At 40.4% G+C, this 62,010-nt stretch overlaps 9 protein-coding genes and 1 pseudogene across 9 annotated transcripts; 4 read left to right on the top strand and 6 right to left on the bottom strand.

Moving 5' to 3' along the window:
• Positions 1-923, top strand: part of LOC145463030 (BTB/POZ domain-containing protein 6 pseudogene) — a 2,226-nt pseudogene extending 1,303 nt beyond the window's left edge.
• A 7,988-nt stretch (positions 924-8,911) lies between these two features.
• On the top strand, positions 8,912-10,660 carry LOC145463448 (BTB/POZ domain-containing protein 6-A-like). Its single transcript, XM_081447202.1, has one exon. It carries the CDS (start codon positions 8,922-8,924, stop codon positions 10,254-10,256), a length of 1,335 nt encoding a protein of 444 aa, XP_081303328.1. The 5' UTR covers positions 8,912-8,921; the 3' UTR covers positions 10,257-10,660.
• A 4,757-nt stretch (positions 10,661-15,417) lies between these two features.
• LOC145463308 (uncharacterized) lies at positions 15,418-18,271 on the bottom strand. Its single transcript, XM_081447056.1, has 2 exons — positions 16,259-18,271; positions 15,418-16,082 (listed from the first exon to the last, which is right to left on the bottom strand). Exon 1 carries the CDS (start codon positions 18,005-18,007, stop codon positions 17,375-17,377), a length of 633 nt encoding a protein of 210 aa, XP_081303182.1. The 5' UTR covers positions 18,008-18,271; the 3' UTR covers positions 15,418-16,082; positions 16,259-17,374.
• LOC145463307 (uncharacterized) lies at positions 18,271-21,373 on the bottom strand. Its single transcript, XM_081447055.1, has one exon. It carries the CDS (start codon positions 21,281-21,283, stop codon positions 18,281-18,283), a length of 3,003 nt encoding a protein of 1,000 aa, XP_081303181.1. The 5' UTR covers positions 21,284-21,373; the 3' UTR covers positions 18,271-18,280.
• Positions 21,374-21,974: 601 nt separating this feature from the next.
• Positions 21,975-23,140, bottom strand: LOC145463309 (uncharacterized). The gene is made up of 2 exons (XM_081447057.1): positions 22,099-23,140; positions 21,975-22,054 (listed from the first exon to the last, which is right to left on the bottom strand). Exons 1-2 carry the CDS (start codon positions 22,561-22,563, stop codon positions 22,046-22,048), a joined length of 474 nt encoding a protein of 157 aa, XP_081303183.1. The 5' UTR covers positions 22,564-23,140; the 3' UTR covers positions 21,975-22,045.
• A 1,250-nt stretch (positions 23,141-24,390) lies between these two features.
• LOC145463493 (BTB/POZ domain-containing protein 6-B-like) lies at positions 24,391-26,704 on the top strand. Its single transcript, XM_081447242.1, has one exon. It carries the CDS (start codon positions 24,429-24,431, stop codon positions 24,924-24,926), a length of 498 nt encoding a protein of 165 aa, XP_081303368.1. The 5' UTR covers positions 24,391-24,428; the 3' UTR covers positions 24,927-26,704.
• LOC145463865 (BTB/POZ domain-containing protein 6-A-like) lies at positions 25,125-25,775 on the top strand. Its single transcript, XM_081447660.1, has one exon. The coding sequence runs from the start codon at positions 25,125-25,127 to the stop codon at positions 25,773-25,775; it is 651 nt and encodes a 216-aa protein (XP_081303786.1).
• Positions 26,705-27,779: 1,075 nt separating the features above from the next.
• On the bottom strand, positions 27,780-33,261 carry LOC145463431 (uncharacterized). The gene is made up of 7 exons (XM_081447186.1): positions 33,063-33,261; positions 32,169-32,291; positions 31,256-31,333; positions 29,890-30,018; positions 29,061-29,162; positions 28,535-28,672; positions 27,780-27,934 (listed from the first exon to the last, which is right to left on the bottom strand). Exons 1-7 carry the CDS (start codon positions 33,136-33,138, stop codon positions 27,930-27,932), a joined length of 651 nt encoding a protein of 216 aa, XP_081303312.1. The 5' UTR covers positions 33,139-33,261; the 3' UTR covers positions 27,780-27,929.
• A 6,080-nt stretch (positions 33,262-39,341) lies between these two features.
• Positions 39,342-47,411, bottom strand: LOC145463128 (uncharacterized). The gene is made up of 6 exons (XM_081446846.1): positions 46,923-47,411; positions 43,994-44,119; positions 42,727-42,837; positions 41,862-41,978; positions 40,986-41,024; positions 39,342-39,767 (listed from the first exon to the last, which is right to left on the bottom strand). The coding sequence occupies exons 1-6, from the start codon at positions 47,005-47,007 to the stop codon at positions 39,628-39,630; spliced, it is 618 nt and encodes a 205-aa protein (XP_081302972.1). The 5' UTR covers positions 47,008-47,411; the 3' UTR covers positions 39,342-39,627.
• A 2,055-nt stretch (positions 47,412-49,466) lies between these two features.
• On the bottom strand, positions 49,467-61,437 carry LOC145463251 (uncharacterized). Its single transcript, XM_081446988.1, has 9 exons — positions 60,817-61,437; positions 57,425-57,646; positions 56,634-56,747; positions 56,189-56,272; positions 55,504-55,608; positions 53,879-53,986; positions 52,645-52,758; positions 51,354-51,488; positions 49,467-50,731 (listed from the first exon to the last, which is right to left on the bottom strand). The coding sequence occupies exons 1-9, from the start codon at positions 60,875-60,877 to the stop codon at positions 50,697-50,699; spliced, it is 978 nt and encodes a 325-aa protein (XP_081303114.1). The 5' UTR covers positions 60,878-61,437; the 3' UTR covers positions 49,467-50,696.
• Between the last annotated feature and the right edge of the window lie 573 nt (positions 61,438-62,010).

The raw sequence follows: 62,010 nt of genomic DNA, 5'->3' as shown, positions 1-62,010 counted from the left end.
ATAAATCAGTTTCTTACTACGGCTTCAATATTTTCTTTGACCAACCCGTTTCTTTGAAAAAGGGTGTCGAGTACCGTGTCGTGGCTTCTATCTCTGGGTCCAATTCTTGTTTTGGTCAAAATGGTCAAGATCATTTGCTTTGTTCAGGTGTTAGATTTAAATTTAGACCAAGTAGTTATAGTACCAATGGAACAAACGTTGAACGAGGACAATTTTCCGAGTTTCTTTTTACCGTAAAATAAATGCAAGTGTTTTCCTTTTAATTTTTCAACCATAGAAACGCTTTTTAACGGTTCAGGTCACATTTCTGCGTGGAATTTATTTGAACACTCCGTTTATCAGTGAGGACACTCGTTTTTGTTTTTGTTTGTTTGTTTGTTTGTTTGTTTGTTTGTTTTTTTATAAGAACGTCTCATTTTGGTGCTGAGGTTGAATAACGTTCTTATATATTTTTTTTGTGATTTGAGGCTGAAAACGTTCTTAAGGTGCTCTTAAATTTACTTGATATAAACTACTTCAATAAATCAGAGCTGAGAGAATTTAAGGTCAACTACTTGATAATACCTAAGACTTTATATCACCTGATGACTTTGATGGTGTGGAAGTTATTTTGGAACAGTTATAAGAACTGCTGATAATTACAAATTGAGATGTTTGCCATGCAATAAGAAAACCATTGTTAATGTTATACACAACATGCCCTTAAGTATTTGGGTTAGTTTACATTTCTTGTTACCCTTATTTTATGCTTGTCATATAATACATACAGATTAGCAAAATAAAAACGTTCTTAATCGACTTTCACCCTGAGGAATGTTCTTAGTACGTTCTTAAAATTGTGGTTAATATCAGCCTCAACTTTCTTATAAATAAAGGTTCTTATAAAAAAAAAAAAAAGAAAGAAACAACAAAAACAAAAAGAAAAGAGTATAGCTGGTTATTGTGAATGTCGAACAGAGCAAAGAGCCACTCATTTCCTAGATTCAGTCGGTCTGAAGCATAAATGAACAATGTTTTTATGTATATCATTGTTGCCAAGGGAGATTTCAGATTTGTTGTAACTTGCTAATGTGAAAATGGTTTGTTATCTATGTATATCGAGAAATTGTTCTGTATAATACATGTAACTGTGGTGATGTTAATGTTACCTAATAAAATTTGTACAATATCCTTTTATGGTAATAGATGTCCAACAGTAGCAATAAAATAATGAAAGAATAAAAGACGCGAATGCAGCCATACATAGTTAATGGAGGGGAATGGTTATGAAACTCGTCAAAGTTCTTTGTTGTATGTTTTTGTTCTCTTTTTTGGCCTTGACCGTGCACAAAACACAATACTTGTTTACTCCGCACTGAGGAGCTAACTAGTAGAAACGTGTTGGTTACGTAAGTCATGCATAGTGTATGAGCGCAAAACAAAAGATTGTGCACGGTCGTGGACCTTCCAACATAAATCTTGGCATCTTTTTCTCCTGCTTTAAAGTTTGCCGGACTTCATAACCAGTCCCCTCTCCTAACTATGAGCCATAACACTACTGGAAAAATGACCTGAGAAAATGTTTGGGCTCTCAACGGGCCGGATTCGAACCCACAACCTTTGCGTCACCGGTGCAATGCTCTACCAGCTGAGCTATCAAAGCCACATGAGAGCGGTCGTGTGTGGGTTCGGCCCTATATGTTCAGTGGACGTAATACTCGGCTCAAGTCCATGGTAATAGATGTTCAAGAGTAGCAATTAAATAATGAAAAAATGAAAGATGCGAATGTAGCCATAACACTACTGGAAAATGACTTGATATTTTTTTTTTTGTAGAGCATTGCACCGGTAACGCAAAGGTCGTGGGTTTGAATCCCGTTCAGAGCAAAAAATTTTTTTTCAGGTCATTTTTCCAGTAGTGTTATGGCTGCATTCGCATCTTTCATTCTTTCAATATCCTTTCACTTTATGGCTGCACGAGTTGTTTTCTGTTTTTGATGTCGTTTGTTTCCAAAGCATGTATTTTCCTGACCTCAAAATTAATCAGTTGACCATTTGTTTTAACAGCTCCAAGTATCCTTTTTTAGGTGCACGCAAGAACTAGTGAAAACCGAGGAACAATCAGAATTGTTGGTAAGTTTGAGTCTGAAAAACTTCAGAATCACCTAACTTCACTAACATTCAAAAGGACTGTATACTTCCTTGTCTACCTCGAGAAACATGACATCAAGAATTTATAACTAACAGCACTTACACTGGATGATTTAGTCAAAAGACGTAAGCCCCATTACACCTTTTTGTTGAAACATGTAATATAATAACTTCTGTGTTGAATGCTGCCAGCTCTTTGCCCCACCTCCCCCTTACGTCTTATTCTTTGAGCAACAAAGAGCCTCTTTAATTTCCCTTGCATTTTCCTCACATCTCACCAGATCACTCTAAATCACTACATACCTAAATCTATCACTAGATCCCTTAATAGTAAGTTGAGAGCATCATGATAGCTTATAAGACGACACAAAGCAATTGATTGTATTCGTGTGAGACTGAAAAATGTTTAACTGCATGCAGAGTGACTGAGTTGTAGAGTCCGTGTACGTACAGAGTGAGGGTAAATTCTTTTTAAAAAGAATATACGGGCGCTCTGCCAGTCTGTACTGTAAGAGAGGGGTTTCCTCAAGGAGTACGAGTGGTTCGACAGTTTAAAAGTATAACTATTATAAAATGACAGAGTCATACAGTCAGCATACTGAAAAAAAGAAATTAAACAATAGAATCATCTAGAAAGTATAACGCACCCATTCAATCTCTGATTACTACTGGTAAATTATTCATCAGAGAGCACACTGCTAAATGCTGGGTTCTCAAAACGAGATCGGGCGCAGCCAGCAAGTGTGGACAGGTTACTGCATAAGCGGTCATATTAAATTGAAAATTGACGCTACATCTATCTTCATCAATTTTATGGGGAAATGACGCGTTTCGGTTTTAGCGTTTGTTCATCATTGATCGGAGTGAGGTTGATAGTTTTATTTGTTATGTTATTCCGAGCAAGATTAAAGTTAGCAGAACTGTACATGTAGCCTACTTAGCTTGAAGCTGGTTGGATTTTCCACGCGTGTGCTTCTTCGGCGGCCGAGAAGCCGCGCGGGAAAATCGATCTCAACTTAGCCTGCGAACAGGCTCCCGGCGAGGAGGGAAAAAATTTTGGCCAGCGCGAAACAGAAGAATTCGGAGAGCAAAGCGATCGAGGCGTGGAGTCGCTTCGTTCGGGATCACTGGGAGCCTGTTTGCAGGCTAATCTCAACGCGGTAACTTCCCTTTCTCCTCGAGGCTTCACCTCCCCAGGCTTGGAAGATTGTTTCAGGCATTCGGTCAGTTGAGAAGCAGCATGAAGAAGGGAAAATAAATTTTTTAAAAACCAGGGTTAATCCTCTTTTTTCCAAATTGCTTGCCGCCTGTTTTTGTCGTTCTTACCTCATTCTCTCTTGCTCCTAGCTATTAGCGTGACGCGTGACAGGTTGGTAAATGAAATGCAAAATTTCTTCAACTACCGCTGTGCTGATTGACTTCCAGAAGCAACGCGTACTTTTGTAGCGTGGGGCCTGAGCCCTAATGACTCGCCGCGCTTGCGCCGTGTGTGCGTGTGTGTGAACGAAGCGTGTGTGCTTCGGTGTTGTGTTGTGAAGGCAAACAGTTTTCCTTTTCGTTCACGTTACATTTGGTGGCAGCGGTGGGATCTTTTTTTGTGAAAGGAAAGACCATGGAAGAAACTGTCAAAGCGTTGGAGGCGAAACTAGCCCAAATGGAAGCGAAAGTTGCCACGAAAAGCGAGAGTTCAGCACCTGCTTCGGCCAGCTCGTCCAGCTCAGCCAGCTCGCCCGATGTACACAGTGCACTTCGAATCAAGCCTGAAAGTTTCTCGGCTGGTCCGGGGGAAAATTGGCTGGCTTGGCTGAGGAAATTTAAAAGTATTGCGGCACTTAACAAGTGGAATCAGGAACTGCAATGTCAGATATTGCCGGCATATTTGAAGGGTCTTGCCGAACAAACGTATTACAGGTTACCGACGGGTCAAACCGGCACGTGGGTGACAGTCGAGCGGGCCCTGACAGATCGTTTTCATCCCAAGGAATCTCGTCAAGTGCATATTTCTACCTTACGGGCCAAGTCGAGACAAGCCAACGAGGATTTGCAGAAGCTGAGATGTGATATTTCTCGTCTCGTGGAGCTAGCTTACCCGGATGACCCCCCGGAAATTTTAAATCGTACCGCCAGAGATTTTTTTGTGGGTGCACTTACGCCAATAAGCTTGCATGAAAAAGTTTTGGACCTGGGCCCCAATTCCTTGGATGAGGCCTTGGCTGCTGCACAGCGCTATGAATCTAATCAGAAAGTCCTGGAAAAAGGAAGTGCCCGAGTGCTTACCACAAGCTCAGGAGAAGAAGATGGTGCCTCTTCAGCCAGTTACAGCACCTTTCAAACAAGTTTTGGTCCTGGTTCTCAACAGGGGACTCAAGAGCCCCCACCATGGGCAAGAGAGCTCTTTCAACAGCAAGCTGAAATTCTACAGAAACTGAAAAATATTCCTCATGCGGGACAAGAATCAAGTGCGGGGAGGCGTGAAGGTGTGGAATCTAGACAAGGCCCCAGCGCATGTTTTAAGTGTGGCAGCTTGACTCACTTCATCCGTGATTGCCCATCGCAGAGCATTCCATTTCAGGGAAACTTGAGAAGGGCGGGGCGCAACCAGAAGTGACCCCGCCCGGACCCTCTCAAGGTGCATTTCTGGACTGCGAAGTCAATGGTGTCAGATGTCGAGCTTTATTGGACACTGGTGCTCAGGCTACAATTATCAGTGACACACTGTATCATCGTGTTAGGAGCCGTACGGAGAAACTCTTGACTCAGCAAAAGCCCGTCCTTGGAGCTAACAATATGCCACTTGATATCCTGGGGTCAGTAAAGGGAACACTTAAGCTCGGTGGTATTGTAGCGCAACACATGGTGTTTGTGTGTGGGGACCTGGCCCCAGAAGTATTAGTTGGCATAGATTTTCTTAAGACCCACAGATGTGTGCTTGACTTTGACACTGAGACTGTCAATACTAAGGAAGGACCCAGCAAGATGGTCTTTGGGCATCTTGACAAGGTTTGCAGAATCACAGTGGCCGAAACCATAACGTTGTTACCAAACATGGTTGCAGACATACCTTGTCAGGTACAGGAAGCAAATGGCTTAGATGAGTTAGTGGGTGTGCTGGAACCCTCCGACAAGTTCACAGAACGATATGCAGCTGGAGCATTTCGAACCGCAGTAACCATCAAGGGTGGCCGAGTCCCGGTTCGAGTTTTCAATCCATCCAACCAGCCAATAAGGGTCTACAGGTGCAGTAACATAGGAAGTCTCCACCCATTGGAGAGTGAGTGGGAGTCGTCCGAAGAGGGCCGTACAAGTATGGGATACAAAATTGTCTCTTCAGTTTCCTCTGAGAAAGATGCGAGTGTTCTACCTGGAGTTAAATGGTGCAGTACAGTACACATGGAAGACTTTGAAAGCTGCTGCAAGTCAATGGAAGAACTATTCCCAATCAACTGCGAGTCACTACCTGAGGAAGAAAAACGCCGGCATTACGAAGTATTGGCCACCCATGCTAACTGTGTCTCGAGAGGACCGATGGATTTAGGTACTGCAAAGGGAGTGCAGCACACCATTGACACAGGTTCCGCACAACCAATCCAGGTGCCACCCCGTAGAGTCCCTTTTCACAAGAGAGAAGAAATGCGTCGACAAGTCGACGAGATGCTGGAGGCTGGGATAATAGAGCCTTCCGAATCTCCATGGTCCTCTCCAGTTGTGTTGGTAGCCAAGCCTGACGGCAGCCAGCGTTTTTGTGTGGATTACCGTGCTCTGAATTCTGTAACCAAACGCGACCTGTATCCGCTTCCTCGGTGTGACGATATATTGGAGAGCTTGGCGGGAGCGCAGTGGTTCTCCTACCTTGATCTGCTAAGAGGGTACTGGCAAATAGGCGTTGACGTGGAAGACCGTGAGAAAACAGCCTTTGCGACCCCGGATGGCCTTAACCAGTTCTGTCGATTGAGTTTTGGTCTTACAAATGCACCGGCTTGTTTCATGCGGGCTATGCACATTGTCCTCAAGGGTTTGTGCTGGTCAGACTGTCTAGTTTATCTAGATGACATCATAGTCTTTGGTCGAACACTGGAGGAACACAGGGAGAGGCTCGCACTTGTTCTGTCCCGCTTGGCAGAAGCTGGCTTGAACATTAATCCTAAGAAATGCAAGCTGTTGTCTGATCGGGTGGTTTTGCTAGGTCACGTCGTGACTCGGGATGGTATATCTACTGACCCAGAGAAAATACGTGTAGTAAAGGAGTGGCCTGTACCTTCAGATCCCCGCCAGTTGAAAGCATTCTTGGGCACAGCTGGATACTACCGACAGTTTGTGCCTAACTATGCCCAGGTTGCGTGCCCGCTGTACAGAGCAGAATAGAAGGGAGATAATTTCACGTGGTCAGCCGAATGCCAGGAAGCCTTTTTGTCCATTAAACGCCACTTGACAAATGCCCCAATACTTGCTTTCCCACAATTGGATGTGCCGTTTATCCTGGACACCGATGCCTGTGACAGTGGGTTGGGGGCGGTGTTATCACAGGTTCAAGGTGGAAAAGAGCGTGTTATAGCCTTTGCTGCGCGTGCACTAACAAAGGCAGAAAGGAATTACAGTACTACCCGGAAGGAACTTTTGGCCCTTGTGTGGGGCTCGGAACACTTTGAAACATATCTCTATGGGAGACGCTTTCTCGCCAGAACTGATCATAATGCCTCAGGTGGCTAGGTGGCTTGAACGGTTGAGTGACTTTGACTTTGAAGTGAAGCATCGCCCTGGTAGTTCGCATAACAATGCTGATGGTCTGTCCCGTCTCCCCTGGGCCGAGCAAGAAATGGTGCACCCTGAAGTGGGGAGCGATGTTGCGTGGGTCCAGTCTGTGAGCGTGGATCCCCTTTCTAATAAGAGCATTCAAGTGGCTCAGAGTCAAGATGAGGTCCTTTCTCAAGTCGTGAAGTGGCTTGAGGTCGGTGTCAGGCCTCTCCGGCGTGACGTTGAGGACGGTGGACGCAAGCTGCTGTCATACTGGTCACAGTGGAACCGGCTACTTGTCAGGGGTGGTCTGGTGTTCAGGCGCTGGGAGGATGAAGAGACGGGCCAAGAAACTCACCAGCAGCTTTGCTTGCCAGAAAGTCTTGTCCCGAAAGTGTTGTACGCCCTTCATGATGCTCCCTCTGCAGGCCACCTTGGTGTGACGAAAACCATAGAGAGAGTGCGGAAAAGATTCTTTTGGCATGGCTTGAGGGAGGATGTTGAAAACCACGTCAAGAGGTGTGGACCATGTGCTGAAGTCAATGACCCCCCTAAAGTGCCCAAGGCTCCCTTGATCAGTGTCAAGTCAGGCCATCCTCTGCAGAGAGTAGCTATTGACATTGTTGGTCCTACACCAAGGTCTAGCTCGGGCCATGAGTGGTTGCTTGTGGTCTCAGACCACTTTACAAAATTCGCCCAAGCGTTCCCGGTGAGAAATACGTCAGCAGTCACGCTTGCAAAGAAGGTGATGGATGAGTACATTTGCCGATTTGGATGTTTTGAGAACTTACACTCTGATCAGGGTGCTAATGTCGACGGAGCAGTCTTCCGAGGACTGTGTGACTTGATCGAGGCAGCTAAGACACGGACAACACCGTACCACCCCCAAGGAGATGGCCAGGTGAAGAGGCTGAACAAGTCCCTCGTAAAGATCTTGTCTAAGCTAATATCCGATCATCGCCGCGATTGGGCAGACTGTGTTCCAAAGGCCTTGTTGGCCTATAATACCAGCGTCCATGAGTCGACGGGATTCAACCCCTATCGCCTAATGTTTGGGAGAGAAGCCATCTTGCCTTTGGATGCTGCCCTTAAGTTAGAGACCTCGGCGTTTCCCGGGTCAGCGAAAACATATCCGGAGTATGTTGTTCAGCAGAAGCTTCAGGTGGAGGTAACAGAGCAGCTAGTGAGAGAAAACCTTAAGCGAGCACAGAAATCTCAGAAAGCCTATTATGACACCAAGTGCTATGGTCAGCGGTTCCATGCTGGAGACCGGGTGTGGTACAGAAACCGAACCAGGGTCAGGAGGAAGAAGTTCCTTAAGCCTTGGTGTGGCCCCTGGAAGGTCATAAAGGCCTTGTCTGATGTTACCTATCGTATTGAGGAGGAGAAAAGAAAGCCTGGAAGGCGTCGGCAAAGGAGAGTGGTCCACTTCAACTACTTGAAACCGTGTCATTCTCCCCCTCAGGAGACTCTTTCTCCTTCATCGCAAGAGCTCAGTGGCCAGGTGCGGAGAACGCCAGTAAACTCTGGCGAGGTTGAGTTGGAATGGTTGGAAATTCCTGTTTCTCCAGTCACCGAATGCCAGCCGGATGCTCGCGAGGATACTAGTGTGCTGATTCCTGCTTCTCAAAATGCTGATGTCCCAGATTCTCCAGTCGCCGAAATTCCACATCAGCCCGAGACTCCTGTGGAGAGTAGCTCACCAGTTGCTGATCCGAGTCAAAGACCGAGGCGTGAAAGGAGAGAGCCACCTTGGCTTAGAGACTATGTTAGAACAGTTGTGTCCTAGCCAGTCTAGCCCATGGACTTTGTTAGAACTTTTACCCGTTAAAGTTACTGAGTTCAAAGGAACTGTTCCTGCTCTTAAGTGGCGGGGGATAGTGTAGCGTGGGGCCTGAGCCCTAATGACTCGCCGCGCTTGCGCCGTGTGTGCGTGTGTGTGAACGAAGCGTGTGTACTTCGGTGTTGTGTTGTGAAGGCAAACAGTTTTCCTTTTCGTTCACGTTACACTTTGAGAAAGATCGAGAGCTGAAAATCGCACCATTTTTACCCAGAGAGCCATGTCTATCCTCGCAAAGAAAAGCTGGCAAACAGTAAGACCGACTATCAGAGAAAGAAGCAAGTTTATGTTCAACAATGAGCTCTTCAGTGATGTGAAGTTTGTTGCCCGAGGACCCGAAAGTGAAAGTAAACAAGTGATTCCTGCTCACAAGTTTGTGTTGTCGATTAGCAGTCCTGTGTTTGAAGCCATGTTTTACGGTGAGCTGGCCGAGACTAGAGGTTCTATTGAACTGCCTGACTGTGACTGCGACAGTCTGTTGGGGTTTTTTTGTTACATGTACAGCGATGAAGTGAACTTGAGCGGAAGTAATGTGATGGGAGTATTGTATTTGGCGAAGAAATACATGGTGCCTTCACTGGCCGATAAATGTTCGGAATATCTGCAGGATAACTTAGATCCATCGAATGTCTTCGGTATCCTGCCACAAGCACAGAAATATGAAGAGAAAAGCCTGGTCGATCAATGTTGGAAAGTGATCGATGAACAGACAGAAGAGGCTGTGAAATCTGATGGGTTTGTGACAATTGAAAGAGACTTACTTGAATCAGTGGTCGAGCGTGACACTTTGACTATTCAAGAGATAGAGTTGTTCAAAGCAGTGAATTTGTGGGCGACAAAGAGATGTGAACAACAAGGCTTAGCAACAGATGGAAGTGAAAAGAGAAAAATTCTCGGAGAACGGATTGTAAAAGGAATACGTTTTCCGATTATGAAGCAACATGAATTTGCCGATGTTGTTCTTGACTGTAAGATACTAACACCTGACGAAGCTTTCAGAGTTTTTAAGTTTTTTAATTCAGTTTTAAGAAGTCCAGTGGGATTTCCTGAGGAGGACAGGACTGGTTTACGGGAACTGTTTCAGCGTTGTTGCAGATTTCGGTCGGTTAAATACGGTGACTTAGGTTATCCTTATTTACCAGCTAAAAAAGACTGTCTTTTTCTTAAAGTTAGTAAAGACGTTCGCCTCCATGGCTTAACCCTATGCGGTAGCAAAAATAATAAATATTCTGTTACTCTGCGCATCAATGATTATAGCAAAAATGAATATGTCGTTTCCAAAACAGGAACTTTTTCTTCGGAGCTCATCAAGGCAGAACGAGTTTCCTATTGCGGCGTTTACATTTTCTTAGAACCTGCTGTTATCATTAGGAAAAGTTGTTTCTACCGTTTCGAAGCTTCCATCTCCGGTGCTAATTCTTGTTTTGTTCAAGATGGTAGAGAGTCTGTGTCGTGCTCAGGGGTCACCTTTAGGTTTGAGAACAGTTCTGAGAGTACCAATGGGACTAAAGTTGGACTAGGGCAATTTCCAGAGTTTCTTTTTACTTTAACATAAATGGTTCTTAAATGCGCTATGAACCTGGGATTTTGATTAGCATTCAGGTTTTAATTACATTGCCCAGTTCTTGTGAAGTCATGTAAATCTAAAGAATGGGCCAAGTTGGGTGACAGTTTTCCATGCTCAGTAATAATAAATTGGGGTGTTTGTGTTGTATGAAATAAAAAATGAAATATAATAGACAAAAGGACAGCAGTGACAGATTGCAATCCCTCTTATAATGATTTTAGAATATTGCAAGTTTATACTTCTTTGATTATTTTCATAAGATTTATTAAGTAATTTCCATAATAGTAATAGTAATAATATGAAATATATTTCTCATTTTTTTGATTATTAAATTCAAATTAAATGATATTATAACTCTGTAAGTTACAGTTGACCACAATTCTAATTATGTATCTATAAAATCAAGCATTGTGTTGCTTTTCTATAGACTCCCTCATCACCTATATTTTAAGAATCAGTTTAGATGTGAGCATATGTATTATATATATATATATATATATATATATATATATATATATATATGGTAGTGTTTTGTAAACACTGGCCTAATTATGCAGATATCATCAATTGTTTCCTTTCTTCATCATCTGTGTAATTGAACTGAGTAAATGAATAACTTAAAAAGCTATTTTCATTACATCATTAGTTTCTAACCTATTTTATAGCTTTCCATGATGATTCTTTGAACTATTTAGCGGTTTCTCAGATTGTTTAGTCACACCTAGGTACAGGTAACAAGACGGTTCCCTCACCTTACACTATTTCAAACTCATTTGTCTCCTGGATTAAAAAGCTTTGATCTACAGTTGTTGACAGCCTAACATTTCAATTCCCAACTTTTGGAGTTCCTCCAATCAAGATATAATGGTGGCCTTTTAACAAAGTGTTCCCCATAAGAAGCCACAGAGGTTGACAAAGAGATGGTCTTAACTTGTTACAAACGTGATGTGTTTAAGCAATTTGCCCATTGTAAACAGAGGTTTGCTCTGCATATGAGTGGTTTCAAGATTGCTCTTGTGACGCAAAGAGAGTAAATCGACTTTTACTGAAAACTTAAAAAACCCTTACCTTGTACGTCCGAGAGTTAAAATATGATAATACTGTACGTAGCAGTATACAATAATTTGCTTAGTACCCTTCTGATTAATAGCCCTTCCTTGTTAGCTGCTTTATCATATAATTTCCAAGTCACAAAGTGCAATTATTAAAGGTGGAAACTGGCTGCATGCCATCTTTTGAAAGCATGAGTTTTCTGTGTCAACCTGAGATGAACTGCCCATATGCGCTGAAATGTCCAAATTAACAAATGTTAAACGCCATATCGTGCACTATTGAGTTATGGATGCACGCGGGAGGTTGCTAAGCACGAAAGAAGCATAAGAGCGCACGAGGCGATAGCCGAGTGCGACTCTAGCTTCTTGAGTGCTTCAGCAAACCTCCCAAGTGCATCCATAACTCAATAGTGCACGCTATGGCTCTTACCATTTGTTTTATAACATAAAATTGAGACATTGGAACAACAGAAGTCCTTTTATTGAGCTACATCACCAAAAAAATGTTCGTGTAGTCTTACATGACAAGAGAAAACAAGCGCGGGAAAATTCATTCATGAAACCGACTGCACACCAGTAACTCGATAAAGTGTCATCTTCAGACAACTGTGAAGACAGTTTCGCATTCCTGGCAGAAGGACGTCGGTCATTACTTTGGAAACAATATAATGTCTGTCAAAAGATTTGCTTTGTAAACATTAGCACACACGTCAGCAACGTACACCCATGGGCAAATAGTAGACGCTAAATTAACCAATCAGAGCGCGCGCTTTGCTTTAGTTATGTTATAAATCCTCTTTGAAAGCACGTACACTAACTAGTTATTATAAAACTACGCTGAGTGCGAGACGCGTGTTAACAATATCAGAGAAACTTCAGAGTTCCTTTGTTGTAATGATATTTGGGACCACTGATTTTCAACAACTTGAAGTATACCCACCAGTACATCTCAAATAATGAATCCTTCTTACTCTAGACACGGGGCAGTAAGGTTCGGCAATTAACAGTCTTTAATTGTAAGGGAGAATCAAGTCGAAAGGCCTTGGCTTTACTTCACCTCTTGTTGAACAATACACGGCCCAAGTGCTGATAACTGATTTTGCAATCTCCCTGTCCTCTCTTTGAGTAACGAAGAGCTCAGGCTTTTTTACAAGTAAGAAATATCTCACCTTACTTCGTCCTCCTGCCATATCCGACACCAGCTAGTCCTGAGTTTTACTGAAGTTACTACCTCCGCCTTACTTTTACTACCTTCTTCCTTTATTCCAAATGGTTTTCTGTCACTTTTGTTCGTGCTGCTCTCCAACAATACCTCATTCTGTCTTGCCCCAGCTATTAGCGTGACGCGTGACAGGTTAGTAGATGAGATACAAATTTATTAGGGACTTTCATACCGGGAAGCCTGGGTACTAGTCTCGCGGTTTGTAGGGACAACAACAAATATGGCGGCAGTGTGACAAGAAAGACTGGTGAGGTGGTTTTGTTGTTCAGCATTCTGTACCAACAATTTACGAACGCGAAGTCCTCAAGGGGAATCGACCAAGTTTTATCGTTTGCCCCGTGACCCTGAGGTTCAAGCTGCCTACACCAGGATTCTTCAAACGACGGGTATAACCTGGCATTCTGGCTATAGTTGTGCGGAACATTGGAGCCGTGGATATAGAGTGAACGCGAGTGCTGATTTTCCTGACATCCCTGCCCCAGCCTCTCAATTAGTGACACTGGAAAAAAGCTTAAACAGGCGAAAGCTCAACTGGAGAGAAAAGCAACAAAGCCTGCCAAACGAAAAGTAAGTAGTCTCGAAAGGAAACTTTTTCTGGCCAAGCAGTGTTGTGTCGTTTCTGGATCTAAAAAAAGAGAAGCTCCAACAGAAAGAGATCAGCCAACTGCTCAAAGGTCATGGAAGTTATCTAAACGACAGTTATCTACTCGTTTGGGTGCGTTCGAAGAAGATAAGCAGCTATTGACCAAGCAGCTGACTAATGCTCAAGACATAGTTAAAAAACTGAGGACTGAAAATCTCAGTTTAAAAATTAAATTGCGAAACATGGAACAAACCCAGCAAAATACTAATAAACAAAATGAGGAACTAAAGATTGCGGTAAAAAGGCTACAACAAGGGCAATTTAGCTACTCCAATCTCATTAAGAAGCCAGATACATTTAAGTACTTGTGTGGATTATCTGTTGAACAGTTCAAAATGATAAATTACTGAGTTTGGTTAATCTGTGCACCCTGCGTAACAGACGGTTACAGGATATGGCTGTTTTTATGTACAAGACAAAAAAAAACACAATTGTCCGAAATATATTGCAGACCTCCTCCATATGACAGACACCAAATATTCACCGAGAAACAAAGAGTTTGCCATGCAAAGATTTAACACGACTACATATGGCAAGCATTCCATCAGATACATTGGCCCAAAGTTATGGAGTCTAATACCCAAAAATATAAGACCTTCCTGCATTATCTGTATTTAGGCAGCCTATTAGAAAGCTTGATTTAAATTCCTTACTGGCTGATGCTCATTGTTCTGATTGTATTTTATGTCATACTTAATAGACACTTTAGTATTTTATAAAGTCTATTTTGTAAATAGTTCTAAGCCACACTCAACAATCATGCACAGGTAAATAATCTCATTAATTTCATACTCGTTTTATCAATCGTAAATAGTTTTATTAATTTTGATTTATTTATAGTGTCCCCATTTAGTGGTTATTTACTGCTATTTTAGTTTGACACTTAAAGTGCACCTAACCCCAAAAATTGTTTTTCGCTAAAACGAATCTACTTATTATTTGAAATAGTTCTGCGAAAAAATTTTTGAATTCCGTTAAATCCTCGATTTTCTGTGCCACGACGAAATCTCGAAAATAGCTCCAAAACACCGCCACCGAGTTTGAGGAGAATGGGTCCAGCGGCTCCTGTGACGTCTACCCAGGAAGGTTGGATATCTCATTTCCTCTCATTTCCTTCAGGATGGTGCAATACACATTCGAAAAGTGCGCAGAAACGCCTTCCAGAGGTGCTATCGGCTGTTGCAGCAATATTCCAGATTTAAAGAAAGATATACTGTACAATTTACTGACGATGATCGGCTAATGGTGCAATAAAGACGTAAACGATGGTTGATTTTGTCGAACCGAAACAAGCGAACTGAATCTGTGAGAACCATTGAAGAACTCTCACTGGAATTTGTTCCGCAGACTTTCGAACGCTATTTTCATAAATTTTCTGCGTAAAGCTAACCAGCAATTTGTAGAAATACTACCTACAACCTATATCTTCCAATCCCGCAATATTTATAACATAACCGGCAAAGTTGTGTGATCCGGTCATGATCAAGAAGCGTTATACTGATATGTAAATAGATCGCAACTGTACGCCGCTAACCAACACTTATTTCTCTTTCGATTTAGATAAAAGTCGAAGATTAATCCTCTAGAATTACATGATAACAAAATTGTTAGACTCACAGAGTTTTTCGAAGGTTTGGAAATCAGCAGTGCGACAAAGATTCTGTGCAATAGCGTCGAAAATATGACCGCGTAACATTATCTGCGGACCGCTTAGGGAACAAATCCTTTTCGCTTATCCGACTAATTTCACTGCAAACTTTGAGAACAATTTACATTGGTTATTTGGAGTTACGACTTAAAACGTGTGACAATGTGAAATCGGTAATTGTATGAAATGTTTCCTTCCGCCTTGCTTCCCGTAGCTTCAAAAGTACAGGTCCAAACAATACGATTTTCAATCGATCAAAGCCAATGTTTTGGAGTTCATCAAGTCTCGAAAACTGCAACACGTACGTCGCTCTTATAAACATGAAGCATTCAACTGAAAGTCAAACACAAACTGGATTTAACAGAACCTTGAAAAAATACATTCTCGGTAAGGACAAATGTAAACGGGCTATAAACACGAGTGGGAATCTTATGTTTAATTGACGAAATTACCATCCAAAGCAGTCCTTGAGTTTTCTTTCCTGCTTTTCGTTTGCCTGCTCCTCCACTTCGTATCTAGCTTTCCATTCCTAATATACAAGCAGCTCGTCCGCAAAGACGTCTTCCCCGTCGTCGCTTGAAATATTAGGGACCTTAAGATACGAGGACGGGAAGGCCAGGACGGCAACGGCAGTGGACGCGGGAAACTTTCGCGGGTCCCGTCGTGTCGCCAAAAACAAAATGCTTAAGATGTGCATTTTCGCAAAGGACAGCGACGTCAACAATTCGAACCTCGTACAAGCTATTCACAGAAGCAATGGCATCCATTAGACTATAAAAGAGATGGTAGAAATCTTATCCTATTAGGCTTAAACGATAGTGAACAGCGACGCTAAATGTCTTTTTCTGTATAAGCGAAGCAAACATCTGTCAATATTCTAATAGAGAAACCATAATTTCCGTATGAAAAAATTAAACGAACAATCTGATCGACCTGCTTCAGATGGCTTTTCAGTTACCACTAAAGCGTTTGGGAATTCTGTAGCCGAAGAATCCTGACTTTTGGTGAACGTTTCAATTTCCATCTGTAATTGTAACAAGCATCATAAAAATCAAACAAATGCTGCTTCAAGTTCCGGGTAGCATAAAAAAACTGAACATCAGTTTGAAAATGTGTATTTTATTTGCTCGATAGATGCTCCATGGCATTCATTTTTACAACATTTTATCGACTGTACTTACACTGATGTATTCTCAATGCACACAGTTTGTATTGAGCTTGCACACTCGTAATAGCGTCTGAACAGTGACTGCAGAAACACAAACGAACAGACAAAGAATATTTTATTCACATTTTCGTATCTCAGCGTAGTGTTCTGCACTACAATCACGAAAACTGTGAACCTTATAAACATTCCTATCAATATAACTGAAAATAACGTCGATTGGAACAGTTATCGAGGCAAAACAAGAGCAAAATACTCACGTTTTCGATACGACGGCTAGTCGGGCGAAATGGCGTCCTCGACGAGATGAGGACGGCAGAGAGATGAGTCGAGAGTTCTCGTGCGCATGCCCGGTTGAGTTAATTTACTTCCGGTAGCCGTCCTAGCTCGTCTCGTCCTGGTATCTTAAGGTGCCTATTGTAAATTGCTCTCAAAGCTCTAAGCAGTGAGTTCACAGTTGTCGAACGTGCTCGATCGAAGTTTATTTCGGAGCCTACCGAATCGAAACTTAACTCTGACTCCAGTGACGAAAAAGAAATGATTCAAATGAGACAAAACTTGGACGTTTTAGTCCCACAATACATCGGAACGATTAGTTTTGCGTTCTATTTTCTCGAGCAGATACAGAGAGTTGACTGAGGCGCTATTGTGTTTGGTTCCTGGGTAGACGTCATCAGGTACCGCCGCCCCAGACTCCCTAAAACGCGGTCGTGAAACACTTAATCGCGACTTTGAAAGGGCATAGAAAATCGAGGATTCAACCAAATTCAAAAATTTCTTCGCCCAAATGCTTCAAATAAAGTCTAGATTTGTTTTAGCGAAAAAAAAATTTTGGGGTTAGGCGCACTTTAAGTAAAGGTATTCATTCATTCATTCTCTGGAATTGTGTGCAGCCTTACTGTTACAGTGATGTCATCATCTACACTGACTGTAAAGGTACCGGGAAGAGATTTCTAGATAAACCAACAGAACTCTTTGTAGTGCTTACAATCCGTAGACATTCTCTCCATTAGGGAGTGATTGAGCCGTTTATCAACGGTACACAGTACTCACTAGTTTTCAGGTTTATTTCGCAGCTAAAACTCTCTAAACTCACAGTATGCTCACAGTTCAACTCGCTGCTTCGTCTCTCCAGTTTCTGAGAAAGTCACTACACGTGCTCACTACCATATTTGGTCACACAATTGAATGTCGCAAACTACGGGGGTGGGGGTCCGTCAAAACTCTCGTACACAACTCCCCTAAAAATTGTAGCCCAATTTTTACAATCATGTTACTCTAAAGACAGTTCGATTTGCTTCACGACAGTTCCGTATACTTAGTGACAGTGCGGTTTATCAACAACAGTCCGGTTTGCTTGACGACAGTCCAGTTTATCAATCCTCCTTCTCTGCATGCATCTGTTCTGCAATTCTCTTGGTAGCCCTCTGAGCTGCAGTTCTTCTTGGTCTCTGGCTTCTTAAGTCAACTTGTTGTCTCCTCCCTTCCTGAGGCTCATCAGTATTTTCCACTGCTCGGATTTCCAAAGGGCAGACTAACTGAAGTGGTCGCTCAATGGTGTGTCCTTTACGGAACAACGTCACAACTCCGTCCTTACCTTGTACAAGACGCACCACCTTTCCTTTTTTCCATTCGCCGCGATTCTTCTCATCTCCAACAATGAGTACAATTTCTCCCACTTTAGGTGTGGTTCCTGTTTCCTTGTTAAGCCTGTGGCTTTCCATTAGGCTGTGGACATGCTCTCTCTTCCAGCGTTTCCACACATGGGCCTTGGCATCTTCCAATCGCTTGCTCATCTTCGTCAGCTTCTCTGCTTCAGAATTTTCAATGTCCTCTACTGGATATGCATCTCGCCCCCACAGGATCACATTCGGCGTCAGCACTTCTTCCTCTCCTCCCTCTGTTTCAACATACGTCAGGGGTCGATTGTTAAGATTTCTTTCAACATCCATGATGACTGATTCAAATGCTTCATAGGAAAGATGTGACCGTCCTAAGGTCTTGTGCATCGCCTTCTTGATCTCCTTGATCAATCTCTCATAGAATCCTCCCCACCAGGGCGGTTTGGCAAGGTTAAACTGCCAATGAATGTTCTCACGTGCTAGATAATCCTGTAGCTTCTCACTTTTCCTGATGGTTTTGATCCAATCTGCTGTAGTCTTGAATACTTTCGCATTGTCTGAGATGATGATGCGAGGTCTTGTTCGACGTGAGATAAATGCATTGAGTTTCTGCTTGAATTCGTCTGCTGTTTGGGTCCTTGTTACTTCTAAATGGATTGCTCAGGAGCTTGCACATGTGAAAATAATAAGGTAGCACTTTCCTTGTTCCTTTTTTCCAACCTTATAACTAAAAGGTCCAGCAAAGTCTACTCCGGTCACTTCGAATGGTCGGCTCCCCTCTGTTCTGTATTCTGGCAAGGCACTTGTCGACGGCACTCCGTATGGTCTGGTGGAGAATACTTTGCAAACTTTGCACTTCTTGACAACTTTCTTAACTTTGGCTCTCAACTTCAGTATCCACCAGTTCTCTCTCACACTTGCCATTGTGTTTGCAGTTCCAAGATGCATGACCTGATTGTGTGTGTGAACAATAAGCTTCTCAGCAAATGGTCCTCTAGGAAGGTACGTTGGCCTGTATCCTTTAATTCTGCCTTCACACTTGAGAACACCTGTATGTTCATCTCTGACCAAATTCCATCCCGGGGATTGTAGACATACTTCGTCTGCTTTCTGAACTCGCTTTACCCAGGAGTTTCTCGCAGTCGTGATTTCCTCGGTTACTAACGGCCCTGCTGTTTTCTTTAACTTGTTTCTTCTCGCCTTGCAGTTGCCGACGAACCTCAGAACCCATGCTGTTACTCTCAATGTCCGCCAGTAGGTACTTCTCTCGAGCAATGCATCCCACTCATCCAACTTGCGCTCATCTGTGCGAAGAACTGCCTCTTGGTTGGCCTTGAACTCCTCATCTGTCTCTTTGCTGTTGTTCAGCCTTGGCTGCTGTGGCCACTGTCTCTCATCCAAGAGCCAATCTGGACCAGCAAACCAGTTTCCTCTCTCCATCTTTGCAATGGTCGCCCCTCTACTTCCAAGGTCTGCTAGATTCATTTTGGATGGGGAGTACTTCCAAGTTATGTTGATTGGACCAGTGGTTTCTGCTATCTTCTTCACTCTATTGGCCACAAACACCTTCCAACCTTTGCCAGGATTGGTTATCCAATACAACGCCACCATGCTGTCCATCCAAATGGTGGTAGATCTGATGGGCCACCACTGAAGAGCAGTGCCAAGGTTCTTCGCCATATTCGCTGCGATATGACCGCTCACAAGTTCCAGTCTAGCTATTGAAGTGTTTCTCTTTGAGATTCGTGATTTTGATGTCAGCAGCCCTTTAGCCACGCCTGTCCCGTGCTCCACAACCGCAACCGCCACTGCACAGCATACTAGAATGCTTGCATCTGCGAAAATACGTAAATGGACTGCTTCCATCTCTCCAATTGAGGTAGCAACACTTCTAGGAATTCTGACATCTTTAAGCTGCTTTGTCAACTTGAGCCATTGGTTCTTCAAATGAGTAGAAACTACTGCATTCCAGCCCTTCTTTTCATCACAGGTTTTGCGGTAGATGTGTTTTCCTTCAGCCATAGTGGGCGAGATTATCCCGAGTGGGTCATACACAGTTCCTAGATAACTGAGGATAGTTCGCTTAGTCACTGGCTGTTCGTGTGGGAAAGGCTTTGCAGGCAGCTCCAGTGTATCATCTTCTTTGTTCCATGTATGTCCTAGAATCTTGCTAGGGTTTGGCATGCCTTCACTCTCAAGACATTTAACGTTCGATTCCCACTTGTGAACTGGAAACTTAGCTGACTCGAGTATGATAGTGCTCTCTTCTTTGAACCTCACAAGCTTCTCATTATTTTCTCCCGTTTGCATTAGATTGTCAAAATAAGTGTTCTCCTTGAGTGCGCTCACGGTTTCTGAGAACTCTGGCCCTTGCTGTTGAAAGTGATGCTGCAGAGTGGCTCCCAATAAGAAGGGGCTCGCTTCAACTCCAAAGGGTACACGTGTAAATCTTAGATGCTTCTCTTCTCCCTTGACATTGAACAGGAATCTGAGTGAATCTCTATCTTCCTCTTTAACACTTATCTGCAGAACCGCCTTCTCAGTATCACCCAGAAGTAGATTTGTGGACATGCGCGCTCTAACCATTATGTCCCAGAGGAGTGGCTGCAATGGGGGCCCAGTAAACATGCAGTCATTGATGCTGTTGGCCAATGGGTGTGGTTTAGCACTCGCTTCAAACACCATGCGAACCTTCGTGGTAACTGCACTTTGCTTTACAACTGGTTTATGTGGCATGTAGAATACTCGTTCTCCGGTTGGATTCTGAGGAGCTTCTTCTATTACGCCTTCTTTGAGCTGCTCTTCGACGATGCCACCATATTCTTCTCTCAATTTCTCATTTCTCAACAATTTTCTCTCCACATTCTCAAGACGCTTTCTGCTAAGTGTCTCATTTGTGTTCGATAACATTGTTCCAGGAATCCATGGAAAACTGACCTCATACCTTCCATCTTCTCTTTTCACTACACTCTCCTTGAAGTCACGCAGAACATCCAGCTGATCATTCTCACCCCAATCCTCAATCCCCAGTACATCCAAACTGTAAAGTTTCTCATAGTCGTTAACTTCTCTCAAGTACATGCAGGTGCTGCCACTCCCATATTCATCTCCACCATGGACCACCCAACCAAACGTTGTCTCTTCCACTAGGGGGTCTCCTGGCTTCCCTTTGAATACTCTCTCCGTCCTTATTCTGCTGTAAATGCTATCTCCGAGAATGAGATGTATCTGGTGTTCTCCTGAAGACGTCATGTAGAACCTCTTGTCTCGTGTATGCGAGTACTTCAGTTTCAGCTGGTTCATGTCTGGCCTTCTCACTGTGGTAAAGTCCACTAACTTTGAGCCAGTGAATTCAATTTCTTCACATGATTTTCCGTCCAGCGATTCAATGCGGGTGTCAAAGATTGGCATGGACTGGACTTTGGTTCCATTGACCGTCAAGATTTCACGGGTCTCATGACGAGTTGGCTTCAACTTTAACATCTTGACTGCCTCACGAGAGATGAAATTGCGTGCAGATCCTGTGTCCAGGTAGGCCCAGAGAACCTGTCCTTTGATGTTCACGGGAATTATGGCAGGTAGTACTCTCTCCTCTGCATAATTAGTGTAGCCGTCAGCGAAACCCCATTCGCACTGCTGCTTTCTCTCTCCTCTCTGTCGCATATGCTTGTATGATGTTTGTATTTGCACTTCAGGCACCCGCGCCTCTGGCACTGGTCTGCTCTGTGATTTGCACGCCCACAGTTAAAGCATAAATTGTGATCCACAAAGAACTTCTTTCTGTTCACCAACCCTGATACCACGGTGCAGTTTCCACTCCAGTGATCATGCTTTCGGCAGAAAAGGCAATAAGGTGACCGATTATCTCCTGGCTTCTGTGTGAAGAGATGTTTCTCGCATTTGCTGTTTTCCACGTGATTTCTCTTTAGCCACTTCTGCAAAGCGTCAATTAAATGTTCCATCGACCATTCCTCCCAATTCTCATCAACTCGTACTAGGTCCGGTTTGACATGTGGCAATTTGTTGATCGTATTCATTACAAACCCTTGTAATTTCTCAGCTTCTTCAAGTGTTTGGAGAGGGTCATAGTTTTTACTCAGCCTCTCGTAAAACTCTTGTATTTTGAAATAATTCGTTCCTTTGACCAGAGGTAGATTGATTATTTCGTCCATGTGTGTATTGATGACAACTTTAGTTTGACCGAACTCCTTTTTAAGTCGTTCCCATGCCGTCTTATAACCAATACGCCCAGGTTTCAAGTTTGCAATTCGGTCTCTCATCTTCGGCCCGACAGATTCTAGCAGATAGCCGAATTTCTCTTCGTCAGAAATTGACTTGGCATCAACTTGAGTTAGGAACATGTTTTCAAATCTCACCCAGTCGCCAGCAGTACCTTTGAACGGTGTCATCTTAAGTTTCGGCAGTTTAGTTGTGCTGGAAACGGCGGTTTTCTCCATTTCTAATTTCTTCTCCGCTACCCGCAATTCTGCTTCGAGCTTTTCCTTCCATAACTCACGCTCGTGGTTCTGTTGTCTTTCACGGAGCTCGCAAAGTCGCCGCTCGTCTTCCATCTGTTGTTCCCGTTTCGAATCTTCTTTCCGCCGCTCAATATCCTCTTCTTTTTCACTAAGACACTTTCCAAGCCTCTCCTTGTCGATAACTAACGCTGCATATATGGATTTGGTGTCTTTCTTCCACTGTCTCACAGAACGAGATGTCACTCCTCGCTCGATTTTCAACTCTTCTGTCTGTGAAATAAGATCCGATAGTTTCGCGATAATTTTCTCGGCTCGTTTGTTGGCGATATCCATCTCAGCAAAGTCCCCGAGTTCAATCAGTTCTCCTGTCTCCTCCAAGAAGTATTTCAGCTTGTTTATTTCTTTGTCAATCTCTCTAATGAGACATTGTTCGTCTTCGCTGGCTTCTGCTTCGCCGTCGCTCATGTTTGCTTTGACTCACGGTCGCTTCTTGTTTTGATTCTCTCACTTTCGATTCCACCGATATTTTCGCAGTTCTCGACGTACCTCCACAGTGCGATCCTGGTCCCGGCACCAAAAAGTGAGCCGTTTATCAACGGTACACAGTACTCACTAGTTTTCAGGTTTATTTCGCCGCTAAAACTCTCTCTAAACTCACAGTATGCTCACAGTTCAACTCGCTGCTTCGTCTCTCCAGTTTCTGAGAAAGTCACTACACGTGCTCACTACCATATTTGGTCACACAATTGAATGTCGCAAACTACGGGGGTGCGGGTCAGTCAAAACTGTCGTACATGATCGCATTTATGCTTAAAGTAGGAGAGAGCACAATTCGGTGCATATTTGTTAGTTGGATAGTTTTCCTTGGCACAATCGTCACTTGTATTGACCTTAAGCCTGAAGCTGGGTTTTTACTAAAGAAGATGCCAGACATTTTCGTTAAGACTGGCCATGGACTCACAGACATGATCCTCAATTGTCCTGAATTCAAATTTCAGCATGTATCAAATCTTGATTTAAATTCTCTCATTTTTTCTAACTACAAGAACACCATAACAGGCAAAGCCCTCACTGGAATTGCATCACACGGGATGGGTCTTTTTTTCCAATGATGTCTACCCAGGTTCTATATCAGATAACTGTATCACTGAAAAGTCAGGGGTTGTTCAATGGATTCAACCAGTACTGTGTACACATGATGTTCAAACGGTTCAAAAGGTGTCCTCAGTTTTAATGATTCCACTTTTCATTTCATCTCTCATTTTTGAACATCACGTTTCATCGTGCTATTTTGGGGATCAGCCACTTGAATGGTACCTCCTTTGTTTTCAACTCTTACAGCAGATTTTTCTTTTAACTCCCTCAGTGGTATCATTGGTATAGAACTCTTGTGTGAGGACCTATGCCATTTCTGGGGTTGTTCTGTACATGTTAAGGCTTGTATTTTCTCTCCAGTTTCATGATAGTGTTTCAAGAAGAGAACCAATGCTAATACATGGCAACAGTTTCCACTTAGTCCTACTGGACAACTACAATGAGCTTTGGTTGGTATTCCATTTTCAAACATAACTGTGGGGCGTTGCATGGACCCGTAAGGCTTTTTTTATCATCGCCTTCACGTAAACTACTCGCCCGTTTGACAAGAGTTTTGACATTGACAATTTTTCTAGTTGTAAACATTTGTAACGCATTCTTCTGCTAACCAGCACTACCTTCCCGTTTCATGGAAACATACTGAGTAAACATTTTATTGCTAATCTTGGGCAAATCGTCGTTGGCTGCCCTCCACTTGGCTGTGGCGGGTGGAATATCCGCGGAATCAAGACTACAGGGAAATACGTAAGCTTTTTCTGACTATGCCTTGAGTTTCTAGACTAGTCCTGGATATCTTGATAATCGATTTATCCTCATTGTTAGTTCTTGTTTTGAACCAGATGTAGAGGCTCCGATATCTGCCAACCACTTCTCGCAATTTTCCTTGTCAAACTGTCCACTTTTCTCTATATTTCTTGAATTTCTTTCTGCATGGCCAACAACTTAAAAGCAGGTATGTGTATTTTCTTAACTTTTACATAGGGTTTTCAACCTCCAAAGACGAATTTCTGATGAAAAGTTTTTAAAACTACAACAATTCATGAAGGACCGCCATATTTACAATTTTTCCCGCGAAAATTTTGTCCCTACAAACCGCGAAACTAGCACCCAGGCTTCCCGGTATGAAAGTCCCTAATTGAATTACCGCTGAACTGATTGACTTCTAGAAGCAAGACTCTCTTGCCGACTACTCGAGACAGAGAGCTGAAAATCACACCATTCTCAGACAGAGAGCCATGTCTATCCTCGTCAAGAAAAGCTGGCAAACAGCAAGACCGACTATTAGAGAAAGAAGCGAGTTTATGTTCAACAATGAACTCCTCAGTGATATCAGATTTGTTGTGCCAGGAGGGCACAATGGCGAAAGTGAAAGAAAACAAGTGATTCCTGCTCACAAGTTTGTGTTGTCGATTAGCAGTCCTGTATTTGAAGCCATGTTTTACGGCGAGCTGGCGGAGACTAAAGACTCTATTGAAGTGCCTGACTGTGAATATGAGAGTCTGTTGGAGCTGTTTCGTTACATGTACAGCGATGAAGTGATCTTGAGCGGAAGTAATGTGATGGGAGTGTTGTATTTGGCGAAGAAATACACGGTTCCTTCACTGGCTGATAAATGTGCGGAATATCTTCAAGGTAACTTGGATGCATCGACTGTTTTCGGAATCTTGACACAAGCGCAGAAATATGAAGAGAAAAAACTGGTGGACCATTGCTGGGATGTGATCGATGAATAAACAGAGGACGCTGTGAAATCAGATGAGTTTGCGACAATTGAGAAGTCTTTATTTGAAGCAGTAGTGGAGCGTGACACTTTGAATATTCAAGAGATAGAGTTGTTCAAAGCAGTGAATTTTTGGGCGACAAAGAGATGTGAAGAACAAGGCTTATCAACAGATGGAAGTGAAAAAAGAAGAATTCTCGGCGAACGGATTATGAAAGGAATACGTTTTCCAGTGATGACCGAACACGAATTTGCTTCTGTAGTTCTTGACTGCAAAATACTGTCACCAGATGAGGCTTTTAGCATAGTTAAATATTTTAATTCCGTTCCGGACACTCTGGTAGGATTTTCCGAGCAGAAGAGAACTATTTGTAAGGAATCCTTTCAACATTGTCACAGATTTGGTTCCGTGGTTCACACTTTCTCGGGTTATCCCTATGCAGCTGGTAAAAGAGACTGTCTACTTTTTGAGGTCGACAAAGACATCTCCTTACTTGGAGTAACACTCTGCGGAGGCAAAGATTGTAATTATTCTGTGACTATTGCGATACAAAATTTGGTTGATGGTAGTTTTCCTTGTGCCAAATCAGGAAAATTTTCTTCTGCGTGTATCCAGTCATCAGAACTAGTTTCCTACTACGGCTTCAATATTTTCTTCGGCCGTCCAGTTGTGATAAACACGGGTGGCCTTTACCGGATTGAAGCTTCCATCTGTGGTGCCAATTCTTGTTTTGGTGTAGATGGTAGAAAGTCTGTGCTGTGTTCAGGAGTGACATTTAATTTTGAGAAAAGTTCTGACAGTAGCAATGGAACTACAGTCAGACGAGGGCAATTTCCAGAGTTTCTTTTTACTGTAATATAAATAGTTCTTAAATTCTCTATCAACCCGGGATTTTGATTAGCGATTAGGTTTTGATTAAATTGCCCTTTTATTGTAAAGTCATGTAAATCTAATAAATGGGTACCATTCAGTATTGAATGGAATTAGCTTGCAAGTTGGTTGACAGCTTCTCACGAATAGTAGGAATAAATCGGGATGTTTCTGATGCGTACAATTTTGGCACAAAAGTAATGAAGTAATATTTTTTGAGGCAACCAAAACAACAAAGAACGGATAACATTCAGACAGATTGCCAATGACCATTAGCCTGCGAACGCAGACGTATTTCCGGGTGTCACTTGGTTCCGCCGAAAAATAACGTCTGCGAACCCGAGCCAGAAAACGATTTCTGTGACGTAATGACTTTTGTTTCTCCTTGGCCAATTAGATTCCATGATAGACTGAAACTCGAGTGCTCCTCGCAGCGGATACCGCGCGCAGTAGTTCTGGGGTTATTTGAGCTAAACTGTGATTGGCTTAGAATTTCTACGTCACAGAATCGTTTTCTGGTTCGGGTTCGCAGACGTTGTTTTTCGGCGTAACCAGGTGACAGCCGGAAATACGTCTGCGTTCGCAGGCTAATGACCATAAACTTGTGCCATCGATGACAAAACATTTCAAAAAGTCATTGCTTTTTCTGTGTTAACTATTTTTATCATATAATATGATATATTAGTTTAGTTCTCTAGTTTTGAATATTCTATATTCTATATTTTATATTTTATATTTTTTATGGGTATAATGTTTATTGTATAGGCTTTATTGAAAGTAAGTTTAGGTTTCCATAATTTAGATATCCTTTCACACAGTTTAATTTTAATAAGGAACTTAAGTGTTCTGTAGAAACTGGCCTACTGATACAGATATCGTTTATCTTTTCCTTTGTTGATAAATATATAAAATATAATAAAAGGGGATTTTCTATGCCATCTTCAGTTTCTAACCTACCGTAATGATTCGATTTAACGCCCGGGGCGCTTATTTACTTTTGTTGCCCCAAGGGAAGGCGCTTATTTATTTTTATTTTTATTTTATTTTATTTCTTTGAGAAACAACCGAATGTTCAAAACAAATTTTAATACGGTATTTATTAAGAAAGGAACAATAACAGAAACTGGAACAGTAACAGATAAACGGTTAATGTTCAGTTAACATGAGGATAGCTTTGACAGTGTCACTTTCGGTACATCGATACGTGAATAAAAGCTATCTGGTGCGACATCTTCGACGTCCGACTCGGTGATTCCGTAGAAAGAATCCCTGTCGCGTGAATTGCTCATGGCTTGTTGAACAACGTTGAGTCGTTCTAGCCCTGCATGGCAAGGCTGATTTTCCTTGAATCAGGGAATAATATTAGAATGGGGGCGCTTATCAGAATGGGGGCGCTTATTGGAATAGGGGCGCTTATAAATTAAAACACATTCGAAGTGGGGGGGGATCTTATTCGAATGGGGGCGCTTATTGGAATAGGGGCGCTTATCAATAAAAACACATTCAAAGTGGGGGGGGTGCTTATTCGAATGGGGGCGCTTATTGGAAGGAGGGCGCTAAATCGAATCATTACGGTATTTTAAATTTTTTCATGATGATCCATTGAACTAAATAACTGTCTCTCAGAATTAGTTTTACTCCTACCTGAGGTACAGGTAGCATGAAGGTTCCCTCACCTTACACTATTTCAAGCTTGACAGACTCATTAGTTTGTTGGGATTATGAGCTTTGATCTATTTGTTGACTTCAGCTTAACATTTTCAATTCCCACCTTTAAGTGCACCAATCAACACTTAATGGACTTTCTTCAAAGATTTTCCCAGAGGAAATAAATTGACAAAGAGATGGTCTTGTTGCATATGGTGCAACAGAAGTTGGAATTGTTAAATGTGTACACTGGTTTTCGTTGCAACTGATGATCAGCGATGTTAATAACAAATAACGATCACGCAGTGCTTTATTTCTTATATTTTATTGAATTTGAGAACTCCCTGATATCCAGTTTCAAAATAATATATGAAATGTGAGTACATCCTATTTGTATTCTTTACTGTAAAATCGCTTCGAATTCCAGGAGACGTTAATTAATTACTGTAGAGCGCTTGAAAACTGGCAGCTGATGACGACTTGACTTGTTCTGACGCCTTAGCCTGGAAAAGCAACGCGTGCACCGTTAGTGACTATGATGGCATCTAACTCTCATTCACAAACTGATTAGCTGCTCAGACGTCATTTTACGTACAAGGATTAATTTTCGCTCGCAAAGTTATGCTTTGGCAGCAATATTATTATCTTAAGTAACAGTAATAGCCTATTTCAGGCCGGAGTCCTACTTTCAAGGCATGATAAATCTAACTAGGTGACGTGACAAATCTTAAATATGGCCCATCTAATTTAATAATAATAATAATAATAATAATAATATAATAATAATAATAGATTTATAAAGCGCTAATTAGATTTATATAACGCTTTTTAGTGCGTGACAGACTAATTTTAATGCGTGACACATTTCGATGTATACGTAACACATCTTATCTTGATATATCTAATTTTATTGCGTGATATACCTATTGTGGATACAGGACCTTTCTATAACAGTTGTTGGGTTGCAATTCTAACTTCAATGCATGCATGCATTTGTAATTTTAATGCGCGGCCCATTTAACATTAATGTGTGAGATTTTCACCAAGTGCTTGATATATATAATTTTGGTGTGTAATATTTTGCATTTAATTTTAATGCGTACCAGCAAAGGAGCTTATCCTGCATTGTTCGCAGGTCAGGGGGCACATAGTTTCCAAGAAGGTTCGCAGGTTATAGAACTTTGTTTTGCCGCATTGGGACTTCCAAAGTCTACAAGCTCTGGGGTATGCATCTGCACAAGCTACGCGCCAAAAACAAAAGAAACAAGCAAACAAATAAGAAATATTGCCATTTTATCCCGTAGTTGTACTTTTTTGTTTGACAAAGGGAGTAATAATAGAAGAATATGAAGGAAAAGGAGGATAGCAAGAGGAAAAATAACAAAGGAGTAGAATTGAGAAAGAGAAAGAGAAGGAGAAGAAGGCAAGGCGAAAAATTAAAAAAAAAATAGGAAGCAAAAGGAGAAGGACTAAGGAATAGGAGGAGAAGGAGCAGGAACACAGAAAAGTTCGTAAATTCCTATAACGTTCGCCACCATATTTGCAGAGGAGAAACGGACAGACATGGAACAATTCACTTGGCTTGTAACAAAGAGTTGATTTGAAAAAAAAAAGAAAAAAAAAACTCACGTGGGCATCCTTGTTTGTTAGGCCCAGTAGCTTCTTGCCCATTCCAGCAACAACCGTAAACTGGGTTGGTCCACTCACATGACATCTTGGGACTTGGTGACTCTGTTTAACAAAGAATGAGAAGCAAAGCAGTTGAACCAAAATCCCTGGTGAAGCCCCATCTGAAAAAGGCGCGAGTATGGTGGTTTTCTATTTAATTGTTGTTGCACAATTGCGGAGTTTGGTATCACTTAGGTGATTCAAGATGGAACCTTGAATTTTTTTACCCATTAAGGTATCTTTTAAGGTTTCACACAAAAAACCCTAAACGTCGTCACATCAAGCAGCTGATGTTTTTCAAATCCATCAAAAAATTTTCTCACACGCGATTGGTGATGCAGCCAAATTTGGTGGCTCCTCGGGTAAATGTCAGCTGGCATTTGACGTACAAATTTTCTGTTTTCTTTCGATATTCTTACATTTGTAATTGTCAAAATAATTAAAATACATATACACCTCAAATGGAGGATTGAATATTGTTTATTTATCAATCAGGCTTAGAATCTTTGAAATAGAATGTGAACTTGTTTATCGTCATTCAAGTGCGATTATATCTATTATTTGGCTCTTTGTTTTAGGATAGTATCTTTTGGGGGTCACGTGACACACATAAATCTTGATGACGAGATGACGAGATGACGAGATGACGAGATGACGAGATGACGAGATGACAAGATGACAAGATGACAATGAGATGATTTAGTCCTCTTTTTAAACAACAACAACAACAACAACAACAAACTACCGTTCATTTGAGTAAGGCGGGCTCTTATATCCAATATAAACTTACTACAGTATCCGCATGTGTTAGGACAGCCTTCTTCCAAAAAGTTTTTCATTTGTTCATTGCTGTCACTGTCCACATCATCACAGAGCATTTTGTATTTGTCACAAGCTCGTGTGTCCACGCACAGTTTCACTAGAAACAAAAAAAAAGGAAGTTTTTTTTTTTTTATCTTCAGGTTACTTCTTTCCAGAAGCTGTGGCGATATCGCTAATTTAGTTAAGAACATGTAAATAGGCATCATTTATATATAAGTGTTCTGTAATATATCCAACACGAAAGACCGTGCTTGACCACAATTCCAAACACCGAGAAGAAAGTTGAAAATGCGACGTGTAGTGGAGAATTTTTGACGAACTCTGAGGTATTTGGAATTGTGGTCAAACATGGTCTTGAGTGTTTGATATATCTTCTCGATCGAAACTAAAACTAACTAGAAAACGAAAAATGAAATCGTAATAATCTATGGTAATTACGATCAGATATTCAAACACCCTCAAGATCATGATTGCCCTTGTTTAAAGTTCATAAATAAGTAATGAGTTTGCGAAGGTAATTTTCGACTTTTTCTGGGTAAGAATTGTAAATTTTTTGATACATCTTGTGAAATGTCCCTCTATGTTGTGGGACTTCTAGTCTCCAGGTCAGCGATTGTCATTTGACCGGTTGAAATTTAAGTTAGATTACAAACAAATAGATTACAAATGAATGCACGTTTGCCTTTTCAGTTTGGTTGTTTTGCTGAACAGTTTCGTTCATTCGATCGCCTAGCGACTTTTCAAAGCACGTCGTCTTCGGGTAATGCGAAAAATGTTACAGGGCTGATAACCCCCCCCCCCCCACCCCGGGGTGACTCCCATAAAAAAAGGACAGGGGTGCTCGTTGGAAAGTTTGAAAAGAATCCCTAAGAGATACCAAGATCCCATTTAGTGGGTGTAGCTTAAATTTTTTTCACCCCGAAGAGGTACAATTCTAAAACGACACATTATCTCCTGTCATATTTTTTTTGCTCAGTACCGCAAAAGCTCTCACTGTGGACCTTTTGAGGCTCAACACGTTAAGAGGAACCAAAACCGCTTTTTTAACCCGTAAAAGGTACCACGAGCACCCCCGTCCTTTTTATATGAGTGACCCCCCCCCCTCCACCTCACGGGGTGATAACTGACATCATAGTGTATACCTGGGTATTGTATTGCGACCAGATATTTACAGAAATCACATATCTGTTAAAAATAGAGCGCCCTTTAATGGTAGAGCGCCTGCCCGGTGTTCGGGAGGTCATGGGTTCGATTCCTATCGGGGACTCAGATTTTTTTCTTTGTCCCACGTTCGTGTCATGTTGATTAGTTCACTTTTCACATCACATATATACTTGCACATCCTTTCATGGCAGGTCCATCTGCAAATGTCTGTCCATCTTCACAACAACCATAACGCCAGTATTTACATTCTACGAACATGGAAAGATCGAGAAGAATACTATACTAGCATTTCAATTCGATTCTATAGCTACTGAAGATGGCTTTCTACAAAGTGATCTTAAAGATAGCTATACTCAATAAAGAGGTGATGGGACTGTCTTTGATACGTGTTGAAGTAGGCGTTATTTTCATGGAATACACCATTTTCAACACAAGATTGCATAAAATGTTATTGAACGAAAGGAGGCAATTGTATTTGAAAGAAACATCCCACACTAGTGTGTAAGCCTTGCAGGCTCAAACTACTTTGCTGCTTGAAATAGCTAGCGAAGCAAGAATTCTACACTGTAAAAATAAAATCATTAATTTTTTTTATGCTACATTTACGATGAAATATCGATCTCTGTCAAACGTCGGGTGGAGCAACAATTAACAACAACAAAAACTTGATAAGTTAATAAAGATGGTGAATTTTAAGCTCGGTAATGAAATGTGAAGGTGAATTAATCAACATGACACGAGCGTGGGGACAAAGAAAAATTCTGAGTCCCCGACAGGAATCGAACCCATGACCTCCCGAACAGTGGATAGAGCGCCCGCCCGGTGTTCGGGAGGTCATGGGTTCGATTCCTGTCGGGGAATCAGAATTTTTCTTTGTCCCACGCTCGTGTCATGTTGATTAATTCACCTTCACAACAAAAACTTAAAGACCGAAACAACGACATTGAAACAATTGCGCCTCGTGACTAATATGATCTGACCCGGCTCAGTAATAATTAACGTAATGACTATTTAGGACTTTGGATCTCGGACTCGCTATTGTGAAATCAATCTTTGTCTTGGAGATCATCATTGCCACCTTACCACAAAATTGACAAGTCTTAGCACATCGTGATCTCATCCACTTTTCGTATCTCTGATCTTGACAAGCTCCCAACGAGGCGTAGTACTCACAGCGAGGAAAGATATCTTTGCATTCTCCTACCTCTGTCGAGGAAGTATAGATTTATAATTATTGCAAATAAAAAATGTACAAACTGAAAAACAAGTGTCTTGTTTAGGGACAATTTTTTTTCTTAGAAATACTCGAGGACTTTCAGTTTTAATTGTTTTATTAATCTATGATATCGGTTAATTTACGAGAAGTCGTCATTGGAGGCTAGGTAACGTTTCATTTACTTAGCTACAGTGCACCACAAAGCCATAGAACCGACTTTTTAAAAAAGGTTTTAAAAAATGTTGATAGCACCTTCTCTCATTTGTGGGAGCGCTAAGATGATGATCATGACATTGCCATCAAAAGGGATCGAGGTAAGAAATTTGAATTTCAAGAATACTTGAAAGATTTAATGAACAAGCTTCAGAACATCTGTCTTGGCAGTATGATAGGAAAGACATTGTGCAGTATAAGCGTTGACATTTGCGAAAGTCTGACAATAAGTGAATCGGTGGGGGATGCATCAGGCATGATGTAAAAACTTCCAAACAGTTAAGGAATAACAAGGGAAGAAATGGCAAAAAGAAAATGATTAACCAAACGACATGGATGAGGACTGAACGAACTCAGTTAACGAAATGACGCATGTCAAGAAGCGATTCTGTCGGCTTACAGCAGATCGCTGGTGCCGGGGTGGTGTGGAAATTAGAGGAAATTCGTAAAATGGTTCAAACAAAGCCTATATAAGCATTGACTTGCATGAAAATGACTTGATCTGGAATTAAATGAACAAAAATCATGGAGCTAAATCGCTCACTTACCTTCCCCTCTGGCAGGAATAAAAGAATTCAGACTCGTGAAAAAGAGGATAACAAACATAGTTTTTTGGAAAGGCATCGTTCAATGGAAGAAAGTAGCTGATGGGTGTTTGATTCACGTACTTTCTCGTCTCACCTCATCAAGAACTGAAATTTGTTACAGCTTTAATTACTAAACCTATATTCTTCAGACACTTCACCAACTGCGCCAAGCAAATAATAAACATATTAAATTTCTACATTTGTAATTATGTCCAATAGAAATGAGACCGAAAAATTGCTTTTTTGACATTTAACTTGGACATTTATGTGCTAAGCATCGTACAAGTGCCGGAAATTAATTCAGTGAAATATTTTTTTTTCTTTTATGTGGTAAACCTTTTGTCACCCAACTACATTTTGTATTTTCATAGAAAGTAAATTCCTTTTTGCAAACGAGCTGATTTAAGTGTAGTTTTTATCGTGGTAAATTTGCGTTTAGTGAACAGTTGAGATATAACGGAGCGAATGCGATGGCACTTCGTAAGTAAAATTATTCCAGTTATCCAATTTTAATTAGACATCTAAAGTAAACATTTACTTATTCTGACATCAGTTTTTTTTACTGCATTCAGTTACTTGTGAACTGTAATTTCATTTTAAGTATAGTCATTATATGATCTTTGAAAATAGAAAGAGTTCTTACTGGAAACTTTTTGAGAACGGCAAATTTTACAATAAAAATTGAAGTAAAATGAATTTAATTTGAAAATGTTAATGAAATGCGGAACCATCTGAAAAACAATTTAGTTTGATCTAATCCATAAATCTAAAGGTATACAACTAAGTTAAATAAATTGGCATAGGTTTGAGTATACATTGTATTTAAAGACTTATTAACTAGGTACAGTCAGTACACTTGCTGTGCCGGGGAAATTTCAGTGGAACCGTCAAGCAGACTTGACTGCGGACATGACCTGTTTTAATTACATCACTTAATCGATAACAAAAACATAGACAATCCTGCATGGGAAAAAAGATGGCGGCTGTAAATTTTTTCCACAATACCATGGGAGCCTTACACAGACAATAAAGTGGAACTGAAGGAAAGCAATACTTTTGCAATATATTGTTCGTCCCTGCGCTAACAACATTGTATATTCTAAGTTTGAAGATGTTAAAACTTTTCTGCCCGTTTTTATGAGCGTTGTTAAAGTTTTCGTGCGCTAAGAATTATCGGTAAGTGTATCAGTCGCCATCGTTTTTCTTGGATTATTTCCGCAACTTAGAACAATTTTTGCATTCCACATTGAAATACCTGTACGAAATCACGGTCCTTTAATTTAGTAATTCTTTCGTACAACTTGAAATCCATGACTGATGTTAACGCAGTGGCTGGCGTTTGTTTGTTCTGGGGAGGGTGAAGGAAATGAAGATGGGGGTGGGGGTGGTCAGGCCTGTCCCGGGGTATGAGGTCTATTCTGAAGTTTTAACGGATAGCTGAAAACTAGTATTGGCCAAAATTTTACCGCTTCAGTTGAGAAAAGACGCGTCTCTCAACTTATAGCTGAGATCTTCGAACTGAAAAATTCAGTCACTGATAGCTGAGCTGAGACATGGCTAACCTTTTAACTGATAGCTCAGAAATCGCCGCTAATCAAACTGATAACTGATACCCTCCTTTTCACTTCCTGTAGTTTTTACTCGTAGTTCTATCCCCTTGTTTGATGGCTTTCGGCTTGTTATGCCGTCTTTACGTATACTAAGGCAACATGTTTATGCAATGTTACGCATTTTCCCCTATAATATATTTTCCCTGCCTTTCGCCTTTTCTGGCTTTTTTCCTCGTCCTCTTTTCTCCCCGGTGGGAACACAGTTTTTCAATTGTTGATCACTGGCGAAAGTAACAGGGCAAGTTTATCAGGACCGTAGCCAGAAACCAATCATGACTGCGGCAGTGTCCAAGAAATGAGTTGTGACTGAGGTAATGTCCATGGTTTAATTCTCTTCCTGGGAATTTAGGGTGTTTTTGATGACTATAAACAACAAAAACGAAAAAAATGACTGAGGCAAGTGCCTCGATTTGCCTGTTACTAGCTACGGCTCTGTTTATATCTTTAGGTCAGACATGATTTTGGGGAGTGGTCTAGAACTTAGGTGATTCCTAGCTAGGTGATTTTTTTTGAATGTTATTGAATGTTTGAATTGTTTTTGAATGTTTTTACTAGTAGACCCTAGTAGACCAGTTCTGGACTATTTCTTTCACGCAACGTTACACTTAGGGTTGCATTGTGTAACGTGACAGAGAGGGCCAAATAAAAGCAACTGAAAAAATCAACACCAATGCAAAACAAAAAACAAACAAACAATAAAAAAGAAATAAATAAAGAAACAACAACAAAAAAGACAAATAAAGAAGTAAAACAAAATAAATGGCACAACAAAACCGGACCCACAGAACCTGGATCGAGAGCATGAAAACGAGGGTTCCCGCCTGTTTCAAACATGGCCGCGGGAACAGTGAACATCTTTCGCGATTTTCTTTCTTCTTTGACACAGCTCACGCGGAGATTCTGCAGATTCCTGCACAACCCTATGTACAACCCATTATAAGGTCAGTGTTAAAACTCTGATTGAACTTCAAAGCTCATTGAGAGCAAATTTACAATTTCTAAAAGACAAAACACAATCAATCGTCCTTCAATCGACAGCATCCTCGCCACATTGTTGTGATGCAGTGCGTTCACCGTGACAGTTTATAGCGCTCCTCAGTTAGATCAACAAAGGTAAGTGTGAATTTTATCATTGTTGCATAATTGACCGACGAAAACAAACCGATAAATGGAATGGAGATATGTGGAGTTACTTGACTCCAACATTTTATGTCGTTGTCTAGTTAGTTTGAGGTTTTATCGTCGTTATCACACGTGTACAAATTATTTGATTCGCATGAACTTCGATCTCTATAGAATAATAGTATGAGTTCTGCTTCTGCATTTAAATCATACATATACACAGGCATTGTGTTCTTCCCGCATGTACATGTCTTTCGTTGAGAGAATACGATCAAATTTTGTGAATATCTACATGTAACTCTCCCCCGCAGCCGATTTAGCGATGTCACGCAACGCTCTTTGGGAAAGCGTTACATACGACATCCCATAAAACGGCCGTGGAGGGGACTAGTAATTTATGGAGAGCTTTTTGAATGAAGCAATCTGAAAAAGGAGAGTCTAAAATGGTCGATTACTACTTGTCTTATCGACGTTACGGCTATGACAGCCATTCATCAACATTTCCTCTTTCAACAAACAACCTTACCCACTGCTACATTTGAATGGCTTCTACAAGAGTTTCATTTCTTTTCATTGCAATTTTTTTCCTCGACACCTCGACACAAACGCTAGTCTTGATTGAATCATTTATTCTTTCATTTGTTTTGTAAATACGTTAGAGAAACTTGTTTTTGTTATACAAGCCGAGAAATTGTTTTCAAATGGGGAAAAAAAGCCATGTTAATGGATCGTTTTCACGTGACGTCATCACTTTCTAAAATCCAAAACGAAAGAGCCACCAAAGTTTTTGTCCTCATCAGGCACAAGAGACGGTATATTTATATCTGTTTACAATTTTACAGCTCAATAGCGTGCTTCGTTTGGAATCCAGAGCATTTTGAATTTCAGGGTTATGGAGGTGCGTGACACAAGGCTATGATCGAGCTTGTCGAAAAATATATACTTATCCTATGATTTTGAACTTTTTTAGAAGTTAAAGCATTAGGAAAAGTGCTTATGTAAACGCTTGTTTGATCAGTACTGATAATCAGTCGCCTAGATAGCCAAAGTATGTTCCAGATGTTTACACTATTTTCCGGTCGCCATATTGGTGTACCACGGAGGTACACCAACATGGCGTTTTCATACTGGGCTCTGTAAATATCGGCCAAACATTTCGACGAATATCTGAAGTTTGGGGAAACGCACAGGCCTAGAACTTGGAGAAGTGGCTTATTTAGTTATCTTCTATAACATCATAATTTCATAACTTTTTCCACCCGATGGTTTTCGATTTATTTTTTTATTGCGTGACAGTGAAAACGATCTATATATTCAGAGGGTACGGTAAATATATCTTATTAGATGTTTTGGTGTGTACTATCGCTGTATATTTTCACGAGTTGTGCCGTATTTTAACGAGTCCGTAGTGCGAGTCAAAATACAAACAACGAGTCAAAATATAAAGCGATAATACACACCAAAACATCTAATAAGAGATTTATTATCCAACTGCTGTAGTCAGTAAATTTATCAATGAAAATAGGGAGAGTGTGACAGCTTTGCGTGCGCGCGCCGACCTGTACGGCAAGCAGCTTTTCTACTGTACAAATAACTGTACAATATCGCTGTATATTTGTACTGTTATTTGGACGGTATTCGCTGCAGTTGGATAATAATTGCAATTATAAAATCAACAGTATAAATAACATCATGTGATCGGAATGAGCTGGCAGGAAGCTGCTAGAGATTCTGATGAGCCATATATATATTTTTTGAAAAGTCGCAATGATTAAACATTTGGATCTCCACTCTTCTTGCATGCGTACTTTTAATATTGCGAATTTCTGTTCTAAGTGCAATGCCCCGCCAGGGCGTTAATTAACAAGAAATCGAAACGTCGGTCAGTAGCCGATAGAAGCAAATTTATTGTCACTTGGATACAACTTTCTCTCGGACACTTAGACATTTATTTTCAACAATGCACGTGGCTTCAGTATATTTTGTGATATTATACAAGGTTTACATGTGATTTTACATTAATGACATTGGTCCGCCTGGCGCCTTTGTGTGTATATTCCGGTGTATGCTGCGAAACATTCATGCCGATTGGTTAAGAGTTTTCATAGATTTGTTTAAAGGGTCAATTCTGCCTACTAGAGGCGAGTCAGTGTTTGTCATTTCTAAAAGAGTCTTGAAATCAAAGAAAACTGGAAAGTACCATTCGATGAGCTGAAAAAAGAAAGGAAAAGAGGATAACACCTATGATATTTTAGAGCATGTTATTGCTCTCAAACAATAAAGTGTTGGCGGGATTTCGTGCGCGAGTACTTTTTGGTCGCGGAGCTTCAAAAATCCCTCAGCTGCTCAGGCTACGCTGTGTGGAGCTTATGTACATGACATCATGGCAGCCATATTGGTGTTCCAAAACAATGAAGCAGTGGTCAGGTTGGTGTACCAAACCAATCCTGTGCGAGTTGAAATCTTTTCTTATGTAAACATTTTCTTTTGTTCCAATAAATTTGCATGGCTGCTGGACACGTGAGTGAATACGCTCTATAAGAAGCTAAGGGACTTGATCGAGGGAAATTAATTTATGCTGTTACTTTTATGATTTTACGAGGACTGTGGCTTCCTTTCGATCTTTTTTCCGTACTTTATATTTTATTAAGCGATTCGTAAAGCCGCCGCGTTGAATAATTTGGCGAGTGACTAAAACTACTTAGAATGCGAGGGCAAGGGTTGAAAGGTGATGTTTGTGTTAGGGAGGGGTTAGGGAGATGAGTTTTGTACTAGGGAGGGGGTAGGGAGGCGATATTTGTCCTAGGGAGGGGGTAGGGACGTGTTGCTCTTCCTGGGGCCGAGAAGACAAAACTAGTCCTATTCGGTTGAATATTAATGGCATAGCTAGACGTGCCAAGAAAATTTTGTCCTCTACCCAGATTTCGCTCATTGAATTATCCAACATGGCGACTTCACTATCGAACATGAGGGCCCGCCGATGCAACCAAAAAAAAAAGACAAAAACCAGACAAGGACCATTCGTAGGTCATCTTGCTTCGTTTAAATCCGTTACGATAAGGTTTCTATTGACTAAGTTTGTGTATATGTTCTGTGACAGAATTGCTCACTTGAAACAGCGATACTACAGCACCATTTAGAATCGTCACGTCATACGACCGTGACTGGGGAGCGAAACTTGGAGCAGTAACTGTATCGACTAACCGGACACCTTCGTTGGCCAGAGCAGAAATAAATAAAACAACAATTTTGACCAAAGAAATAGTGCGCTTAAAGTACCAACAACAGTTGCAAAAGTGTAACTTTACAATTTGAGTTCACACAGAGGTTGACTGGTTTTAACACACGACAGACTGTAGAGGACTTCAGTAGTATTCCTTGAACATTCTAGCGACCATTCCCTGACCACGAGCACCTGAGAATAAAAAAGAAAAAGAAAGATTAGCAAGTAGTTCAAGCGACCGAGTACATGATTTAATTCAAACTGCAACATCTAACTAATTCTTGAGCCAAGTTTACATCTTTGTCCTTTACTAAATGAGGGTCTATGTGGGGTTTGCTGAAGTCTAGGTTATAGGTGACTTTTCGACGATTTCGTAGCTATCAGTTGGTTAATGTAAGTCCATTTATCAGCTATCAGTAAATAGCAATCGTACAAAGGAGTAATTACAATGAGGTACCTGTCTTGAGTGTTTGCCTTTATTTTTTGCCTGTTTTTTGCTTTATAAAAAAAGGGAGGTGGTTGGCTAACCAATCCACCCACCCCTGCATCCGCTCCTGAGTTGATTTCGAACTTAATCCCTTTGCTTACCGCAGAAGGCGCATGTGTCAGCACAGTTTTTCCGAAGATAATCCTTCCATCCTTCAATTGAACAGTACCCTTTCTGCTTGCGACGCTCGCAGAGCACTTGTGGCAGAACGTCGTAACATTCATCTGAAAACGAAAAGAGAAAATGCTGCTGTGTTTTCATTGAAAAATCAATGAGTTTAGCTTTTAGAGTTTTCTTTTTAGTTTCATGATATAGTTTTTGACAAGAACGATTGTAAAATTGATAGGTGGGGACGGGCTGGAAAGGGGCGGCGGGAGCTGGGGGGTCTGAACTTCGTGCGTGCCGTAGCATTTTACTCCTGATTTGTGCTTATTCCTTGGTGGTTCTCACCTCTTGGTGCCTTTTCCATTGCGCCATTGCAAAATTCTCCTGGCCCCGCTGCCTTGGCGAATACCACTCCTGTCACTTACTCTTCTTTCGCCTTCGTAGAGTTCCCGCCCACCTTACTCCCGGGTTCCCGCCCTACTTCCCCCCCCCCTCCCCCACCCCTCCTCGATAGATGATAAAGAAATCACTTACTTTCACACTCCAGCAAATTTATCAAACGTACATGATGCCTTTCAAGGCCACTAAAGATATTCAACTCTCGATGTTTCAGTTCAAGTTTGTACACCATATTTTACCCACCAATGCTGCATTACATAAATTCGGTATTAAAGAGCACGACCGCTGTCATTTATGTGCTGAAAAGCAAACAATTACACATCTCTTCGTAACTTGCCCCAACGTCCAGCTGTTTTGGACAGAGTTTACTGATTGGTGGTACAGAAAAAACAATACTGTAATCACGCTCTCTGAAGCACAAATACTTTACGGCATCACAGACACCGTGCCTCTGTGTCTCGGTTTAAACCTCTGTACAATAATTGCAAAATATTATATTTACACCGCTTCAAAAAATGAGGAAGATTATTTCTTAGACGCTTTCTTGGCTATCCTTAAAAACAAAATAGAAATAGAAACCAGCAGAGCAAAGGTGCAATTTAAACTGTAAATATAGCTAAATATACTGTAAATTGTCGCTTTTTTGTCTTTTTTTTTTTTTTTTTTTGCAGTTTTCACTAGTTCTAGTAACCGTAGTAAAAGTTTGTAGTAATTGTCCGCGATTAAAAAGTAGTGTAACGTAAGCGGTTTAAATAATACTGTTGTTCCGTCAAGCATTGTAATTAGAGCAAGTTGTAATTAGCGTAAGTAGCTGTATTGTTGTAGTTTTATACGTAGTTTTTTGTAATTAATAATGTAAGTATGCGTGCTGTAAAAAATAGATAATTAATAATAATAATAATAAAAAAAAACACACACACACAAAAAAAAAAACTTACTTTCACACTCTCTTGAATCCTTGCAAGGAGAAGTTGCCTCTGAAAATGGAACAAGTAAAATTTATGCTTGTATTAGAAGGGATAAGGGAGGACACGGTTTTAGTATTGAACCAGAACTATAAGATTCCATATTTAAATACCTTTCATCCTGTGACTGATAAAATTACTTTATTGTTTTGGCTGAGAGCAGGTAAATCTATCTTTGATTTTTGATTTGTACTGCAGCTAAAATTAATGCACGCGTTAATGAGAGCTCGAGCAAGCAAAGATTTGCGCTGTTTGTATGCATAATATTTGTAACTCTTTCAAATTACACAGATTGGGTTAGAATTTTGAGAACATTTTCAAATATTTCTCGTTGAGTAAATCCTTTTTGTACTTGCATTTACACGATAGGTACTTATTTGTTGCCCTTAATTTCCAGTTCTCGTCTCGTTAACCCATTAAAGATAATCAGATAATGTAGTGATATCAGTTATACCAAGAGAGGGGGTCTTAAGACGATATTCCTAACTAGCTGACAATTGGCTTCATTCTCATCGCCCATGTACCTGATAATGTATTGATATTTTGAGGAGAAATAAGATTTTGACCGTTGTAGTGAACTGTCAAACTTATTGTTAGTTACTTCGCTTACTGTGTTAGTAAGCGAGGGACCTTTGTGGAAACCCTACGCATATGCGCCACTTCGGGCACTTCATTTCCTGTGTGAAAGATCGAATTTAACTGACGTGTTTTGCGGTGAGCTAAACGGTCAACCTGACCTGATTTACTTTTTGTAGTGCTTACCCGCGATTCTAGGGTTGACTCAAAGGAATAAACCTACTGTATAATTATTTAACAAGATTAAGAGTTAGGTGGACTAGTTGTTCGTACTTCTGCAGTAGCCGCAGGTCTCTGGGCAGGACTCCCTAAGAAGCCTATAGTTGCCCGGAGTAAAACACATGTCCTTCCTCATCGAGCAAAACTTTCTGGACTCCTTGTTTTCGCACGCTGAAAGAAAGATAACGCTCGTAAGATAAGCGATGGTTAAGGTTGTACCTACAATGAGTCGGTAACGTTTTGACGTCTTTTCATTACTGGCCAGCAGGTGTTTCTTATAGGCATGCGCAACCTTCTTGGTTATACACAGATCTTGCACGAAGTTCGCTTTTCAACATGTACAGCTACTGAACAACGCAATTTAGAAATGTTTCGTTGTCATGTTTCATTACTGGTCAGCAGGTGTTTCTTTATAGGCACGCGTAACCTTCTCGGTTAAACACAGATCTTGCACGAAGTTCGCTGTTCAACATGCACAGCTACTGAACAACGGAATTTAGAAATGTTTCGTTATGTTTCATTACTGGCAAGCAGGTGTTTCTTTATAGGCACGCGTAACCTCGGTTAAACACAGATCTTGCACGAAGTTCGCTTTTCAACATGTACAGCTACTGAACAACGGAATATAGAAATGTTTCGTTATGTTTCATTATTGGCAAGCGGGTGTTTCTTTATAGGTACGCGTAACCTCGGTTAAACACAGATCTTGCACGAAGTTCGCTTTTCAACATGCACAGCTACTGAACAACGGTGTTTCGAAATGTTTCGTCTTCTGTAAACCACTTCAATCTTCCTAGTCTTAATCTTTGTGTTTTTCCATTTTCATAGACTCATTATTCCCTCTTTAGCATTTTCTTGCCTTTGTAAATAAGTTTAGAACATACAATATATATAGTCAGTGCTTGTGTAAACTAGTTACCGGGGCATCCCTGTCCATTTGGGCCGGTGGCAGCATTAATCCCGTCCCAGCAACAACCATATTTGGACACCTCGTGATTTTCATCATAGCATACCTCAGGCGATGGAGGCTCTACAGATTTGCGGGAAAAAAATCAGTCACCCTCGTTTTACAAAGTATTTAAAATAAACAGAATGACTGAAAAAAACTTCAATACAGCTCTTTTATGTGGTTCTGTTTGCTATGCAGTAAATTTTAGGTCTGTGGCTAAACCCCTGTGTGCTACTGTTAAATTCAAGCAGTGGAACCAAGAGACGATGATACAGTCTCGGCTTGGTGAAAGCCTAGTGTGTCTCTAAAAACCCTAAGGTTTAACTGCTCAATAGTTTTCACTTGAATTTTAAGACATTAGGAAAATCATAATGAATAGTGCCACATGAAAGAACAGTTCAAGAGCTTTCAATTGAATGGCCACACTGGTCGTAGAGTTTCATCTACCGAATCACACTACCTGCAATAATTAATCTTTGACTCTGTCGTGAACGAATTTAACTATGTCCTTGTCTTTTATTACTTTTAGAAAACTATTCATTAAAAAATATACCGGACTGAAGTCACCTCCAGACAAGTGAGTAGCCAATTGTCTTGATAGCTTTTCAGATTTCTTCATGTCATTTATATTTTAAATAGTATAGACAATACGTGCATTATTGAACTGAATTGAGACTACACCAACGTTTTTAAGCTTGCTGCCCGTAAGCCGTCCTAAATGGGGCCTAATAATAATAATAATAATAATAATAATAATAATAATGATAATAATGATATTAAAATTTATAGAGCGCCATTTCCCAATGGTTCAATGCCGCTTTACAAGAAATTAAATCTACAAAAACAAATTACCTAGTGTAATGACGACAGCGGTTTGCTTAAGCTCACTAATATTCCTTTGTCGTAACCATACTTGCTCGTTTTTTGTTTTTAATTGTATGTCAGAAAAATCACTTTAAATATCGTGACATAGCTCCTTGAACTCGAAAGGTGATATATCACACACTAAAGACTGTGTTTTAACACATTCCAAACGTGAGGAAGAGCGTTGAAAAACCGACGCTCAGTGGAGTATTTTTTCGGGCTTCGAGGTGTTGGAAATTGTGGTGAAACACTGCCTCTAGTGTTTGGTTTATCTTCTCAATCAAAATTGAAACGAAGGAGAAAAAGGAGTGATAATATACTAATTTAGATCATCTATTCAAACTTGAATTTGATAATGAGGGTAAAAGCTTACCACAGAAGTTGCAGGTTTCCATGCACAATCTCCGTATCATTACTTGCACACGGCGAAACGGTGATCGACACTGTCCACCAGCCTTCCACTTTTCACATTTCCTGGACTCGTAGTCAAGGCACCAATCTGAAAAAATATTGTTTAAGGGAATTTTATTAACCGAACCTCAGTAAGATAGGATGAACAGTAGGAGAGTTGATCCCCCTTACAGGCCTTATTCCCAAGGTAATCCTTCTCAACTGAGCTATTTTTAGATCACTCCGGTGTTGGAAATCCCAGTCCAGTGAGGCAAATTTCTACTGGTAAAAAAATATTGTTCACCTAAAAGTTTTTTTTTATTCACCTTAAAGTTGTATAAGAAGACTGGAAATGCCCAACCTTATTTTGAAATTTCCATTTATCAGCCATCAGTAAATAGCAATCGTACGAAGTAGTGATTACAATGAAGTACCTGTCTAGAGTGTTTGCCTTTATTTTTTGTTTGTTTTTCACTTCAGATCTAGGCTGCTAAGGAATCATGTTTCCATAGCGCGGCCGGGCACGAAGGACTGGGTGAGTGCAGTGCGAGTACGGTGTTATTGAGATGTTTGCACTTTTTTGTCGTCTACTCGTAAATGCTATTTTGTTTAATCAAGACATTTGGTCTCTGTAAAAATATTTTTTCACTGTAACTGTATTTCTTGTTTGTACAAGAGCTCAAATCATCACTAAACGTGCAATCGGACTCAACTCGCGCGAAGCTTTTCTATTAGCGTGTTTGCATTATCACGCACACGTGAAAGCCATCTAATGATATTCAAACCTCGGCTCTTTCACTCTAGATAATGATGCTCGATGCGTTGAAACGTCGAATAACGTTAATTTTAATATTTCTTGAAGATTACGTAATCTGCTATATTTTCCGTCAGCACAGTTGGTCGCTTACGGGAGATGGTCGCTTACGAGAGCTTAGACCATATTGACCATATTGGGTCAATATTTTGCCTCATTAGCATAAGGTAACTGCAGATACTTACCCCATGTTTTAAATGTTTTATTCATATGAAAAGTCAATTTCAAGAAAATCTTCGGTACTTCTCATTGAGAAATTTCCGTCTCTTGTACTGCCCTGAGATACGATAATGTCACAAAACCTTATTATCCAAATTCCGCTCTATTATCTCTCAAGAGGTCGTTTACAGGAGGTTAAAAACAAAAGAAAATTTCAAACTTTCAGCTCTAGAAGTGGTCGCCTACAAGAGGTTCCAAATATAGTGATTTGACTTGGAAACTTTTGGTATTTTGGAAAACTGGTCGCTGAGGATCGCCGGAGAGGTGGCTCGACTGTATGTTGGTTACGTAATCATGCCACGGGTGAAATATTTAAAGAGTTTGTTATTTAGGAGCCGGAGTTGTCATTCGGCGGTACCTCCTTTTGAATGCTTCCTTCTTAAAAATTAATTTTATTTTCAACTGTTGCACGTTATTTCATATAACTGACTGTCTGGTCAATAACGAGATGCCCCTTCAATACGTCTGGTTCGTTACTTAAACTTAGTTAGAAATTATTTTCGTGTCCTTGCATCGTAGAGCGATTACTCGACAAAGTATATTATGTAAGTATCCTCGAGGATACGTACATAATGGCTTAAAAAATCCCATCGAAGGAGAGACCACCGCATTTAAATGCACATTTTAAGTTCTTGTGATGAAGACTGAAAAAAAGAAGATTCAAGCTCAAACAGGATCTAAATTTCATGTACACATTCTATTTCATGTAGTCTAAAAAAATTACTCAAAGCTTTCTTCATTTGCTTTCAATCTCACCAATAATAACTGCAATCATGGTAATTAGGCGCTCTTTAGTTTTGTTTATCGCGGTTTGGGAGCAAAAAATGCAAGATATAATTAGGAATTTTCTCGCCAAAGCCGTTTGGGAGCAAACGATTCAAGCTACAATTAGGAATTTTCTCACAAAAGCCGCATCACAACAATATGGTATTCGTGGTCAAAACAATGAGGTACTTGTTTTGTTAAGGTGGTTTTATAAACTGGAAACTATGCTTGCCTAGTACGAAGAGTCGTGCCGTTTCTACGTCATGCATGGCGTCAGCAGCTTGTCTCAGCCAATTAACACGCCCCTGAAGTGAATTTCTGTTAAATGATTAAATGCATTCAAGGGAGGTTAGAACTGACTACTTTAACTGTTTGATTTGTCTTGAGGGTTCTATTTTAACTAAAGTTGAGGCTTGATTGCTTATTTCCTTTTTTTTTAGTTTTTTTAATTCGTTTTCACTGATAAATTTTGCGATACAAAAGAATCTGTGATATTTTGTTGTTTATCTTCACAAAGCTTTGAATCTCTTATAAAACAACAAGAGCAGTAACAAAGAAGTTTTCAGAATATGAATTGTATTACTTACTTGTAACCGAGTTTAAAATAATTCATTATTTAATAACCAAACCACGGAAAGATAACCCTGCTGTAATGGAAATGGGTCCTTGTGGTTTTTGTGTTCGTCTTGCAGCTTGCGAATTTGAAATTGTCAATGCTGGCTAAGAGTTGGTAACAGGAAACACATGAAAACACAGGAACATTTTTAAATGTAATTGATAATGCGGCTGGCTTTTAAGGAGGCATTGCATTTTCTTTTTAAACCACTGTACTGATACTCGTTAGTTTAGTCGTTAGATATGGACCGTGCAATATCATTTGCCAAGCAACCCGGCTAGCAGATAATAAACTCTGTCGGCAGACAAATATAAACGGTCAATTCTATAACTTGGCGTCCTCGAGAAAAGTAATGAAATCTCAATATGTTGGTACTTAATTTTTGAATAACTATTATTTTTGCCACAAATCAAATCTTCAGACTGCACGAACTTACTTACATTTCCTGTTCAATCTCTGAGCTGAACAAATTTGCGTGAAATAAAACGAAGAACTTACCATCGTATTCTCCTCTCGAGATTTGTCCGTATACCAGAAAAATCACAACAACGACTAACAACTTCGAATTCCTCTTGCATTTCATTGCTAAACTACAAAGGACAGAGGGATCCAAATAGGTTGGTAGCTTCGTCAATACAGTTTTGGCGCGGAGCAGAAAAAAAGAAAGTTACTTCTTCCTACGTTGAAAGGCAATGAAACACTGAGATGACTTCTTTTATACCAGAAAGAGCCCTCAATGGATAGAAGTTTAGAAGGTTGGTGGTCGTGTTTTCTTAAGGACCCCCGTGTCTCAACTTCCTCAATAATTACGTTTGCTTTTGTGTTGAGTACGCTCAAAGAAATCGAATGAAATGTTTTAAAGTTTCAATGTCTTTGATTGATCACGCAAAATCTTTTAGTAAAACTTGTTTTTTTGTTTGGACAAGTTTTAGAGACACAATAAACTCGATGCGACTGCTATCGGGTAAAACATATTTCATGTTGAGTGTAAAAAGGTGATTTGGAGTAAGTTCTTTTGCCTGGTGAGTTGACGAGACAAACATGATCTAATTGTATCCAAACCAGCCGGGGACCCACCTCGAACTATCATGCGGCGCTAAACGCTCTGTTCTAAACAGCGGCAAATCTAATTCTTCGGAAAAACGTGACATTGGCGAATGAACACTACATCGGGACAGGTGGAAAATACCATGAATCTTTCAGGTTTTTGTTTTAGTTTTTTTTTGTCATAAAGTAAAACTCATCAGGGTTTATCCTTTTTGGTTTGTCTTTGTGATCCCACGAAAGGAAGTTTCTTTGCCATAATCTCAGTGGTCAGTCAGGTCGTTGATTTGGTTGCAGTAATGAAAAGCAATAGCTAAATATTCCTCGGGGCCGGTTCTCCCGTTCCTTAACGTCATTCACCTACAAATTAAATCATAAAATAATTACTGATATACTACGTCAGATAACGTCTCTATTCCCTTCCGAGTTACAGGCTTATTTAATGTTCGATTCAAGTCGAACGAATGTACTTGTTAAGATATTTCCTCTTTTTTGTTCTTGCGGAATGAAATTAAAGTAACTGGGTAATTCTAAGAACGCGTGGGTTTACACTCTGGGTGATCCAACACAAAGGATCTCTGGAGTTGAGTTTCGCTTGATACATCTGTTTTTCTTTACACTTGACAGATTTTATGAATAAAGGGGGACTTCATTTTTATTTCTAGGGAAAATTTTGTTTCTTAGAGACAATGCTGTACAGTTTATAACAAAAGAGGACTTGGCATTGCTTGTAAGGAACATTTTTTCCACTTTTTTTTGTTGAATAATATGACTGTACAGATAAACTTCAATTCTGTTTCAGTAAGGAAAAGGCTTTGTTAAAAACTTAAGAACAGTTCGAAATTTTACTAGTTGGGAAAGAAAAGGGTTTTGTTTACTTAGACACAATTTTGCGTATTTTGTAAAAAATGGGGCTACTTTGAAAACACGGCTTTGTTGATTAGAAACAGTCTTAAACATTTTGTAAAAACTAACCTCAATACTGTTTCTAAGGAAGTCTTATTTACCGTATGTAAACCAAAATAAAAATTATTTCCAAGGTTCATCGACGGCTAATTTATAATTGTGCTTGCAGTGTTGAAGACATTGTCACGCAGGAAAGTGATGAGAGAAAGGAAATTCGTTCAATGGAACATGTATTGTCTTGATGCATCAACCCAACCTCTTTCCAAGGGGCGGGAAAAGGAAAGAGCTTGGAAACGAGGTTGGCATAAACCCTGAAATCGCATTCAGAACAGGCACATACTGATCTGTCCGTTGGCAAGGAGAAATGGAAAATTCTTAGACCTCCCTCGTTTCACTTTGGTCTTGCCTTGAAAGATTGCTTGGAACGTAAACTTGAGCTTACGCACACTGAACAGCAAGGTGGTCTGACAAACCGCCAAAAGTTGACCTTGCAATGTGAAAGACACGAGCAAGGGAATTTTAACTGACAACTGTCAAATACAAATGCCGTGGCAAACTCGAATGTTTGATCTTTGAAATGCTGTGGATTAAGAACAAAAGACGAAACAGAACACGCAAACGGATTGCATTCGTATGAAACCTTTTACCTGAATGCTTTCATGTCACCTTTACTATTTTTTTCCTCATATCCTAATTTCTACAAGTATGCCTTGCAGTTACTTTTAATTGTTTCATTTTAATGATGACATGAAGTCGTCGAAACGTCATGTTGCTTTACTTTCTGTACTTTTTTGGCTTAAATTAATTTATAATACTGTTATCACCATTTTTTTAAATATGAATATTGCTTTTTCTGACCTAGGCTGAATATTCTTATTTTTTCTGCCGAATTCAGGCTAAAAATATAACATTTCTGTTTAAGAATGTATTGGGGTATCACTATTACAAGTGTTTTGTGTCTAGAGGCGTTGAAGTAATTTTTGAGCCAGATTGCAGGCAATAAAGCCTGATGTGACACATACGAGATCTTGCAGAAATGCTACTAACATCGAACATACGGCTACTGGTGTTTTTTGGCTATTTTTGTAATCATATAAATGTGGTTACAAATATTCTACACACAAAATTATATTCTTTTCAAAATCTTAGCCTCGAGTCTATTCATAAAATATTCTTTTGATTTCGCAAATTTCAACCTCGATATTCTTATAAAATATATCCTTATAAAAAGAGTGTACGCAATGTTGTAAAAAGTTTCGATATTTCCCCCCGTTACCCTCTACTTTGGATACTCTAAGTCCCGCCCATTTGTCTCCCGAATCCCGTATAGTTCCCGCCCCGTCCGGGGGTTCTTACCCCACTTCTGTCCTCCTCTACAAGATGAAAGAAGCTTATGAAGACTCCTAGGGCTTTTCTTCAGAAGTTCGATAGCTGTTAGTTTAAATGTAACACGATGTTAAGACAACGTTGTGGCAACACTTTTGCAGCAAGGGTTCAAGTCACTGTGTTCAGTTTTATTCCAAATCGGAGGACATCAAGCGATCGTAAACTTACTATCAGCCCTTTAAAAGTTAAGGCTTTACAAAATTAAATACTGTCTTACAAGAATATTCCACTACATCTATGGAACAACGTTTCCTCAGATACGTCTTTCTAGTCGCTTCCTTGGAAACTTTCGACCAAAACACTAGGAAATATGGCCGCTATTTTCGTTTCCTCAGATACATATTTATAGTGGTTTCCTTGAATACTTTGGAACAAAACGCTAGGAAACATGGCTGCTATTCTTTTTTATGGCATTTGCTGATTGCTAGTTGTAACATAATTAGAGCGGCCGTTTGTGATCGACTGTCAAAAGTAATTTTGTATATGCCTCCTGGTTTCTTGTTTGCTTAGCTTAGTCTTTGGTCCAAATCTTCTTAAACATGCTTTAACCGCTCAGTGGAAGATAACAAGCTGTATGACTAATAAACAGTGACTTGTCTCCATTACGTTTTCCCGCGCTTGGCGCCGGTTGCACACGTTTTCTTCGAGCTCTGATTGGCTCATCTCGTTTTAATCTCGTTGTGTTCGGTCACCTGTGATGTCTTTGGTTTTGGCTTTATCATCAGTCATTTTAAAAACCACTCTGTCTGTAAGGTTATATATTTATCCAACATAACTGTGGATACTGTAAGATATGAAACTAAGTAACCAGCGGGTGGCGCTAAATTACTTCATGCAGAGGCTCTGCTGAGAGAATTTGAGTAATATTTTACACAGCGTTGGTCATGTTATAAAACTTGTTCTTCACAAGCGTTATGGTTGTCACACCTAAACTCTTTACAGCCCCAGAATTGACCTCACGCCCACATTTCCTAGAAATAAAAATAAAATATTTTCAATAACAATCTTTAAAAAAAAGTAATTTAAATTGATTTTACCACTTCGTAAGGCAAATAGACGATCATTAGAGAGTCGGGTAACAGCTCTCGTAAGGTCTCACATGAATGGCCTGATACCATTTGAGAGGACAATAGAAAAAACAACAGCCCTGGAGAATTACAAGCTTACGAGAGCTGCCACACTTCTGTCATTAAACAAACTGAAGCCAGACCTAAATTTATTTCCCGAGAACATTTTGTAAATCGATAGACACTGAAAGAAGAAATCCAATGTTTTCTCGTTTTGTACTTTCTACAGCGACAATTGCTTGTAAGCGCCTTCAGCTTCTTTTAAAAAACAACCACATACACTAGTACGATTAAAAGACCAAGGCATTAACAACGTGATGCATAAGGTATTTAAGCAACCATGTCTGTTTTTGAAGCAGACATTGCACTGAAGATGCCTAATGGATTCCGTCGAGTTTAATTGTTTAAGAATATTCTGTTGTTAATGTTTCTTTTCATAAAGAACGTCTTACAGATAAGCTGATTTCTTAATGAGAGATGTAGATGTTGATGTAAGTGAATTCGCGCATGCTTAAGTGTTACTTACCGCTGGACTCGCAGAAGAGGCACGTCTTCGCACAGTGTTCTTCCATATACTGCTTCCAGTCCCCAGAAGTCATACACAAGCCTTGTCTTTCCCACTTCTCACACTTTGATGTCAACTGTTTATCAACGCACTCACCTTCAAAAGAAATAAACGACGTGCATGTCCACATTAGTGACAGAAAGCACTTTGTACAGCAAATTCCACTCTGCTGAAAACGTTTAAAGAAATTCAAGTCAAACTTGAAAAACGCAAGCCTGGTGTTTTCATTTCCATTCTTACTATGATGACCTATGATTTGTTAACTTTTCTCTCAAATGTGTTCTGTTCTTGCACTTCTGTTAAGTAATGTTTCGCAAAGTGTGGAAGGTACCAGGCTATGGCATTGTGAGGAAAAACGTTAATGGCAGAAACGGCAACGGCAAAACGGATAAAAGACCTCAATCTTTTGTCTTTTTGTGCGGGTTTGCCATTTGTCCGTCTCTTTCACAACAGAGAGCCTCGAGCCAGCTACTTCAACACGAGGATGAATGAATTTATAATTTTCGGACGACAAACTGCGGCAAGAATTCTTTTGGACTATTTTTTCGTGTTTCGAACGTTGGTTCTCGACATTTTTTTTCTTGAAACACTACAAACGACTCGGCTCTTTCCATTCAGGAAGATCGAAAACGTTATTTCATTATTTTCCCTTGCCATGGCATTTCGAAAATAACTTATTGATCATGAACATGGCAACGAAACAAGCTTAGAGCCTGAAAAAGCGGAACCGGGGAATTTTACGTCCCAGTCATCCAGTTTGAAGTTGATAATCGAACTATTGATAAATGTACTAAACTGAGTATCCTTTCCCTACTACAAAAAGTTCTGACCACGTTTTTGTGCGGATTGAAAAAAATTCGGGCACTTGTTAGGACGAAAATTTATCCGCTTAAACATTTTTGTTGTAAAGTGGTTTTCATTCGAGTGACGAAAAGTAAATAGTTCTGCATCAGCTACGGAACGCGATTGCCTTAAATAACTCGCGCCACTTTATCATCCAATCAGAAGTAAAACCAAAACCAGTCATGACTCGCTCGCCCTCGTTTTCCCGCGCTTTGCGTCAGCTACATGTAATTGCTTCGAGTTTTGATTGGTTCATTGTATTGTCTGTGTCCTTTATGATTGGCTAGAGTGATTACTTTGGTTTTGGTTTTATGACACTCAATTTAGAACTGCCCCGGAGTGTAAAAAGTTAATCCATCTTGATGCGGCTATGAACTAGTTGCAGATACGTTTTTGACGTTTTACTTACCACATCTTCCGCATGTCTTCGGACAGTGAATATCGACAAATTTCCTCACATTATAAAAGGGAGAATCACATTTGCCAAACAGATTGCATGCTCTCACATACAGGTCCTCGCAAGCTGTTAAGAAATGGAAAATATTTGAGGATGATGTATTCTAAACCATTACTAAGGCAATTTTATTAACTGAATTAAATTCGAGTGCGAAATTTGAGGGCACAAGTTGTTTGAAAAGATGTGTAGCATTCAAGATTATAGCTATTGCAGCTCTAATTGTGATAGACAAACTGAGTGAATCTAGTAGATAGCGAGATTCGTAGATTAAATTTATAAATTCATTTTTTAATCAACAGTGGACCCTGTAATCTTAGAGCGGACGGAGAAAATTAACGCCTGTTTCCGGAAGCCCTGACACTTTCACTTAGTTGGTGTGAAGTACTGAGAACAATCTTTGTAGTTTGGAGCCCAAATGAGCACCGAATCTCTGAATAGCTCTCTTTGTGGCCCTAAAACCTGGAGCTATAGGTTCTTTTAGACCCTCATTTTGGTAAACATGTACCCTCTTGTCCTCAGACAAAAAAATAAAAGTAATTATTATATGGCTAGCTCCGTGAGCAGGTAAGATGAATCAAATCCTGCGCTGTGATTGGCTACCCGAGCGGGCAAGATGGAGCTACCTTGCCCGCTCGGGACTGCCCGCCGTGTCCCGCAAGAAAAATTTCCCCGAAAGGCATATAATATACCAAGCTTGTTCGGTCAAGATGGCTGGATATTGGCCTCGTTCTTTTTGGCGAGTTTATGGACCTCGACTCCGTCTCGGTCCATAAACACGCAGAAAAAGACCTTGGCCAATATCCAGCTATCTTGACCTCACACTTGGTCAATAATCCATACATATATCCAAAAGTGGCTATCACAAAGCATAGTTAATAGAGGGGAATGGTTATGAAACTCGACAAAGTTGTTTGTTGTAGGTTTTTGTTCCTTATATTGGGCCTTGACCGTGCACAAAACACAAAAGTTGTTCAGTTACTACTGTCGGAGGAACTAACCAATAGAAATGTATTGGCTACGTAATTCATTTATAGTGTATGAGCGCAAAACAAAAGATTGTGCACGATCGTGGACCTTCCAACATAAATCTTGGCATCTTTGTTTGCTCCTTTGATGTTTGCCGGGCTTCATAACCATTCCCCTCTATTAACTATACACAAAGAGAATGAAACCAATAGATACGTACGCAGGCAGCCCTGGCCATTCCAGCCCATTGCTTCGTCTCCATTCCAACAACACCCGTACAGAGGCCTAGGATCGCGAGCCTCGCAGTCTGCTTTGGGATTTGGCGCCTCTGGTGTGATAAATGAATAACTGAATTACGTAAAGCCTGGTTTTCACTAGCGAGCGCAGGCACAAGCGCAAGTACAAACGCAAGCAATAGGAATTACTCAAGTTAAAACGAAATTCGACGCAAACACAAGCACAAGCAAAATCATCCCAACCTAGGTGCGAGGTAATCTGGATCCAATGTTTTCATTGGCCAAACTTAACCACGTGTTGTAAATATCCTTGTGCTTGTGTTATGCCTGAACGGTATTTCGTTTTCACTTGTTGCAGTGCAAAGGCGAGCAAAAGCGCAAGCACAAGAAAAAGAAAAATTTTGATCCTTGTGCTTGTACTTGCGCTTGTGTTTATGCCTACGTCAAGGCCGTTTTGACTGTTTCCTAAGGGACTAATTAAGTGTTTTGTTATATAAAAAATAGCTAGAGTTTAATGTAAAGTAATTAGGTAAGACGAACTACCCCCGAATCAAAGTCATCTCTGGTAAGTAGGAGAGCGGGCGACATTCAGATTTATCCATTACCAGGTGACCATAAATCAGCCAGTAACAGCGCGCTTTAGATTCAGCTAAACCCCAGGGGCCCGTTTCTCGAAGGTCCCGAAGAGTTTTCGCACCCGGAAATCCAGAGCAAAATCTCTAACCGTATGGTTGCATAGCTGTTTTTTTCACATATTCTTAATACGAACAGAGGTTCTCCTCATATAAGGAGTTTCAGGCGTATTCCATTCTCGGTTTTTAGGTACAGATTATCTAAAAATGGCTTTGCGGGCTCGAAAAGTTTCCGGGGCTTTCGAGAAATGGGCCCAGTCGTTCGAAGGCTGGATAACGCTATCCACCGGATAAATCGCTATCCAGTGAATGAGTGTTAACAAAACAAACCACGCTATCCGCTGGGTAGTGATTTAATCCGTTGGATAGAGTTATCCATCTTTCGAACAACCCGGGCCAGCTAAGTATATAACAATGTCATTTAAATTAACCAGAGACACCACACGATGCCTGAAGTCCAATGTCATATCTTTAGAAACTGGCGAGCTAGGAGAAAAGTCTGTTTTACTTGGCTATGTGTTACCTGGCTAGTAAGCTTTAGGGACAATACCATTTGTCAACGAAGCTTATGATTATGATCGCATTCAGTTGATTTCTGATCATGGGGGAGGGGGCTGCCCAATTTAATATTAAAGACTGCTAGGGTTTCTCGCGAATTAAAGCGATTAGGCGATAGCTTCAAGGTTTCAGCGAATGTGCATCGTTTATCGCGTTCTTGCTGAGCCACATGTATCTCAGCGGCTGATCGCCAAAGAACAATTTCCTGCCAGATTCATAAGTTCGCATTTGCTTGTTGTGAGAACAATGGAATCGAACACTCCAACGATAAAAGCTTGCACATGCGCCAAACCGTAAAAGCGCCCCTTTAATTGTACTGTCACTGAGCTATTCGACAGTTAAGGATTGTGCCTATATCGATCCCTCGCAATTTCCAAGATTTTTTCTTTCACTTTTTAAATTCATTGGTATACACTTACTGCAGAACCTGCAAGTATAAGCACAGTTATTTTTGAACCAAACCGACTTGTTGACGCACTTATCTTTGACCTTTTCACAGTCTTGAAGGTCGACGCATAACTTCACTAAAATTAGAAAAAGAAAAAAAACCGATCAAATCAGTCAATCAGTTAATTAATCAATTAATCTATCAGTTCCTCAGTCATTAGTTCCGTTAATAAATCGATCAGTCGATTAAATAGTCACTAAAAAAAATAATAAATAAAAGGGACGACGACATCACAGTCAATAAACTACAGACCTCCTGCACGCTTTTCGTGTCTGTAATGCTAACATTTTTATAAACAGGCTATGAAAAACAACAGAGTTGCTGAGAAAAATTAAAGGGACGACTGACTTGAATGTAGAGATTATTCAACGTATAGTTGCGTACTACTGCACGGTATTTTACGAGGTACGTTTTAAAAGCAGGATGATTGGAATATCTCAGATGCGTTGCTCAACTTGACCACACAATCAGCAGTTTGACACACGGCCGTATCCAGCTTATAACTCGTGTGCATGTTGCGTGCGATCCGCTGAGGTGCACTTATTCCGGCTCTTCTCAGCGCGGCGTATCCGCACAGGCTTTCTCAGCAGGTCGTATGACTTGCTTAGCTCTTTCGACGAGGATATTATCGCTTGTGTTTAATTAAATGAACCTACCACCACAGCCAGCTTTCGCTGGCCCATCAGCAGCAGTTTTGCTGTCCGGACAACAGCCATATTTGGTGTCCCAGCAATTCTCTTCTGTTTTATGGAGACAGAGAGAGAGAGAGAAATATTCAGTTGGCTTTTTTTTGCTTGCGACACGCACAAGGTTAAGTGCAATCACTAGATTCCTCATTTTAGGGCGAAGGAAGATAAGGAGGATAAACTCAAACTATGTCCTTTCGATTTACAGTGCTTGTAAGGTAAACCTTTTAGCCTTACGCTTGGGACTGAGTCAGTCCTAAGCAGTCCCAACTGACAGACTGACTGACTGACTGATTGACTGACTCACTGACTCACTGACTCACTCACTGACTCACTGACTCACTCACTGACTGACTCACTCACTCACTGACCGACTGACTGACTGACTGACTGGCCGGCTGGCTGGCTGACTTACCACAGAATCCACACGTTTTTCTGCATCTCGATTTCACCCATGCTCTGAACCTTTCTTCCCAACACTGTCCGTTGTCCACGAACCGTTGACATTTCGGAAACCTGTCGAAACATTCTGCCAGGAGAGAAGTGTATCCTTAGGCTGACATGAACGAACTCCTGACAAGTCAATTCCCAGAAACAAGCCTGGGTGTACCATTGGTGTGTGAATATTGAAGAAGATGAATAGCTGACGAGAGCTTCACTACGCGACTGGCTTGTCCTTATTATGCCCTGATGGCGTGACAGATTTTGGAGTCAGTCTTCCTTACGATTGTTCGCGCTTTTTTTCTGACGATTTGGCGGATAACTGTGGCCCTTGGTTCCTGCCGAATGGCCAGTTTAAGTTTAAAGTTACGTCCAATTTAAATTTTGCGCCATCTTTTGCAGTCGGGAAACTTCAGACAGATCTTCATAATGTAACAAGCATACGCTCACAGTAAGTTTAGAATGAACATTATGATAACAATAATAAACATTTCTGTTAGCCTGTGAACAGTCTCCAGCTAGAAGGGTCCGATCACGGCTGGAAGGGTCGAGAAGGACCTGGATGAGAGTGAGGTGCCCGAGGGGGAAATGCGTTGGAGGTTTGGGCTAGAGAGTCTGTTCGCAGGCTACATTTCTGTTTATTGCGTACCACAATATCACCACTGAATATAGTGCTTCGCGCACTGATGTTTAAAAAGTTTAAAACTTTGAACGTTCTAACTGACTTAAAATCAAAACTTCTTTTCAAATGTTTAAAAAACTTACTTCCATCATCGTATAGAAGCTCGTCCTGTTGTGGCTCGTACCAGGCTACTGGACCGTGAGAATCGTCTGACACGTGAGCACGGACGGACATCTGGTCCAGAATTTCGAACATGCGCTTGATCTCAGCCAGCGGTGTTAGCTCTGAAATATGCATTTCTTTATTGTCAAATGGGAGGTCATCAAACACACTCTGTGGAGCATCACGTGGAAGATCTGGTAGAACTGTAGAAAAAAATTCAAGGGCAAAGACATCACTACTGATGTTAAGAAACACAAGTAGAGTTTTTGGTGATTTTTCAGATCAGTTATAATTTCAGCCTTGATCTCTCAGCTATCAGTGAATTTTGCAGATCTCAGTCATAAGTTAAAGTGCCTATGAAGTAAAAAATAATTACTGCTTATTTGAAAGGCTTTTCAAAGTAGAGAAGAATGGCGTTTTCCTTTTTGGAATATCTTTTTTCGTTTGAGAGATATTTACGTTTTTGTAAAGAAAGTGATGACGTCATAGGTGGTTCCACTAAAACAGCACAACACTCAATCGAGAATAACTCTAAAAATATTAAAGCGCTGTTCTTTAAACTTGGCACCAGAAATGTACATCACAAAAGAAACATAATGACACCCGTCGTGCCATTGCCATGACAACAGTTATGCCGCCGGTTCTGTTTTAATTAAGACTGAAATTCCCAGATTTTATCTTAAACAAGGATCATCCACTCCCAACAATCTATTGGGAAGAGTTAAGACAACATGGGAACCATGCGTGTTCCGAGCAAGACTCTCCGTCCCGCTTTAAAAGGTTGCAAATGGAGATATTTGGTTTTTCACAGAAAGAGACTGGAGCCAAGAGTGTTGCCATGGCAACAGCATAGTAGGTGTCTGTTTCTTTTGTGATGTACATTGCTGTTGCCAAGTTTGAAGAACACTGCCTTAATATTTCTAGAGTTATTCTCGATTGAGTGTTGTGCTGTTTTAGAGGAACCACCTATGACGTCATCACTTTCCTGATTTGCATAATACAAAAACGTGAATATCTCTAAAACAAAAAAAGATATTCCAGAAAGTAAAACGCCATTCTTCTTTCCTGCTTTCAAATAAGCAGGAATTATTTTTTACTTCATAGGCACTTTAAAAAGTGCGTCCTTTCTAAGCTGTCAGTGAAAACCCATCCAGACTCTAATAGTTATTTTGACAGCTGAATTAAGCGATGAAAAATAGTGTGTTGCTTAGCATATAGCCACTAATCTTCATGATATTTTACTCTTTATTTGTTCTTATTACTTTGTTTTTAAGTGGTTTCCTGTGCTGAAAAAAGTGGCATTTCACTTTGACACCGTGACCTGGCAGCACACATATAGCCTTCAGAGTGAGTAAAATATTTCATTATTTTCATTTCAGATTACTTAGAAGTCGGTTGACATGCTTGTTTCTCCGTTTGTTTCTCTCTTTTTTTTTCTGCGAGCTGAGCATGAAGCATTTTGAAGATACCAAACGCGAAACAACACTTGATTATATTTTTGTGAAAGCTTTCATTTTTTTCTTGTGTGTTTAATCCTTGTTATTTCAGCTTGAAAATAAATCATGGCATGCTAGCGTGGGTACGAACTATAAAAACAGATTCGTTTACTAAAACCGAAAAAAAGTCACGATCGAGTTGCAATGGTTTTGTTGTGTTTGACCTCGCATTTCCACTCTGTTATTAAATGCGCTGCGTGGCAAACGGTTGTTTAGGTCGGCTTTGGCAGCAAAAAGGTTTTCGATCTAAAGATATATTGAAAGTTACTGGGACATTGGTGTGAGGTCGTTTTGGTTCGATGGCGTGACTTCTGGATCGATAGCGTGACTCAGCTCACGCACAAGGCTTCTCTGTCATGCATGTTTACGGTAAACGGTGTCGCATGTCCCATTCACGCCGGTCCTGTCCGTAACCACTTTAGCCGTTTAACAGCTATTATATAATCGCGATCTGGGATAAACCGTTTAACAGTGTCGTCGAGATTAACTATAGCTAGGGAGTAGGCCACATTAGGAAAATTCTGATGGACATCATTTCCTTATCAAGTAATTGGGTGCGGCACAATTCAACGGGTATCTTTATTTAACGGAGGTGCGGGGATTTTGAAAACTCGACGAATACTGAACATTCCGCTAACGCTGCTAAAAAAAGCCTCAAATAGAAAGAGTTCCGCTATAATTCCGTTAATTTTTATACGCCATCCGGTTGCGCCGGACCATGAGGGTAATATTTGGCTTTAAGCTAACATGCCGAGAATAGATTTGAACTTTATCCTTTGAAAACCATAACGACGACGCGCAAGCTCCCTTAAATTTTTTTGTTTTTATCCCAACGCCACCGTTGTTTACCCTCCAGACTCTTAGAACTTTCTATAATAAGATTAATTCTTTGATTTTAATTCTTCTTTTTTATCCTTTGGCGTGCCAGGGTGTCGGCTGGCTAATTCGGTTGGGATGGAGTGACTTTGTCCTTAGCCTCTTAGCATTTCAGTCACGTGCTACAGAAAACAATGGCAGAACTCCTGCACATGTTAAATTTTATAAATTTGAGGCGCTGAAATTCATCTTCCTGGGCAAAACTTCCTGTTGTTGTTTACTCGCGAAGTATCCTCTGTCGGAATTTTAGCCCAGTGTCGTCTGACAGTCACCAGGAGAGACGCGACGCGGGACGCAGAAGAATTAACTCAGACTATCCACCTTTGGTATTGTGGGTCAGTTGATGTCATGATTATTTATTTTAGCGACTTGTTTGTTTTCAACGTTCTATCTCCATAATTTCTAATATAACTGTGTGTTACTGTTATCATTTGTGCGCAATTAACGCTCGTAACCAATAACTCGTAAAATTGAGAAATCTGATTAAATAAATCGCGCCCATTAATACCCCACCACCGCAAAATTTTTAGTGACGATTTAAACATGACCTAACTAAAAGGATATTTTCAAAATAATTTTGGACACAAAATTAATGGAATTATTTTGAAATGAATTTCAAGATCTCGTTTGTTCATTTAATGCGAAGAATCTACGTTGTAGTCACATTTTCCCCTATTTTAGAAATTGGTTGAATCAATCTAGCGTGCGCGGTGGACTGAGCAAATCTTTAGAATCAGGCAACAAAAAGCAAAGATACAAAAAAAAAATAAATCAGCCAGTATTTCTTGCATTGCGCCTTACGTCAAGCGCTAAAAGTATTGAAATGGTTTCATGAGTTAAATCGCGTTTGAAAAAACGCGCTAGAATCATAGTACGAGAACCGTTGTACGAATTGGCGGGAAGACCGCGTAACGACAGTGAACACTATGCAAAATTTTGACCAAATTCACGAAATTTGAAACGAAAATCAATGTAAAGCGATAAATAAACATTGTACTTACTGTATTTCGCGGTGATGCTTTCCAAGACAAGAAGAACAACAAACAGTCCTAAATGTGCCATTGTGGTATGAGAAGATCGTTTCAAATCTCCCTTCACTGGATCAGTGTTCCGCCGCGTTTACCTGTTGGAAGCTGATCGCATATCAGAGATTCAATTGCGGCGCAGGCTCTTTTATACCGAGCGGAACAAAGGTTACTTTTATAGAATTTTTGAATTTGGCGCTGATGTCAAAAACGCGATATCTGTTAGATGTCATACTGGGACGAAGTAGCGCGGAAAAGCTGGAATGAAAGGCACTTGTATGGTTTGCATGCTCAATAAAACTGTTGTCTGTTAAATTGGAACGTTAAGGAAATCACCGCCTTGTGTTCAAAGCTATCTTGTAAACTCATTAAAAGCATATCGGTCGTGATTGTTTTGCTTTTGTCGCATTTTTCGCGCCTTTTCTTCTCGATGGTCGTAACGTCGTCTTCTATTAAGGATACAACGAACACCTTCCACTCGGCTCGGGCGCCCGAAAAGCCATTCATTTCGTTCCGTTTGCTCAATTTGCTTAGTCCTTACTCTCTGTACATGTGTTTGCATGTATTTTACAACCACGAAGGAAAAACTTCCAGTGAGCCGCGAAAGTTATTCGCGTAATTTAACACTCAAGCTCACCGTGTTGTAAAAGACAATGTAATCGTTTGAAATCAGCAAGGTCAGAATGAGAAGGCAAGGCTTATTTGCTTCTTTTCAGCACAATGATACGCGCACATGATATTAATGTTTGTTAATTTCCAACTAGTACTCTACAAGTTGTTGATGTATGAACAACAGCGCGCTTTGATTTTTCGCCACATTGTATACTTTAAGTTATACACGAGAAGAATGAATTGATATTATAAGTGTCGATGGAAAACTTCTTTTGTTTTTGAATAATTAGCTACTCTTAACTGCTTGCTGAAGCGTAGAAAAGTCACCCATACGTTACGTTGAAATTACAGATAAGTATGCAAAAAAACGTCCCATGTCGTTCGAATACGAGAAAAAAGCATCCGTCGAATGTTTACCCCACTCAGTTCGTGTCGATGCTTATCACTGGGTTCTGTTGATACATACAACACGTATAAACATTCTTGTAGTTATTTTAAATTGTATTCACTTGTCAGCTGCGCTTCTCAAGTAAATTTTTAGCACCAGATACTTTTTAG

The sequence above is a fragment of the Orbicella franksi genome, chromosome 12, assembly GCF_964199315.1.
Source record: "Orbicella franksi chromosome 12, jaOrbFran1.1, whole genome shotgun sequence".
Taxonomy (NCBI): Eukaryota; Metazoa; Cnidaria; class Anthozoa; order Scleractinia; family Merulinidae; genus Orbicella; species Orbicella franksi.
Note: the sequence above shows the minus strand (reverse complement) of the source record. Positions and strands in the feature narration are given on the sequence as shown.

Excerpts from the sequence above, each read along its gene's own strand:
- LOC145463308 (XM_081447056.1), bottom strand. The coding sequence starts at position 18,007 with ATGCACAAGACCTTAGGACGGTCACATCTTTCCTATGAAGCATTTGAA.
- LOC145463431 (XM_081447186.1), bottom strand. The coding sequence starts at position 33,138 with ATGCCTTTCCAAAAAACTATGTTTGTTATCCTCTTTTTCACGAGTCTG. Across the intron at positions 32,292-33,062 it reads TATTCCTGCCAGAGGGGAAG|AGGTAGGAGAATGCAAAGAT; the intron begins GTAAGTGAGCGA and ends CTTCCTCGACAG. Across the intron at positions 30,019-31,255 it reads TGCCATGAAAGGATGTGCAA|TGAAACTGTGCGTGGACACA; the intron begins GTATATATGTGA and ends TTTTGTTTCTAG.
- LOC145463865 (XM_081447660.1), top strand. The coding sequence starts at position 25,125 with ATGAAAGGAATACGTTTTCCAGTGATGACCGAACACGAATTTGCTTCT.
- LOC145463448 (XM_081447202.1), top strand. The coding sequence starts at position 8,922 with ATGTCTATCCTCGCAAAGAAAAGCTGGCAAACAGTAAGACCGACTATC.
- LOC145463493 (XM_081447242.1), top strand. The coding sequence starts at position 24,429 with ATGTCTATCCTCGTCAAGAAAAGCTGGCAAACAGCAAGACCGACTATT.
- LOC145463251 (XM_081446988.1), bottom strand. The coding sequence starts at position 60,877 with ATGGCACATTTAGGACTGTTTGTTGTTCTTCTTGTCTTGGAAAGCATC. Across the intron at positions 56,748-57,424 it reads GCTTCTATACGATGATGGAA|AATGTTTCGACAGGTTTCCG; the intron begins GTAAGTTTTTTA and ends CTCTCCTGGCAG. Across the intron at positions 50,732-51,353 it reads CCTCTTCTGCGAGTCCAGCG|GAAATGTGGGCGTGAGGTCA; the intron begins GTAAGTAACACT and ends TTTTATTTCTAG.
- LOC145463307 (XM_081447055.1), bottom strand. The coding sequence starts at position 21,283 with ATGCGACAGAGAGGAGAGAGAAAGCAGCAGTGCGAATGGGGTTTCGCT.
- LOC145463309 (XM_081447057.1), bottom strand. The coding sequence starts at position 22,563 with ATGAGCGACGGCGAAGCAGAAGCCAGCGAAGACGAACAATGTCTCATT.
- LOC145463128 (XM_081446846.1), bottom strand. The coding sequence starts at position 47,007 with ATGAAATGCAAGAGGAATTCGAAGTTGTTAGTCGTTGTTGTGATTTTT. Across the intron at positions 41,979-42,726 it reads AAATGGACAGGGATGCCCCG|CGTGCGAAAACAAGGAGTCC; the intron begins GTAACTAGTTTA and ends TCTTTCTTTCAG. Across the intron at positions 39,768-40,985 it reads GGATTCAAGAGAGTGTGAAA|ATGAATGTTACGACGTTCTG; the intron begins GTAAGTTTTTTT and ends TTTCGTTTTCAG.